The following is a 72,089-nucleotide window of genomic DNA, read 5'->3' as shown; positions in this document are numbered from 1 at the left end:
ATACATTGAAAATATATTCTTCTGGCCTTCCAAATTCTCTTATCAGTTATAGTTATTTACTTGAAAATTGCTTTAAACTCAATAGAAAAAAAAAGTAAAACAGAAAAATAAGAAAAAAAGTTGAAACAAATAGAAAACCACATCAAGATTGTAGATATACATCAAGCCATATCAATATTCACAATAGATGTAAATAGCAAACAACCCAATCAAACAGCAGATGTTTTTCAAATTGATTAAGAAAGTGAGACCCACATATATGTTGCTTACTAAAACTTAAATATAAAGAAGAAAATTGGGGCACCTGGGTGGCTCAGTGGGTTAAAGCCTCTGCCTTCACCTCAGGTCATGATCCCAGGGTCCTGGGATCGAGCCCCTCATTAGGCTCTTTGCTCAGTGGGGAACCTGCCTCCTCCTCTCTGTCTGCCTGCCTCTCTGCCTACTTGTGATCTCTGTCTGTCAAATAAATAAAATCTTTTTTAAAAAATAAAGAAGAAAATTTATTAAAAATAAAAATATGCAGGGGAGGAGTCAAGATGGCTGAGGGGAAGTAGACTGAGATAACAGGTAGCAGGACTTTAGTTAGATAGTTATCAAACCATTCCAAACACCTATAAACCCAACAAGAGATCGAAGAAAAGAGCACCAATTCTAGAAACAGAAAATCAACAACTTTTTGAAAGGTAAGATGGGCAGAGAAGTGAATCCAAAGTGAGGGGAAGATAGTCCGTGGGGTGGGGTGGTGGGGTACTCCTGGCAATTGGTGGAGCAACAGAACACAAAATTTGAACTTTTAAAAGTCTGCTCCACTGAGGGCCATCACTCAAGAGACCAAGTGGGGGGTGGAGCTCTCACGGGGACAGTGTGATCTCAGGTCCCACAGGGTCACAGAAGGATCAGGGGTGTCTGAGTGTAGCAGAGCTTGCAGGTGTCAGAGTGGGAAAGCTGGCTACAGAGACAGAGCTGAGGCATGAGCGCTCAGCTTGGGGTTATCTTAAACTGTGATCCATGGCACAGTTAGACCACTGTTCTTTGAGCAGGGACCCCACAAGTGGGAGATCTGGGGAAACCCACCTTCCCTCTCTGGAGGCAGGAATTTGCTGGGTTTGGAGACTCCAAATCAGGCTGTGTGCCAGAGACAAAAATGCTCGGTCACAGGCTGGGTGAGCTTGGAGCGTGGCTGGAGACCAAGGAGATGGGAGAGACTGAGTACTTTTCTCCAAGGGCACACTGAGGAGTGGGGTCCAGAACTCTCAGATTTTCTGGGCTGGAGAGTGGGAGGCCACTATTTTCATTCTAATCTTCCAGAGCTCTATGGAAAGTGCTCAGGGAACAAAAGATCCTGAGAGCGAACCTGAGGAGATTAGTTAGCCTGGTCCCTGGCAATTCGGCCTCAGGCAAAGACATATGAGAATCACTACAACAGGCCCTTCCCCCAGAAGATCAGCAAGAACATCCAGCTAAGACCAAGCTCACCGATCAAGGAGAATAGTGGAATTCTAGAGGAGGGGAAAGCAAAGCATAGAATTCATGGCTTTCTTCCCATGATTCTCTAGTCTTGCAAAGTTAATTAAATTTTTAAAACTTTTTCTTATTCTAATATTTTTAACTTTTCCTCTTTCCTCTTTTAATGTTTTTTAACTAATTTATCTTAACAATACCTTTCTTAAAAAAAAAAAAAAACTTTTAAACCTTCATTATTATAGTCATATTTTATCTTTTACTGTATCTAACTTTATTTTTTTGTACACATATAGAGTTATTTCTTCTTAAAAAACTTTTTGGATACAATTTCTTCTAATATATCAAAATATAGCCTAAATCTAGCACAGGGCTTTGTTCTTGTCTCCAACCTGAGCAAATTTCCCCCACTTTCTTTTCCTTTCTTTTTCTAACCAACTTATCTTATCAATTCCTTTTTTAGAATTTTTTAAAATTTTCATCCCTACAGTCATTTTCCATCCCTTCATCATGTTTATCCTAATTTTCATTTATATATAAGTTTTTCTCTCTTCAAAATTTTGGAAGGTAGTTTCTTCTAAGAGACCAAAATACACCCAAAATCAAGTGGGTGGCTCTATTCAATTCAACAGTCTAATATATATATATATATATATATATATATATATATATATATATATATATATACATATATATATATATTTTTTTTTAAATCTTCTTTTAACCCCCTTTATTCTCCCCTTGATTTGGGGTCTCTTCTGATTTGGTTAGCGTACATTTTTCTGGGGACTTTGCCACCCTTTTAGTATTTTATTCTGTCATTCATAAATTCTCATTTGGATCAAATGACAAGGCAGAAAAACTCACCACAAAAAAAAGAACAAGAGGCAGTACCAAAGACTAGGGACCTAATCAAATGGACAATGGTAAAACATCAGATCTAGAGTTCAGAATCATGATTCTCATGGTGCTAGTTGGGCTCAAAAAAGCCATGAAAGATATTAGAGAAATGCTGTCTGGAGAAATAAAAGCCCTTTCTGGAGAAATAAGAACTAAAATCTAACCAAGCTGAAATCAAAAAAGCTATTAATGAGGTGCAATAAAAAATGGAGGCTCTTACTGTGAGGATAAATGAGGCAGAAGAGAGAATTAGTAATATAGAATACCAACTAACACAGAATAAAGAATCTGAGCAAAAGTGAGACAAACAACTACTGGACCACATGGGGAGAACTTGAGAGATAAGTGATGCCATAAGACAAAACAATATTAGAATAATTGAGATCCCAAAAGAAGAAGAAAGAGAGAGAGGCGGGGAGAAAGTATATTGGAGAGAATTACAGAGAATTTCCCCAATATGGCAAAGGAAACAAGCATCCAAATCCAGGATGCACAGAGAACCACCCTGAAAATCAATAATAGGTCTACACCCCATCATCTAATAGGAAAACTTACAAGTCTTACCGACAAAGAGAAAATCCTGAAAGCAGCCTGGGACAAGAAGTCTGTAACATAAAATACTAAAATTATTAGATTGGCAGCAGACTTACCCACAGAGACTTGGCAGGCCAGAAAGAACTGGCATGAGCACTAAAAGAGAAAAACATGTAGCTAAGAATACTATATACAGCTATGCTACAATTGAAAATAGAAGGAGAAATAAAAAGCTTCCAGGACAAACAAAAATTAAAAGAATTTGTAAACATCAAATCAGCCCTACAGGAAGTACTACTGAAAGTGATCCTGTAAGCAAAGAGAGAGCCTAAAAGTAGTAGACCAGAAAGGAACAGAGGCAATACAATGGCACTAAATTCATATCTCTCAATTGTTACTCTGAATGTAAATGGGCTAAATGCCCCAATCAAAAGACAGAGGGTATCAGAATGGATTAAAAAAAAAAAAACTTATCAATATGCTGTCTATAAGAAACTCATTTTAAACCCAAAGACACCTCCAGATTCAAAGTGAGGGGGTGGAAAACAGTTTACCATGCTAATGGACATCAAAAGAAAGCTGGGGTGGCAATCCTTATATCAGATCAATTAGATTTTAAGCCAAATACTATAATAAGAGATGAGGAAAGAGACTATATCATACTCAAAGGGTCTGTCCAATAAGATCTAACAATTTTAAATATCTATGCCCCTAACATGGGAGCAGCCAACTATATAAACCAATTAATAACAAAATCAAAGAAACACAATGACAATAATATAATAATAGTAGGGGACTTTAGCAACCCCCTCACTGAAATAAACAGATCATCCAAGCAAAAGATAAACAAGGAAATAAAGACCTTAAATGACACACTGGACCAGATGGACATCACAGATATATTCAAAACATTCCATCCCAAAGCAACAGAATATACATTCTTTGCTAATTCACATGGAACATTCTCTAGAATAGATTACACCTTGGGTCAGAATTCATGTCTCAAATGATACCAAAAGACTGGAGTCATTCCCTGCATATTTTCAGACCACAATGCTCTGAAGCTAGAACTCAATCACAAGAGGAAATTTGGAAAGAATCTAAATACATGGAGGATAAAGAGCACCCTACTAAAGAATGAAGAGACACCCAGGAATTAAAGAATAATTGAAAAAATTCATGGAAAAACTAAGAAAAACCGAAACCAAAATAAAAAACAAAAACAAAAACATAAAACAAAAAATCAGAACAAATCAACAAAAGTAGGAGCTGGTTCTTTGAAAGAATTAATAGGATTGACAATTTTCTGGCCAGACTTATCCAAAAGAAAAGAGAAAAGACCCAAATTAATAAAATCATGAATGAAAGAGGAGAGATCACAATCAACACCAAAGAAATACAAACATAAAATTATAGGAACATATTATGAGCAACCATACACTAGCAAATTTGACAATCTGGAAGAAATGAATGCATTCCCAGAGAGACATATAAACTACCAAAACTGAACCAGGAAGAAATAGAGAACCTGAACAGACCCAGAACCAGTAAGGAGATTGAAGCAGTCATCAAAAATGCCCCAAAAAACAAAAGCCCAGGGCCAGATGGCTTCCCAGGGGAATTCTACCAAACATTTAAAGAAGAATTAATTCCCATTCTCCTGAAACTGTTCCAAAAAATAGAAATGGAGGGAAAACTTCCAAATTTATTTTGGAAACTTCCAAACTCCTGAATTTAGGAGGCCAGCATTACTTTGATCCCAAAACCAGACAGAGACCCCATTAAAAAAAAAAAAAAAAAAAAAAAAAGAATTACAGACCAATATCCTTGATGAACACAGATGCAAAAATTCTCACCGCAATAGTATCCAATAGGATTCAACAGTATATTAAAAGGATTATTCACCACGACCAAGTGAGAATTTTCCCTGGGCAGCAAGTTTGGTTCAACATCCACAAATCAATGTGATACAATACATTCATAAAAGAACAAGAACCATATGACACTTTCAATAGATGCTAAAAAAGCATTTGACAAAGTACAGCATCCTTTCTTGATCAAAACTCTTCAGAGTATGGGGATAGAGAATACATTCTTCAATATCATCAAAGCTATCTATGAAAAACCCACCACAAATATTATTCGCAATGGGGAAAAACTGAGAGTATTCCCCCTAAGGTCAGGAACACAGCAGGGATGCCCATTACCACCAGTGCTATTCAACATAGTAGAAGTCCTAGCCTCCACAATCAGACAACAAAAAGAAATAAAGGCATCCAAACTGGCAAAGAATAAGTCAAACTATCACTCTTAGCAGATGATATGATACTTTACATGGAAAACACAAAAGACTCCACTCCAAATCTGCTAGAACTTGTAAAGGAATTCAGCAAAGTGTCAGGATATAAAATCAATGCACAGAAATCAGTTGCATTTCTATACAGCAACCACAAAACAGAAGAAAGAGAAATTAAGGAGTCAATCCCTTTTACAATTGCACCCAAAACCATAAGATACCTAGGAATAAACCTAACCAAAGAGGCAAAGAATTGGTACTCAGAAAACTATAAAGTACTCATGAAAAAAATTGAGGAAGACACAAAGAAATGGAAAAAATGTTCCATGCTCATGGACTGGAAGAACAAATATTGTGAAAATGTCTATTATACCTAAAGCAATTTACACATTTAATGCAATCCCTATCAAAATGCCATCCATTTTTTCAAAGAAATGGAATAAATAATCCTAAAATTTATATGGAATCAGAAAAGACCTCCAATAACTAGAGGAATGCAGGAAAAAAAAGTCAAAGTTGGTGCCATCACAATTCTAGACTCCAAGTTTTATTACAAAACTGTCATCATCAAGAAAGTATGGTACTCGCAAAATCAGACACATGGATCAATAGAACAGAATATAGAGCCCAGAAATGGACCCTCAACTCTATGTTCAAATAATCTTCGACAATGCAGGAATGAATGTCCAATGGAAAAATGATAATCTCTTCAAAAAATGTTGGGAAAATCATACAGCCACATGCAGAAGAATGAAACTGGACCATTTCTGTACACCATACACAAAAAGAGACTCAAATGGATGAAACACCTCAATGTGAGAAAGGAATACATCAAAATCCTTGAGGAGAACACAGGCAGCAACCTCTTCAAACTCAGTTGCAGCAACTTCTTCCTAGAAATATCGCCAAAGGCAAGGGAAGAAAGCACAAAAATGAACTATTGGGACTTCATCCAGATCAAAAGCTTTTGCACAGCAAAGGAAACAGTCAACGAAACCAAAAGACAACTGATAGAATAGGAGAATAAATTTATAGACAACATACCAGATAAAGGGCTAGTATCCAAAATCTATAAATAATTTATCAAACTGAGCACCCAAAGAACAAATAATCCAATCAAGAAATGGGCAGAGGACATGAACATGGACTTTTGCATAGAAAACATCCAAATGGCCAACAGACACATGAAAAAGTGCTCCACTTCACTTTGCATCAGGGAACTACAAATCAAAACCACAATCAGATACCACCTCACACCAGTTAGAATGGCTAAAATTAACAAGTCAGGAAATGACAGATGCTGGTGAGGATGTGGAGAAAGGGGAACCCTCCTACATTGTTGGTTGGAATGCAAGCTGGTGCAGCCACTCTGGAAAACAGCATGGAGGTTCCTCAAAAAGTTGAAAATAGACCAACCCTACAACCCAGCAATCACACTATTGGGTATTTACCCTAAAGATACAAATGTAGTGATTGGAAGGGGCACGTGCATCCCAATGTTTAAAGCAGCAATGTGCACAATAGCCAAACTATGGAAAGGGCCTACATGTCTGTCAACAGATGACTGGATAAAGAAGAAGTGGTATATATATACAATGGAATAATATGCAGCCATCGAAAGAAATGAAACATCATTAGCAATGATATGGATGGAACTAGAGGGTATTATGCTGAGCGAAATAAGTCAAACAGAGAAAGACAATTATCACATGATCTCCCTGATATGAGGAATCTGAGAGGCAAAGTAGGGGGTTTGAGGGTAGAGAAGGAAAAAATGAAACAAAATGGAATCAGGAGGGAGACAAACTGTAAGAGACTCTTAATCTCACAAAACAGACTGAGGGTTGCTGGGAGAAGGGGGGTAAGAAGAGGGTGGTTCAGTTATGGACATTGGGGAGTGTATGTGCTATGGTGAGTGCTGGTAAGTGTGTAAGCTTGATGATTCACAGACCTGTACCCCTGGGGCTAATAATACATTATATATTAAGTTAAAAAAAATAAAAATAAAAATAAAAAAATATGGGACAATATAACCTGCTAACATTATTCAAACATGGAAACTGAAATGGCTATGTTAATATCAGAATAACTGATTTCAAAGCAAAAAATGTCATAAGGAATGAGGATGGTCATTTCCCAATGATAAAGTGGTCAATTAAGTAAGACATAAAATCCTAAATATTTCTGTACTGAATAATAGAGTATCAACATATATGTAGCAATATATGTACCAATATATGTAGTATATATATATATGTGTGTGTGTGTGTATGTGTGTGTATATATATATAGCCTATAAAATAATCAGAGTACACACCATCCTTCTATCAATTATAATTAGAACAAAGAGAGAAAATCAGTATGAATATTAGAGCTCAGTATATATCATATTATATTATGTTTTATTCTCATTGTAGTACTAGTTCCCTCTAGCTTCTTAAAAATTTGTAGCCTATTCACAATAACTGACTTCCTCTCCCAGCTTGCACCATCAATTTGCTGCATGTTTGTTCTTACTGATGTATTTATCTCTAGATCACAGGCCATATGTCCCTCCTTTTTATGACTAATAAATTTTGATAAGACGATAGACTATGAATTTTATATTTTTGCTACCTGAATTTTGTTGTAATTCCATTAAGTAGTGAAGTTTGGATATGCCTTTAAATACTTTAAATCCATAGAATACTTTCCAAGTTTGTTTATAAATATTTTTTAGTGTAGATCTAGAAAAGCTTATAATCTAGGGTCAATTTAGCTATTACTAAAGACACACCTCTCTAAATGTTTTACCTCATGCCATGTGCACTTCAATGTCTTTCTCACATACCTTGTGACAATACAAATTACTCCCAACTCCCTGAGCTCTGTACTATTCCTTTCTGAAGGTCTCTTCCTGGACCTTAGACAATTTGCCCTCATGTACAGATCAATATTCAAGTCAAGATTCCAGGGGCCCTCTCTGGAGATATCTGGAGATTTCCAACTCTGCATCACTTTCCCCTCTAATACTCTTTTAGCTGAATTTTTACCTCTTTCTTTTGAAAACTGTGTCTAATCAATCATGTTTTCTTTCTTTCTCTGGGAATTTATGGACATTTAATGCTGGTTTTGTAATATATTACATACAAGGTGGACTGTGTTTTTCTTGTTCTTCTACTTGTTTAAAGCAGAAGGATAAGTCTATTACTTTGTTTACTATCTTGACCTGAAGTAGAGGTCCTTATCTGATTCTACAACAAAAATTTTTCCATTATGTAATTCTGTGAATCTTTATCATCTAGATCTGATAGTATCTGAAATGTGATATGACTTTCAAAGGCATACTAAAATAGCATATTATATTTTTAATATTATTATTATTATTATTATTTTAAAGATTTTATTTATTTACTTGACAGAGAGAGATCACAAGTAGGCAGAGAGGCAGGCAGAGAGAGAAAGGGGGAAGCAGGCTCTCCACAGAGCAGAGAGCCAGATGCGGGGCTCGATCCCAGGACCCCAGGATCATGACCTGAGCTGAAGGCAGAGGCTTAACCCACTGAGCCACCCAGGCACCCTGAATATTATTATCTTTGATATCAAGATATTTTTATGGATCTTAATTGGCAATATAATATGTATCTGAAATATGCAACATGAGTTTCATCATCCATTTTACCACTAATGATGCAGTGAACTAAAGTTCAACTTTGTTTTGTTGCTGATCAGGTGTTACTTAAAAATATTTTTCATGTTGTCGCAAATGGTAAGATTTCATTTATTTTGATGGCTGCATAGTATTCCATTGTGTATATATACCACATCTTCTGATATGATTAAGTGGTGATGCAACATGGGGGCTTAAGTGGGTAGAAGAAGAATAAATGAAACAAGATGGGATTGGGAGGGAGACAAACCATAAGTGACTCTTAATCTCACAAAACAAACTGAGGGTTGCTGGGGGGAGGGGGTTTGGGAGAAGGGGGTGGGATTATGGACATTGGGGAGGGTATGTGCTTTGGTGAGTGCTGTGAAGTGTGTAAACCTGGTGATTCACAGACCTGTACCCCTGGGGATAAAAATATATGTTTATAAAAAATAAAAAATTAAAAAAAAATTTCTAAGCATTAAAAAAAATATATATTTTTCATTAAAAATTATAATTTATGCCTAGTCTTTTAGCTTATCAAGGTCTTGACAATAATTTTATTCCTTATTTTTAAGGCTATTATGAAAAGAAAATTATCCAAAATTTTTCTGTATGCTAATCAAATGGAATTTGAGTGAAAATTGTCCATAGTTTTTATATCCAGAAATCTCTGTAGAAGGTATTTAAAAAGCATACTATCACAACTCTGTATCCACAGATCTGACAACCTACCTAAAATGGACCAATTCCTTGAAAGACAGAATTTACCCAAACTCCCACAAGGAGAAATAGACAATTTGAATAGGTTATTATTATTTAAGTAGTGTCTATGACCAACATGGGGCCCCAACTCATGACCCTGAGATCAAGAGTTTCATGCTCGACCAACTAAATAGGTGCATATTAAATAAATGAATAAATAAATAAATAAATAATAATAACATTCTTAACCAGAAAACACCAAGCCCACGTGGGTTCTCTGGTTAATTTTACCACATGTTTATGGAAGAAATTATACCAATGCTCTACAAATTCGTCCATTAAATAGAAGCATAATGAATATTATAAGTAACCTATAAAGCCAGCATTACTTTAACACCAAAACCAGAAAGAATGCTAGAAAGAAAAACTGCAGGCCTATATCTTTCATGAGCATACATACAAAAAATCTAAAACAAAATATTAGAAAATGGAATCCAGAAATGTATAAAAATTATTATGCAACATGACCTACTAGGTTTTATTCCAGGTATACAAGGCTAGTTAAATATTCAAAAATCAACTAATCCAAACAATCTCATCAAAAAGCTAAATAAGAAAAATTACATGGTCACTTCAATAGATTCAGACAAAATGAATAGCTTTTGACAAAAATTTAACATTCATTCATGATTAAAACAAAGCAAAACAAAACAAAACAACTCTTACCAATCCAGGAATAGAAGTTACATTCCTCAACTTAAAAAAAAAAAAAAAATCTGTGAAAAACTACAAATATCATCACAGTCAATAGTGACCAATTACAATGTTTCCAGCTAAAATCAAGAACAAGACAAGGATGTCTACTTCTACTAACCCCATATAACATCATGCTGGCAGTCCCAGATAATGCAATAAGATAAGGAAAGGAAATTATTTATATATATATATATGTCGGAAATGAAGAAATAAAACTTTCTTTGTTCATAGATATTTTCTGTCTATGATGAAAATCCCAAAGAAGCAAAAACAACAATGACAAAAATCTTCTGGAATGAATAAACAATTATATAAAATTTCAGGGTATACAAATACATATAATTTATTGCATAGTACCATGAACCCAGTACTTTATCAGTTATTATTATTATTATTATTACTACGAGAATCAGACTCCCATCCATTTGCCCATAGCAGATCCAAGGCTATGCAAATAGAAGTAATGAATGATTGTTGAAATAAAGCCACCATTAAAAATTAATTGTACAATCTTCCAATTAACCTAGAAAGCAAACAAAATTGAAATGTGTGTTTATTAATCCACAAACTATTTTACAAAAGTTAATGTCATTAGAAATAATTACCAATTCATTTATTATGTGACTTACATTAGAAATAAATAAGAATATCAAAGCAATCACATGAATAAATATACACCAGATATGTATGCATGTGTGTTTGTGTAAATCAAAAATAAAATCAAAGCAGAATATACATACTTTATATTTGGTTGTATATATGTTTAAATGTAAGAAGAAAAAAATAGGAGTATTATGTTTGAAATTTACTAAAGGAGATATATACATTAAGAAAAATTAAACCAGTAAGTATGAAGAAAAAATATGGAAACCTAGGTGATACTTCAATGAGAAAGTGCCTATAGGGAGAGGAGATTTTTTTCCCTTTTTTATATATGGTCACATACACATCACATCTGTATTATACTGACATATAAACACACATTTAAACACAAATACATGCAAATTATAGCAGCACTCTATTAGATATAAATCATTTCACATAATACTATTTCATAACAAATCATGTCTCATAATCTAAAACACAATTTCAGACATATATCATTATCAAACAACTTGAAGTAGAAAGCAATGATACCTGCATATAATGAGATTAAGTATACTAGATATATTTTGTGTCCTTCCAGAGCCACCCTTCCCTATGCTATCCTTCTTCAGGTTACCTGGACTGCAAAAATCACATCATTGAGCTTCCATGTCTCCTGACTGCCTTTTGGGTTCATACAATGAGGAATCATGGCAGGAGTTTGGAGGGATTGAGGAGAGAGAGGTCAAGGAATACTGTTCCCTGATTCTCCCCATAGGAGCCTAACTTGTGCTTGTTGTATCCCTTCACAAAATGTCACTGCTTTTCCCAAAGTGGTCTGTTTTACCAAACTGTCCTATCTTATGAATTCTAAGTCTTTCCCTCCTCTCTAACTTTTGGACCCAGAAGTGACGGTAGTTTTACCAATGATAACCTAAGTTTGAGAACTATTCATTATGATTTTCCTATATACCACCAAAACTTGTGAATTATTTTTTTGTAAATAAACTGAGTTATTAAAATTTGTGTGTGTCATCTGGATCCTGAGTGATACAATGAAAAAATAAAGTTGATCATTCCCATGCCTTGACCAATGTAAACAATAAGCATGGCAAAACTTAAATAGAAAATACTTCTGAGTATGTACACAAGCATCTGCAAACTGTATTGTTATATATAAATAGTAACTTTATAAAAACAAAAAAAGAACTCTTAAGAAGTGCACTGTCAACCAACATTACAATGACCTCTATTAGACTATCCTGTAGGATGGGGCACCTGCATGGCTCAGTTAGTTAAGCACCTGACTCTTGGTTTTGGTTTAGGTCTTGATCTCATGGGTCCTGGTTTGAGCTCTGAGTTGGGCTCCATGCTCAGCAGGGAGCTCTGAGTTGTACTCCACGTTCAGCAGGGAGTCTGCTTGAAGAGTCTCTCCCTCTGCCCACCCCCCACTCACACATGGGTGCTCTGTCTCTCAAATAAATAAATAAATCTTAAAAAAAAAAAAAAAAAGGATATCCTGTAAGTATCCCTGATTCTCATACTTCATTTTCAGTGTAATTTAGAACCTCACAAGGAAATCGTAAAGATTCCAGGTCCTTTCCATAGAGATTCTAGTTTAGCAGCTGAAGGGTGGTTCATGAAACTGCATTTTGATTATCACCACAGGTGATTACACTACAACTGTTCTGAGGACCAGGATTTAAGTAACATACATAGACATCAATAAAACAAACAAAATAACAGATAATGATGCAAAACTCTTAGCTACTTATTATAAGCAATATTTCACTAAGTTCTCGCTTGGGAACTTTTGCCAAACTACTCCTGACTTATTTATAAAATAATCATAAATAAGAGTCTACAACAAAATGGTTCCAGGACATGTTTCTAAAGAAAGATGTCATTCCTTGGTCCAATAATGTTATTTGGTTGCATATATGGCAGACCCTGTTTCTATCGTTATATGAAGCAAATACCATGGTGAAGACACAATAGACTGATTGATTGATTTTTAAGATTTTATTTATTTATTTGAGAGAGAGAAAAAGCATGTGTGAGCACAAGCAGGTGGAGAGGCAGATGAGAGAAAAGGAGAAGCAGACCCTCTGCTGAATAGGGAGCTTGATGCAAGGCTCAATCCCAAGACCCTGGGATCATGACCTGAGCTGAAGGGAGACAGTTAACCAAATGAGCCATTGAGGTGTCCCAAGACACAAAAGATTTAAATATATCCTGTGCTTTCTTTCTGTGATTATCCCAAGCCAAGATTTTGGAGAAAAAGAGTAATCTGAAGATTGCTCTTAAAGTCAACATTTGTTGATAATATAAAGATTACATAAAGATAATATAAAGATTACAACAAACGACTTACGAACTGTGAACTTAATGCACTTAGAAGCAGGAATGCAGTTGTTAAAAGATTATGTGGTTAAATTGATCATTTAATGTGGCCTTTTTTTGTTGAGATAATCTTAGGTAACAAAAACAACTAGTATGACTTCTGATATTTTAAAATTATTATAAAATATTTAATAGATATCTTGGCAATAATCCTCAAAATTTGGTATTCCCTGAATACCTTGACAGTGTTTGTCATATCTATATACCACTTACACTAATAACCATGTAATATTTTTCTACTAAATTTTAAATCAATTCAGAATGTCTAAGACATGCCCTAGGAATAATAACTATTAAGTCATTGATTTCCTGTTCTAGATACATTTTTACTATCAAGCAATAAATGTAAAATTAAATAAATAATTTATCAATATGACACAGAATTCTGAATATTATCAGTGTTATGTATATTACAGTTTGACAGGCATTAAAACGTCTGTACAATATCGTTAGATCCTATTGATCTCTAACTTTGGGAATTTATTATATTCTTTAAAAATGTACTACTTCTTGTATAACAGTTTTGAATGATAAATAACATAATAAAACCCTGATGACTGTCATGAGAAATGCAACTTGTAACTTTCCTCCAAATGGAGTTGTTTTCAAAACTTAGCTTTAAAAATAATGGATTAGAGTTTTCTGTCATAACAAGATTATGAAAAGTTGAAGTCACAGTTAATGAAATATCAAAGAAAGAAAATCTATCAACATAAAGCACAAGCTGATATTGAACAGACTTGATCACATAACTTATATATCTGGGAGAACTAAAGACATGTTTTTGTTTGTTTTGTTTTAGAGAGAGAGAGAGAGAGTTAGGTGGAGGGGTGGGGAAGGAAGAGGGAGAAAGAAAATCTTAAGCAGACTCCATGCCTAGCACTGAGCCTGAAACAGGGCTTGATCTCATGACCCTGTAATCATGACCTGAGCTGAAATTAAGAATTGCAGGCTTAACCAAATGACCCACCCAGGCACCCTACTAAGGAGGTTTTTTAACTGAATGTCTTTTACCTATTGAAAAGTATCTCATGTGATTTAATGTATTTCTGCAATATTTTCTTTCCTGTTTTGTTTCATTCTAAACCTATGACTAGAGAAAACATTAACCCTTATATAATATCCTGACCAAATGCTCATGTGTATTTTCCAAATTAATATTGCATTTGTGTATACACACACACACACACTCTCTCTCTCTCTCTCTCACTCATATAAAATTACAAAACTACAGATTAATGTTTTTCATAAAAACAAATCTTAATTTTCATTTAGGGATAAATTATAATCAGAAATATAACTAATGACTTGGTCATCTCTTGCCTGTGCCTCCAGAATTTACAGGTGAAACTTAAATGGTTCCCCCAAACTGACATGAGGTGGCCGTTAGTCTTGCAAAACAAGTTAAATTAAACTTTGTATGTATCCCTAAACTGGTTTTGTCTGCCTGAGAATTTTTGAGACTAGTCTCTATTTTTTGGTGCCTGGGTGGCTCAGTGGGTTAAAGCCTCTGTCTTAAGCTCAGGGCATAATCCCAGGGTCCTGGGATCAGGCCCAAGGTCCTGAGATTGAGATCCGCATCAGGCTCTCTGCTCAGCCGGGAGCCTGCTTCCCCCGCCCCCACCTGCCTGCCTCTCTGCCTACTTGTGATCTCTGTCTGTCAAATAAATAAACAAAATCTTAAAAAAAGAGAGAAATATACATTTGAATCATTTACAAAGTTAGACAGTGTTAATAAGCGTATCATATTAAAAATGTTTTCCATCTCCCTGAAATACCTGAAATTCAAAAGCACCCAATTAATATATTTACACAAAGATGCATATGTAGAATAATATATTAACTGGAATCCACCCGTAACCCATAAGAACCAGTGAAAGCCTTGGGATGAGCATCTTTTCATGTATCTGTTGGTCATCTGTATGTTTTCTTTAGAAAATGTGGTAAACAATATGGAGGTTCTACAAAAAAAAATTGGAAAAGAATTACCATATGATCCACTAATGCCACTACTTGGGTATTTATCTTCAAAAAGATAAATGTACCTCTATGGTTATTGCAGCACTATTTTTAATAGCCAAGATGTGGAAGCAACACAAGTGTCCATCCATAAATGAATGGAAAGAAGATGTGACATGTACACACACATATGTATACACACACAGTGGAATATTACTCAGCTATAAAGAAGAATGAAATCCTGCTATTTGCAACAACTTATTTAAGCTTAAAGGGTATAATGCTAAGTGAAATAAGTCAATCAGAGAAAGACAAAGACCATATGATTTCCCTCATATGTCAAATTTAAGAAACAAAGCAAAGAAAACAAGAGAGAAACAAACAAACAACAACAACAACAACAACAAAAAACAGACTCTTAAATACAGAGAACAAATTGGTAGTTGCCAGAGGGGAGATGAGTGGTATGGAGTGAGTGAAACAGATAAAGGTAATTAAGAGTATACTTATCTGGAAGTGCACTGAGGAATGTATAGAAAAGCTAAATAATTATTGTATACCTGAAACTAAGAGAACACTGTATGTTAATTATGCTTCAATTAAAAAATATAAAATAATAATAAATAAAATAAAAAATAAAAGCTTGGTTTTTCTATAAGCTTCAAAAGTAAATTCCATTTTAGTTTCTTACCTGTTTACAGCAACCTTTTTCCTGAAATTACTAATTACCACCCCACCTCCCTCAGGAGGGAGTACCTATCAAACATGTTTTTATAGATAATAACAGGAGTTCTCCTTTTATCTAAATTGAATCACGCTTCTCTTTCATGAATTTGCTTTCCTGAGTCAGCCATAGGCCGCCAATATGCTTGGAGTTTACAATGATTCTTTCATGTTCAGAGTATAACTTTTTATTATAAGCTTTATGTCTTGAAAATTATCATTACATATGATAAGATGTATTTCAGGCAAAGTGAATTGTTTAGGGTAAATAGAAGCATATGAGTAAAAGACATCTAATAATTTGGGATATTGCAAATAAAACTGAAAAGAGGTAGAGGCAAATACTAAAAAGCCTCAGTTGCCAGATGCTGAACATTTCCTGCCAGCATTTGGGAGTTCTAATTTGGGGTTATCTACAGGCTGTGCTATATTTTTTGCCAGCAGGGAGAATCTAGCCAGGGGAACAAGCCATAATGTGAATAGCACGTCCTCAATGGGACCAGGGTCTAGACAGAAATTTCTATCCAATTTTATATTTAATAAGTGAAAATTTTTTGGAAAATGTATTTAATATTATTTGGACAAACAGATTTGTTAACCAACATATATTTTTTAGCTAAAATAGTTTTAAAATTCAGTATTGATTTAATCCCTTTACATCTTCACATGTAATATATAAAATTACAATGTTGAAGAACTCTCAGACTGAGATATTCAGTACCGTAAAAAATATTCTTGAGTAGGCAGAGAGCGATGCAATGTTATTATTTAATGACACTAACAATGTTAGGTGTTATACTGAACTTTTCATCTGTACTCATTATTGATTAACTATCGTATATATATAAAATATATAGTATATATATATTGCATATATTTTATTAATTAAAATATTGTGTATATATTGTATATATTAATCCCAATGACTGTAATATATATAATAATCTTCTAAAAAGCTCCGAATCAAACATGTGTCTTAATTTCGTTAATATATTCTACATGCCTAAAAAGTCTCTAGTTTAATCCTGCTTCCCTATGTAAATACTGTCTGAAAATTCAGTTTCTAGAACATGTATTTTTGATTGATGTACACAAATATCAGAGGACTCAAATGATACACAGGGAAAGTAGATACTCAGGACTATTAAATAAATTGCTAAAGGATACACATGAAGACAATATTTTTTACTCCAAATCCAGGTACTTTTAACTAAAGAGATTTTTCTTATCCTTTTGTGATTAAATAGATAAAACTATTATCTTAGTTTTAGCTATTTCTATGCCCTAAACTAACAGAAAACTGATTTCTCATTTTTAAGAAAATACTAAAGACAAAATATTTTAAGTTTATAGTTATCATATTCAGAAGACAGAATAACTGACCCTAAAACTAACTTAAATATTGATTCTTCACAATCTAACAATCCAAAGAGAGAATACCTTTCTGAATAAGAACTTGAATTTGACTGAGAACACTTAAATTAAAAAAAAAAAAAAAAAAAAAGAAAAGAAAGACTTTTGTATTGCTTTCTTCGAAGAAGAGATGAGATTCATCAGACATGCTAGTTAACCACAGGGTGATTGGCACCAGAGAAGGTCCTGGAGGTGAAAATAAATTGAACTAGAATGTTAAGTGACAAAAAAGAGATATTTCAGAGGGTCAATGTATACTGCAGTACAGGAGGAATCACCAAGTTCATATCTTTTTTAAAAATATTTATTTATTTGAGAGAGAGCATGAAAGGGGAGAAGGTCAGAAGGAGAAGTAGACTCCCCACAAAGCTGGGAACCCTATGTGGAATTTGATCCCGGGACTCCAATATTATGACCTGAGCCAAAGGCAGTGGCTTAACCAACTGAGCCACCTAGGTGCCCATCAAGTCCATATCTTTAGTATAGCTTAAGAGGTAAGGACCAAAGGTGACAATGAAATTGAGAGGAAAGAAACAGGCCAGGAAAAAAGAATTGAATGGAATAGATTAATGATATCAGGATGTATTAGTGATGGCACTGATGTATTATGTATTGAAATCATGCTACAGGTATGCGATAATAATTGTGAACTCACCTAGGAACAGACTGCATGCCCTTTCCTGAGCCCAAAGGCCTGATGTAGCTTGGCTTTTGCCACCTTTTCAGATACATTTCTAACACTGCCTTCCTAGCTCATCATATGTCATGCTTACTGGTGGTTGTTGTTTTTTTGTTTTGTTTTGTTCTGTTCTTCTTTTCTTATTTAATTTTTTCAATGTATTTATTTTCAGAAAAACAGTATTCATTATTTTTTCACCACACCCAGTGCTCCATGCAATCCGTGCCCTCTATAATACCCACCACCTGTTACCCCAACCTCCCACACCCCCGCCACTTCAAACCTCTCAGATTGTTTTTCAGAGTCCATAGTCTCTCATGATTCACCTCCACTTCCAATTTACCCCAACTCCCTTCTCTTCTCTAACACCCCTTGTCCTCCATGATATTTTCTGCTCTTCTAATATGTTCTATTCCTACCTTCCAGTCTTTGAATTTTCTGTAAACCCTCCTTAGAAGCTTGTGCTCTCAGATATTCATATTATTAGTGTCTTCTTGTCATTTAGAGTTTTAACACAAATTTATGCCTCTTAGACGTACCTTCCTAATCATCATATTCAAATCCTAGAAATACTTATTTTCAAAGACACATTATTATGTATTTCCAATAACACCTAATTCTCTTAGAAACAATATTTTTCTTTTATTTGCTTATGTGTTTATTGTTTGTTTCTCCCTCAAGAAAACAAGGTATATGAAGGGGGTTAGCTGCCATGCTAACAACTCATTTCAGAATGCTAAAATTGTCTAACTTAACCAACAAAAATAAATATTTTAATAAACAAATTCATCTTGGTCAATTTTCATTAAATTCTTCTGTAGAAATAAGCAACTCCCAAATCTCAGGGGCTGACACATAAGGTTATTTTTTGCTTTTGTTTAATGTATGCTTTGAGTCAGCTGCCAACATGCCCCAAAAGTCTTTGTTCTTGGACACAAGATGAAGGAGCTACCCTTGGCTGGATCCTATAATTGTTGTGGTAGAGGGGAAAAAAGGCAATGGCAAAAAAAAATGCAATGATTTTTGAAGTATATCACTTCTGCTCACATTCTGTTGTCCTAGCAGGTCATCTGGCCAAATCTGATTTCAACTGGAGTTGAGGCAATTCACATGGCAGTGGTCAGGATGTTTTATCTTGGCAGCAAGTTACAGCTCCAGGTTGATTAGCGTGGATTACACTGGAGTGCAGTTTTCTGCATCTACAAAAAGGGACCAGGTAACTATGAACAATAATTCCATCAAACATAGTATGGGTAGAGACTAAGTGTGGCAAAAAGCCACAGAGAACATTATCTTTTGAGTGAAACTGAGTGAATTTTAGGTAAAGTTAAACCTGTGACTGAACTCTCAAGCCCAGCTAATGCATTGGCCTAACTGACATAAGAAAATCCTTTAGGTGCCTGGGTGACTCAGCTGGTTAAGCAACTGCCTTCCACTCAGGTCATGATCCTGAATTCCCCGGATCAAGTCCCACATTTGGCTCCCTGCTTGGCAGGGAGTCTGCTTCTCCCTCTGACCCCTCCCCTCTCATGCTCTCTCTGTCTCTCAAATAAATAAATAAATAAATCTTTAAAACAGAAAAAGAAAATCTTTCTAAATATATGTATCTCATGAAACTAAGGTATCATCTACTCTAAGACAAAAGCATTATTTTATGTACCTCTGTGAAAGAAAGAAAAAAAAACCTAGCAAAAAATCCCACCAGGTTAATAAGCATTTAGCAAAAATGATTAAATGAGACTAGCACATAGATAATCAACAGATATTGTAGAAAACATTTAGACACTAATTATTTAAAGATATGATACTTTTCCATAAGCTGAATATATTTACTGATAAAAAGATTAGCTTTACTTGGGCACCTGGGTGGCTCAGTGGATTAAGCTGCTGTCTTCGGCTCAGGTCATGATCCCAGGGTTCTGAGATCGAGCCCTGCTCAGAAGGGAACCTGCTTCCCCCTCTCTCTCTGCCTGCCTCTCTGCCTACTTGTGATTTCTGTCTGTCAAATAAATAAATAAAATCTTAAAAAGAAAAGATTAGCTTTACAAATTAAAAGATTACATACATTTATGGGAGCATATTTATTTGCCTAAATTAACATTTTTATAATTACCATTTAACTTTGCTCTATAAATAGTTAGTACTATTTCTAAGAAAATATTATCTATGTGCCAATTGGACAACTATTGATATTCCCATTTGAGAAGAACCCTGGGAAGCTAGAGAAAAAATCTGATTCTTATCAACATTCTTACTAATATGCAACACTTCTTTACAAATAAATGTTGGCCTCAATGTGTCTCAGATTTATATTTTATACAACAGGATTGAGTTAGAGCAGTAATTTTCAAGCTATGCTTCAGGAGTTTTAGGATTTGCCTGATGATATTCAGGGATCATATGGGAACTAGAATGTGAAGGAAGCAGGGGTAGAAAATCCTTTCACCTTTTTCCTAAATAGAGAAGTTCATTTTTAATCTAATATATGTAATGAAGTAACAAGTAACATTTCATATTAAAATAGAAAAAGGAAAGGACTGGATGATAAAAGGTTGGAGACCAGATAATTTCTATAAAAATACTCATACATAAATTAAAATGAAAAATCACACATATGAATCTCAAAATTATTGGGTATGTCAATCTGAGGGACTGGGACAAACTGGTAAATTGGGGTCTGTCAGAAAGAGTAAGCTTTTCAGTTGCATTGCACCATATCACCTAGAAAGTGTTCAAAAATGCTTTCTGATTTAAAAAAAGTACCTCTGATTATTATAATATATATTGTGCCTTGAGAGTTAATTCCAGTACATCTGGAATTGTCCTGAGCCATTTTACTGAAATAATGGAAATAATGTTGGATGACACCAGCCTCTCATCGAGGCATCAACTTACCCATTAGCTGTTATCTTTTTTTTTTTTAAAGATTTTACTTATTTATATGATAGAAAGAGAGAGAGAGAGAGAGAGAGAGAGAGAGAGAGGTAAAAATAAAAAACAGGGTGAGAAGGAGAAGCAGGTTTCTCACTGAGCTGAGAGCCCAACACATGGCTCGATCCCAGGACCCTGGGATCATGACCTGAGCTAAAGACAGACATTTAATGACTAAGCCACACAGGCACCACTTTAGTTGTTATTTTATAACCATTTTTACAAAGATCAGTCTAAGTTTGTGAGCATAGTTTATTGATAACAGAGATTGAGGGTTTGCATGTGTCTCTGTGAGACCTATTAGAGTGCTCTGATGCTGGGTCAAGTTACAGAGTAAAACCAAGCCTATGTGATCTACAGGATATAAGTTTGAGCCTATACTCTATACTGGACACCCTGGTTCCATGGTGTTCCATCTATGAGATATTTGACCCTGGCCCAAAAGAGAAAGCATATTGTAATACCCCTGCAAAGGCAAGATGGTTATATATTGAATTGACTCTCTGAACACTTAGTGTGAGACAGCCTTTCAATGTAATTGTAATTTTCTTTTTTTAAAGATCTTATTTATTTATTTTAGAGAGAGAAACAGCATGAGTGGAGACAGGGAAAGGGAGAGAATCTCAAGTAGACTCCACACTAAGTACCCAATGTCGGGCTCGATCTTAACAATTGTGAGAATATTGTCAAAAATATAAATAAAATATTTAAAAAATATGTTGCTTTATGGTAAAAATGTTCTTGTAATAAACCATAGGTTTATAAAAAAAATGTAATTTTGGTCTCATGAGTCATTTCTGTAGCAATTGAACCCTGTCCAGCTGCCATCATTAAGGTGTACACTTAAGCTTTCTAGATGACAATTAGAAATACTGGTGGGTTAATGTACCTAGGATCCTGAAACAGAAGGAAAATATGGATGATATTCTCAAAGAACATAGAGGTCACCTTGTTTTGAGGCAGAAAGAGTGACCAGAGATTGAAGGGCACAGCCAAGAGTTTTGAAGGCAGACAAACCATAATTTGATATTAGTTCTGAATTTATTCTCTTAGTAATCCTAACCAAAGAGCTTAAACACTTAAAGGCTGATATGGAAAAGGATGGAAATTTTTCATATCAAGTTCCTACCTTGTTAAGTACTAGGAAAAAATTTTATCTATATCTAGCCATTAATCCATATAAACATATAACTACCTAAACACACATCTATGCATATCTAAGTAAATAACTATACCTATATATTTAGATATCTATATTTATATATACATATCTAAATACATATCTATCTTGATATATCTAGATCTATAATCACCTGTATTTGATTGATCAATAATGCAAAAAACACAAAGCAAAACCACTGCCCTTAATACTGAAATATTTAAACTCTTTGAAATTACTGGAAGTGTCATTTCACTAAATAAAATTCACTAAATAAAATGACACTGGAAGTGTCATTTCACTCTACTGCCAAACTTGGGGAAGAGTAAAGATGGCAGAGAAGTAACAGGCTGAGACTACTTCACGTAGCAGGAGATCAGTTAGATAGCTTATCTAAACATTGCAAACAGCTACAAATCCAAGGGAGGATCGAATAGAAGAAGAACAGCAATTCTAGAAACAGAAAATCAACCACTTTCTGAAAGGTAGGACTGGCAGAGAAGTGAATTCAAAGCAATGGGAAGATAGACTGCGGGGGGAGGGGCTGGCTCCCAGCAAGCAGTGGAGCAATGGAGCACTAAATCAGGACTTTTAAAAGTCTGTTCCACTGAGGGACATCGCGCCAGAGGCTAAACCAGGGTGAAGTCCACGTGGGGTCAGCGTGGCCTCAGGTCCCCCAAGGTCACAGAAGGATCGGGGGTGTCTGAGTGTCACAGAGCTCACAGGTATTAGAAAAGGGAAGCCGGCTACAGAGATGGAGCCGAGGAGTGAGCCCTCAGCTCAGGGTTACCTTGAACTGGTTGCAGGCTTAATGAGCTCAGAGTGTGGCCGGAGGCCAGGGAGATGAGAGTAATTGGGCGCTATTCTCTGAGGGCGAACTGAGGAGTGGGGCCCTGAGCTCCCAGCTCCTCCAGGTCAGAGACTGGGAGGCAGCCATTTTCATTCCTGTCCTCCGGAACTCTACGGAAAGCGTTCAGGGAACAAAAGCTCCTGAAAGCAAATCCAAGCTGATTACTCAGCTCGGCTCCTGGTAAGGGTGGTGGAATTCTGCCTGGGGCAAAGACACTTGAGAATCACTACAATAGACCCCTCCTCCAGAAGATCAACAAGAAATCCAGCCAGGACCAAGTTCACCTACCAAGGAGTGCAGGTTCAATACCAAGGAGATCAGCAGAATTTCAGAGGAGGAGAAAGCAAAGCACAGAACTCACGGCTTTCTCCCCATGATTCTTTAGTCTTGCAGTTAATTTAATCTATTTTTAATTTTTTTTCTACTGCTAAATTTTTTTTAACTTTTAGCCTTTTCTTTTTTAACGTTTTTTAGCTAGTTTATCTAATATATTTTCATTTTATATTTTATTTATTTTATATTTACATATTTTATTTTAGATTTTATTTTGTATTTTATTTATATTATTTTCTTTTTATATTTTTTCTTTGTTTTCTTTTTTTAATTGTTTCTTTTTTTTCAGAACCTCTTTTTTTTAATTAAGATTTTATTTATTTATTTGACAGAGAGAAATTACAAGTACACTGAGAGGCAGGCAGAGAGAGAGAGAAGGAAGCAGGTTCCCCGCTGAGCAGAGAGCCCCATGTGGGACTCGATCCCAGGACCCTGAGATCATGACCTGAGCCGAAGGCAGTGGCTTAACCCACTGAGCCACCCAGGTGCCCCAGAGCCTCTTTTTTATACCCTTTCTCCCCCCCAGGATTTGGGATCTCTTCTGATTTTGTTAAAGCATATTTTCCTGGGGTCTTTGCCACCCTTTTAGTATTTTACTTGCTCCTTCATATACTCTTATCTGGACAAAATGACAAGGCAGAAACATTCACCACAAAAAAAAGAACAAGAGGCAGTACCAAAGGCTAGGGACCTAATCAATATGGACATTGGTAATATGTCAGATCTAGAGTTCAGAATGATGATTCTCAAGGTTCTAGCTGGGCTCGAAAAAGGCATGGAAGATATTAGAGAAACCCTCTCGGGAGATATAAAAGCCCTTTCTGGAGAAATAAAAGAACTAAAATCTAACCAAGTTGAAATCAAAAAAGCTATTAATGAGGTGCAATAAAAAATGGAGGTTCTCACTGCTAGGATAAATGAGACAGAAGAAAGAATTAGCTATATAGAAGACCAAATGACAGAGAATAAAGAAGCTGACCAAAAGAGGGACAAAGAGCTACTGGACCATGAGGGGAGAATTCGAGAGATAAGTGACACCATAAGATGAAGCAACTTTAGAATAATTGGGATTCCAGAAGAAGAAGAAAGAGAGAGGGGAGTAGAAGGAATATTTGAGAGAATTATTGGAGAGAATTTCCCTAATATGGCAAAGGGAACAAGCATCAAAATCCAGGAGGTGCAGAGAACGCCCCTCAAAATCAACAAGAATAGGTCCACACCCTGTCACCTAATAATAAAATTTACAAGTCTTAGTGACAAAGAGAAAATCCTGAAAGCAGCCCGGGAAAAGAAATATGTAACATACAATGGTAAAAATACTAGATTGGCAGCAGACTTATTCACAGAGACCTGGAAGTCCAGAAAGAGCTGGCATGATATATTCAGAGCACTAAATGAGAAAAATATGCAGCCAAGAATACTATATCCAGCTAAGCTATCATTGAAAATAGGAGAGATGAAAAGCTTTCAGGACAAACAAAAACTGAAAGAATTTGTAAACACCAAACCAGCTCTACAGGAAATAGTGAAAGGGGTCCTCTAAGCAAAGAGAGAGCCTAAAAGTAGCAGATCAGAAAGAAACAGTGACAATATACAGTAACGGTCACCTTACAGGCAATACAATGGCACTAATTTTATATCTTTCAGTAGTTACCCTGAATGTTAATGGGATAAATGCCCCAATCAAAAGACAAAGGGTATCATATTGAAAAAAAAAACAAAACCCATCAATATGTTGCCTTCAAGAAACTCATTTTAGACCCGAAGACACCTCTAGATTTAAAGTGAGGGGTGGAAAACAATTTACCATGCTAATGGACATCTGAAGAAAGCAGGAGTGGCAATCCTTATATCAGATCATTTAGATTTTAATCCAAAGACTATAATAAGAGATGAGGAAGGACACGATATCATACTCAAAGGATCTGTCCAACAAGAAGATCTAAGAATTTTAAATATCTATGCCCCTAACATGGGAGCAGTCAACTATATAAACCAATTAATAACAAAATCAAAGAAACACATTAACAATAATACAATAATAGTAGGGGACTTTAACACTCCCCTCACTGAAATGGACAGATGATTTAAGGAAAAGATCAACAAGAAAATAAAGACCTTAAATGACACAGTGGACCAGATGGACATCACAGATATATTCAGAAAATTTCATCCCAAAGAAACAGAATACACATTCTTCTCTAGTGCACATGGAACATTCTCCAGAGTAGATCACATCCTGGGTCCTAAATCAGGTCTCAACAGGTATCAAAAGATTGGGATCATTCCCTGCATATTTTCAGACAATGCTCTGAAGCTAGAACTCAATCACAGGAGGAAATTTGGAAAGAACCCAAATACATGAAGACTAAACAGCATCCTTTTAAAGAATAAATGGGTCAAGCAGGAAATTAAAGAAGAATCGAAAAAAATTCATGGAAACAAATGATAATGAAAACACAATGGTTCAAAATCTGTGGGACACAGCAAAGGCAGTCCTGAGAGGAAAATATATAGCAGTACAAGCCTTTCTCAAGAAACAAGAAAGGTCTCAGGGACACAACCTAACCCTACACCTAAAGGAGCTGGAGAAAGAACAGCAAAGAAACCCAGAACCCAGCAGGAGAAAAGAAATCATAAAGATCAGAGCAGAAATCAATGAAATAGAAACAAACAAACAAACAAAAAAACACAACAGAGCAAATCAACAAAACTAGGAGCTGGTTCTTTGAAAGAATTAATAAGATTGATAAACCCCTGGCTAGACTTATCAAAAAGAAAAGAGAAAGGACCCAAATAAATAAAATCATGAATGAAAGAGGAGAGTTCACAACTAACACCAAAGAAACACAGACAATTATAAGAATACTATGAGCAAGTCTACGCAAACACATTTGACAATCTGGAAGAAATGGATGCATTCCAAGAGACATATATACTACCACAACTGAACCAGAAAGAAATAGAAAACCTGAACAGATCCATAACCAGCAAGAAGATTGAAACAGTCATCAAAAATCTCCGAAGGGCGCCTGGGTGGCTCAGTGGGTTAAGCCACTGCCTTCGGCTCAGGTCATGATCTCAGGGTCCTGGGATTGAGTCCTGCATCAGGATCTCTGCTAAGCAGGAGGCCTGCTTCCCTTCCTCTGTCTCTGCCTGCCTCTCTGCCTACTTGTGGTCTCTCTCTGTCAAATAAATAAATAAAATCTTTAAAAAAAAAAAATCTACCAAGAAACAAAAGCCCAGAGCCAGATGGCTTCCCAGGGGAATTTTACCAAACATTTAAAGAAGAACTAATTCTTATTCTCCTAAAACTGTTCAAAAAAATAGAAATTGAAGGAAAACTTCCAAACTCATTTTATGAGGCCAGCATCACCTTGATTCCAAAACCAGACAAGGATCCCATAAAAAAAGAGAACTACAGACTAATACCCTTGATGAACACAGATGTGAAAATCCTAACCAAAATACTAGCCAATAGGATTCAATAGTACATTAAAAGGATTATTCACCACAACCAAGTGGGATTTATTCCAGGGCGGCAAGGTTGCTTCAACATCCACAAATCAATCAATGTAATACATTAGTAAAAGAAAGAACAAGAACCAGATGATACTCTCAATAGATGCTGAAAAAGCATTTGACAAAGTACAGCATCCCTTGCAGAACCAAACTCTTCAAAGTGTAGGGATAGAGTGCACATACCTCAATATTATCAATGCCATCTATGAAAAACCCACCGCAAACATCATTCTCAATGGAGAAAAACTGAAAGCTTTTCTGCTAAGGTCAGGAATATGACAGGAATGTCCATTATCAACACTGCTATTCAACATAGTACTCGAAGTCCTAGCCTCAGCAATCAGACAACAAAAGGAAATTAAAAGCATTCAAATGGGCAAAGAAGAAGTCAAACTATCACTCTTCACAGATGATATGATACTATATGTGGAAAATCCAAAAGACTCCACTCCAAAACTGCTAGAACTTGTACAGGAATTCAGTAAAGTGTCAGGATATAAAATCAATGCACAGAAATCAGTTGCATTTCTCTACACCAACAAGAAGACAGAAGAAAGAGAAATTAAGGGGTCAATCCCATTTACAAATGCACCCAAAACCATAAGATACCTAGGAATAAACCTAACCAAAGAGGCAAAGAATTGGTACTCAGAAAACTATAAAGTACTCATGAAAGAAATTGAGGAAGACACAAAGAAATGGAAAAATGTTCCATGTTCATGGATTGGAAAAAGAAATATTGTGAAAATGTCTATGCTACCTAAAGCAATCTACACATTTAATGCAATTCCTATGAAATACAATCCATTTTTTTTCAAAGAAATGGAACAAATAATCCTAAAATTTATATGGAACCAGAAAAGACCTCGAATACCCAAAGGAATATTGAAAAAGAAAGCCAAAGTCGGTGGCATCACAATTCCAGACTTCAAGCTCTATTACAAAGCTGTCATCATCAAGACAGCATGGTACTGGCACAAAAACAAACACATAGATCAATGGAATAGAATAGAGAGTCCAGAAATAGACCCTCAACTCTATGGTCAACTATTCTTCAACAAAGCAAGCAAGAATGTCCAATGGAAAAAAGACAGTCTCTTCAACAAATGGTGTTGGGAATATTGGATAGCCACATACGGAAGAATGAAACCAACCATTCCCTTACACCACAGATGAAAACAGACTCAAAATGGATGAAAGACCTCAATGTGAGAAAGGAACATATCCTTGAGGAGAACACAGGCAGCAACCTCTTCAACTTCAGCTATAGCAACTTCTTCCTAGAAACATCGCCAAAGGCAAGGGAAGCAAGGGCAAAAATGAACTATTGGGATTTCATCAAGATCAAAATCTTTTGCACAGCAAAGGAAACAGTTAACAAAACCAAAAGATAACTGACAGAATGGGAGAAGATATTTGCAAACGACATATCAGATAAAGGGCTAGTGTCCAAAATCTATAAAGAACTAAGCACACTCAACACCCATAGAACAAATAATCCAATCAAGAATTGGGCAGAAGACATGAACAGACATTTCTGCAAAGAAGACATCCAGATGGCCAACAGACACATGAAAAAGTGCTCCACATCACTCAGCATCAGGGAAATACAAATTAAAACCACAATGAGATATTACCTCACACCAGTCAGAATGGCTAAAATGAACAAGTCAGGAAATGACAGATACTGGCGAAAATGCGGAGAAAGGGGAACCCTCCTACACTGTTGGTGGGAATGCAAGCTGGTGGAACCACTCTGGAAAATAGCATGGAGGTTCCTCAAAATGTTGAAAATAGAACTACCCTATGACCCAGCAATTGCACTACTGGGTATTTACCCTAAAGATACAAACGTAGTGATCTAAAGGGGCACATGCATCCGAATGTTTATAGCAGCAATGTCCAAAATAGCCAAACTATGGAAAGAACCTAGATGTCCATCAACAGATGAATGGATAAAGAAGAAGTGGTATATATACATAATGGAATACTATGCAACCATCAAAATAAATGAAATCTTCCATTTGTGATGATGTGGAGGGAACTAGAGGGTATCATGCTTAGCGCAATAAGTCAATTGGAGAAAGACAACTATCATATGATCTCTCTTATATGAGGAAGTGGAGATGCACCATGGGAGCTTAAGGGGATAGGAGAAGAATAAATGAAACAAGATGGGATTGGGAGGGAGACAAACCCTAAGTGACACGTAATCTCACAAAACAATCTGAGGGTTGCTGATGGGAGGGAGGTTGGAGAGGGTGGGTTATGGACACTGGGGAGGGTATGTGCTATGGTGAGTGCTGTGAAGTGTGTAAACCTGGTGATTCACATACGTGTACCCCTGGGGATAAAAATATATGTTTATAAAACATAAAAAAATTAAAAAAATAATTATTGCTAAACTTGAGAGATTCTTCTTCCAGAAATTCTAGATAGTGGCTAAGGAGAATTTATACACTTAGCATAAAAACATTTAGAAAAAAATAAAAAAGGCAAGCAAGTGTATAAACAAATGGAATGGAAGAAAATATGTACAATTAAATATTTAAATATTATTTAAATATGTAATCTCCACTTTTTCAAATAAACATGTAGTTTTAAAAATGTATATGATTATGTGAATAGTGACATAATGTTAATACATTATGAATCTGATTTGGAAAGCATGGGACATAAATTATTTCCAATAAATACATATTTGAGTCCTGTCTGTTATTTGTTAATAGTAAATTCATAATATGGAAGTAATCATGTTCAGGACAGTAGGGATATAGAAGTAGAAACCAGACCTACATCTTAAGTTGATGCTAAGTAGTATTAACGAAGTACAGATAAAATGTTTCAGATATTTTAATGTAAAAGAAATTACTTTAGCCCTGGACATCCTGTAAAGTGTCACTCAAAAAATTGTATTTAGGTCTTAAAAATTTATGACAATTTGGGCTTGTATAGCAGTGGGGAATGATATTACATTTAGAATAAACAATGCAAGAAAATGATGACCATGGAGGAAAAGAGAGATTAGTATTTCTTTTGATTTTCTTTTAGGCCTTATCTATTGTTTGAAAGCCTCTTTTAATTTACTCTTTTGCAATTTTTATCTTCTTTTCCTAACATTTTTTCTGCCTCATTCAAATAATCAACAGCTTATTGATGATTTACTCTAATAAAGCTTATATTCTCAGACTGGATAGGAGATATTCCAAATAATAAAGTAACAAAATCTATGTGATATTTTAGCATGTAATTTAAAGAAATTAAAATCAGATAGTGTATGTAGGAGCACCTCATAATAGTGGGTGTTATTTATTTATAATAGTGAAAATGTAATTCTGTTTTAATTTTCTTATTTGAGTATAGTTGACACAATGTTACATTAGTTTCAGGTGTACAACATAGTGATTCAACAACTATATACATTTTGCTATGCTCATCCCAAGTGTAGCTACCATCTGTCAGCACACAATGCTAATACAGTATCATTGACTATATTCCTTGTGTTGTGCCATTCATCCCCATGACTTATTCATTCTAGAACTAGAAGTCTGTATTGTTAGTGGGGATAATTTAGATACATGAATGGAGAAGGATTTTCTAAGAATGAAAAGTTGATTTGAGAAGATATTTGGCAAGAAGATGCAAGAGAAAGCATGGCAATGTGAGACTGATATATCTAGAATATATCATGGAATATAGTAGAATAATCATGGAAAATCAATTTGAGGAAGTAGGCAGGGTCTTCTAGTTAGGGGAAAGGAGTCTAGATTTACTCTCAGTAATATGGGAACTTTCTGAGAGCTTATAGGCAAGAGTGATAGTATAAACTGGATTTTAAAGGTCCTTCTGACTGCTGTGGATTATAAGTGAGAAAGAAGTGATGCAGGGAAATCTGCTAGAGATGTTGTTATAGTTGATATGAGACACAATGGAGAAATAACTAAGAAAGTTTGCGGGGAGTTGTCCCAATTGGTCACCTTTGAGATACATTGTGAGGATCAAAGTCACAATGATAAAACAGATATGGAGGTGAAGAAATAAGAGTAACTAAAAAGGATTTTATCAAGGAAATCAAAACATTAACCTGTTTATCTTGACCACTGTAGAGGAATCATGGTATTTTTAAAATGATAATTTAAAATTGTTTATTATAATATATGGCATAACAAAGAATGAGAATTTTAGAGAAGATGAGCATTTGTGAAAGTGTACATGACTAAGATTAGTTTTTTCAGGTTGGATGGAAGTTAAATAAATTGAAATCAAATGTTAGAACAGTAGCAGTCACAGTGCTGCTAACAGAGAGTTATCAGAAATTGTTTCAGAAAAGAGCATGGTAAATAACCTTTAAAAAAATCTGTTGCTCTGAGACTGATGCCTAATGCAAATGCTATCATGTTCTGTGAAAAGTGTGGAAAACAGTGTTGCTAGATCAAAAAAATCAACATTTTTTTTTGCAATAGGGAAAATATTGGAGTATTTGTGTCATTAGCATTTCTCTGATCAGCCCAAACATAAAAGAAACCAAAATGAAGATAAGCCTAAGGATTTTTAAATATTCTTTAACTTGTGTTTTAAACACTTCTAAGTCATTAGCCCTAAGAACATATGCTTTGAAACAGCAAATAATAGTGCTATTCCATCAATTAGGATTACAGATTTTATGGGATTGCACCATCCAACTAGAATTTTAGTACAGTTTGCAATTGAAATATCACAGTTTCTGTTAAGGCAGTGCTCAGGATACTGAGCTAAATCTGGTAATTCTTGAAAATGTATAATTAACAAAACATGTCAATCAAAACCTGAAAATTCACAACATATTCTATTGCTATTCTACACAGAATTCCTCTGTTTCAGCCCAGACTCCAAAGAAAGTCTGCCACTTTGCAGACAACCATTATCCAATTTTTGCAGCAAGTACTGTTGGGATGATGGTTCTTTATAGGTCAAATATCGCTTCCAAGCAGTGGGTATTTATAGCGTTCTACTTTCCTGGAGGAATGCTGACACTGCAATACTATGTTTAACTTGTGAGCTCAGATAACAGATTGAGTTGATAACATTAGTTCCAGTTTTTACATTTCACCTTTCTTCCTTCCTAGTCCATTTTTGTGAATCATTCTATCTACCTACTTGCACAAATGTCATGTCTATCAATTCAGGGAAAGATCTGTTCCCTATTTCTTTTCTTACCCTGGAGCATGTACTTTACCTTGAGAGACACAAAATGAAAATAAATTGTGTCAGACTATTTCTCTAAGCAAGCTGATAAAAATGCATGGTGTTCTGGTTTGTGAGGGTTTTCTTCTTTCTAAAGTCTCAGAAAAAGCAATGCATGCAGGCATACTTGCATTCAAGTTTAAATGCACCAAATACTGACTGGAATATGCAGTCCCACTAATACAAATATTTCAGGTATCATTGGAGCCCACTTAACCCTACAGAAAAATCTGTTACTGGCCCAAGAAGCAATAGTTTGGTTAAATACATTTTAGAATTTGTGCAGGTTTAGCACATACAGAATCTCTGGTTAATTTTCCAGAAGATATAGGCTATAATCCAGTATTATGACTAACTGAAACACCCAAAATAATCATGATTGTTACCATACTTCTCTAGATTCAGTGTCCTTTTAGAAACTGCATACAGAACCATCCCAACAATCCTGAGCCAAAGCTTTCATGTGGGCCTGAATTGCAGCAAACAAAACCAGTTTTCAAGATAAGTAAAAGCAGCTCTATAGACAAAAGTTTAATTGAATGATATACACTGAGATCATCATCACAGAGAAGATGGAAGAATAATAAAGTGAAGAATTTCACAGATGACAGATTCAGCATCAACCTTAAATTAGCTTAGTTTATTTTTAAAAAAATCTATGAAATATTCACAACAGCAAGCTGCTAGAACAGGCAAAATTGAACTTTTAAAACTTGTTTCAACATGGTGGTTCTGACAACTATTTTCTTTATCATACAAAGAAGGAAATTAAGTGGTATTTCATTCAGTAGATTTTCATATTTAAGACATGTACAATTCATTTGTGTGAATAAATAACTCAGTGTTAAACCCTTTTAAGAATCACATGAGGAAAAAAAATCACATGAGGTTCTTTATGAGGTTTAGTTGAGGTGTAAGTTATATGCAATTCAATTAACCATGCTTATGCCAGTGCTTATTTAAATAATTCTTTCAGGGCACCTGGGTGACTCAGTTGGTTAAATGATTGCCTTCAGCTGAGGTTATGATCTTGGGGTCCTGGGATCGAGCCTCACATCCAGCCCCACATTGGGCTCCCCACTCAGCAGGAAGCCTCCTTGTCTCTTTGTGTCTCCTTTTGCCCCTCTCACTGCTTGTGCTCTCTCTCTCTCACACATAAATAAATAAAAATCTTGAAAAAAATAGTTCTTTCAATGTATACAATTTTATTACAATGTCCATAGTTAAAGAGAAAATCCAAAAATGTGTATTTCTGTACGTCATTAATGCTGATTTATACCATAAAAAAATAAACAAACCAAACTTCTGTAGCACTGTATAAGTACTATGCATTAAATATTTGGGGTAATATGTGTTCACTAGTATATGAAAAATACGATTTCAATATTTAATTTCTAATATTTAAGTATTTAAAATACATGATAAAAATAATGTTCATTACTAACATAAAGTAGTATTTTGTCAAGGGAATGTTAATTTCAGTTTTGTTTTCAAAAGATATATATCTTATAAATTAAAAATAAAATTTGACCTTCATAATATATAATCAAGGAACTGCAACTGAATTCTGGTAACATGGATTGAAAGAATTGGAGGGTTACCTTTATCACATAAGAAGAAATACAACGGTGGTGGTCCAGGGCTAGTCCTGAAGCTCTTTAGTGTTTTTAGGAACCCAGACTCTTTTCATTCTTATTCTGTACTCTTTTATGCACAGTTCCAAGTTACTATAGTAGTTCCATTCATAATGTTAATATTGTGGGAACTAAGATAAAAGGAAGGAAAAGTCAATGAACAAAAGACGTGTGCAGGCTAAGTCAACTCCCTCCTGTACCATTCTTAATAAACTTTTATGAAAGATTCGCTCAACAGCTTTTTCCTACATCTGTTAGAAAGAAGTTGATTACATGGCAGCAGCCACTGCAAGGGAGACTATAGAATAGCTTTTCAGCTGGTCACTTTACTACACCAACATAATCATGATCAAGGAAGAGAGGAATGACTGACACAAGGTGGGCCACAGGATATTTGTATCTACCATAAACACTGAAAGGAGATAAACTCATCTTAATATTATTGATATTTTGCATAAATATATTTTGTTAGTTTTTTTTAATCAAAGAACCACAACTTCTCTGTTATGATTTTGCTAACCCTTTTACCTACAACTGAAATTATCTTTACTTCTATCTCGATGTCCCACATGCCAACCATGGCCTATTTTAAACGCCATCTCATCCATATGGGCTCAATCTACTGAACCTACAAGTAGCCATTCTGTTTTTATAAACATATTATTTTAGCTTTTTGGAACAGATAATATTCTGTCACTTATTAAAATAACTAATTAGATTAATTAAATCTTTATTTAGCATTTGATTACCACCATCTAGGCATTGGGCTGGTACAGTGTTAGATTCTCTCAGCTGTATTAACCCGAGAAACCAGTACATTTAATCATGTCTACTTAATTAAATAGTAATTTTAACCTGTTCCAGCTGTACCTATATAATGATCGACTGATTACAAAGGTCTAAGTCAAAAGAAAATACAGCATGTTTGAGACATGGTGGAAGCACTACTCAGAGAAGAAAATGAAGGGGATTTTGTTTTGTTCTGTTTAAAAAAAAAAAAAAAAGAACCTGGAGGAGTGCTTGGGTGGCTCAGTCAAGCCTCTGACTCTTGAGTTTGACTCAGGACAAGATCTCAGGGTCAGGAGATGGAGTTCAGTGATTCCCCCACCCTGAGTGTGGAGCTTGCTTGGGACTCTCTCCTTCTCTCTCTCTTGCCTCTCTCCCAATCTCATGCTCAAGTTCCATACTCTCTCCCCTTCTCTCCAAAAAACAAAACATAACAAAACAAACAAAACCCCTGAGATATTTAATACACTACTTATATTTGATAGTTTTACTTTAAGGTTTCCAATCACAATCCTTGTTAAGAAGCAGGTGAAATGTTTATTTTCTAGGAAATAGCAAAAATAAAAGATAGATGGGGCAAAGTATCTTATCTGGTGGTATTCTTTCCAAATGTTATAATCTTTAAGCTAATTCTAAGACTGTACATATATCTTTTTTTTTTTTTTTTCCAGAAAAGGGGCAGAGGAATATTGAGAGAGAGAATCTCAATGCCCATTGCAGAGCTCAATGCTGTGGGGTTTGACCTCAGACCCTGAGATCATGGTCTGAGTCAAAATCAAGAGTCCAAAGCTTAACAAACTGAGCCACCCAGGTGTCCCTCTTTTCCAATTTTTAATCTTTGTTACTCAAAAATTCCATACGGAGAATAGAGGGAAACTATATGTTAATTTAGAAAAAACTGAAGCTTAAATTAAGGAAATATAGCAAATATTTAATGAAAACTGTTTCAATGACCAAAACAATAAAAATACTAAACTTTGTTTTAAAAGAATAAACCTCAAAAATGACAGACATAAAGAGAAATGAATTAACCTACTATGTTATAAGAAATTTTAATATATTTATGACTATAATTATCAGAGAAGGAAGACAAAAAGTCATTAAGTTTATGGAAGACTTTAGAACTTCAATTAGTAAGATTGATCCAATGGACAAATATATTAAGAACTCTGAATTAGCAATTAGAATATAAACATTTTTAAGTATATATGTTCAAGGATGCACTTTTAATAAATGACTGGATGCTAGGACATAAAGCTGGCCCTTAAATATGAACAAAAGTTCATATTATACGAAATATATTTCCTCACTACATTGTATTACAGTTGATTTTTAAAAATTTTTGAGAGCCACATATATTTTTAAATTAAAAAATAAGTTCTAAAAAATCATGAGTTAAGGAACAAATCATGACAAATTTGAAAATACTTAGATTTTTATCACAATAAAAACACTAATTTTCAAACCTAGAGGCAATAAATAGTTCTTAGACAAAGAGTTATACTCTTAAATGTTTACTCAGGAAAAAGCAAAACAATCTGTTTTCAACACTTGAAATTAGAAAAAGAACAATATAATAAAGTAAGGAATTAGAAGGAAGAAAATATTAAATGTAAGTGCAGAAATAATAGAGTATAATCAAATATCCAACACAGATCAATAAAACTAATTATCTGGAAATAATTATCATATAGAAAAATCTCTATTTTTTACTTTTTTATTTTATTTATTTGATGGAGAGATAGCAAGAGAGAGAGCAGAAGCAGGGGAAGCAGGAGAGGGAGAAGCAAGGTTCCCAGTGAGCAGGGAGTCCGACACCGGGCATGATACCAAAACCCTGGGATCACAACCTGAGGCAAAGACAGTCATTTAATGACTGAGCCACCCCGACACCCTGAAAAAATCACTATATTCTGAATAAAAAACAAATCAGAGAATTTATACATAGTATTAAATGTTAAAAGGGAGACATCCCAGGCACTATAGAGATTAAACAAACACTGAGAAAATATGTCTAATATAGTCTGATATAAAAATGTATATGAAAAGAGGAAATTACTAGAAAAATACAACTTAAAAACTGACTCAAAAATAGAAAATATTAGTCCTAGAAACATTAAAAGTAAATAAATGGTTAATGTCTTCCCCTCAAAATACCAGAACCATTTACCTTACCTTAAACTGCAAACATACTCAACATTTAGAGCAGAAATTGTCTAGATGTTATGAGAACTTGGTTACAGAACACAAAATAAGGCAGTGCTCTGCAACTCACTTTATTATTCTAGGAATGCATTGTTTTTAAAAATAGTAATGATATATTAATGGAAAGATAATAACATCAAAATAGAAACCAGTAAGAAACCAGATAAGAATTAATATCCACTTATAATAAAAAAACTTGCTTGGGTTCTATGGCTCACAAATAGGAATCTTGTGTAGATAACACCTGTCAAATGAGATTGAATTAACATTAGGAACTATCAGTAAGTTATAAAATAATAAGGGAAGAGATTGAGATATTTGGATTTCCTAATCTATTTATTATTGATAGTCAACAAATATAAAAAGGTAGGTGAAATGGATGAATTCCCTGAAAAGCACAAATTACCAAAAATGCCTCAAAAGAAATAGTATGTCTAGTTTTTTAATAATTACATATATTGAATTGATTACTAAAAATCTTTCCAGAATTTATATCCCCACAAAAAGTTTCTTATGGATATTTATAGCAAATTTATCCATAATTGCCAAAAGATGGGAACAACAGAGATGTCCTGTAGTAAGTGAATAGATAAATAAACTATGGCGCCTCCAGACAATGAAATAGTATTCTGTGGTCAAAAGTAAGAAGCTATCAAGCAATGAAAAGGCATGGAGGAAACTTAATAAACAAACAAACAAACAAAACCGTATTTACTTTATGGAGAGAGAGAGAGAAAGAAAGGAAGTACATGGGCAGAGGGGCTGATGGGGAATGGGAGGGACAAGCAGACTTCATGTTGAGCACAGAGCCAAAGTGGGGTTGGTTCCTACCACCCTGAGTTCATGCCCTGAGCCAAAATCAAGTATTGGATGCCCAGGCACCCCGAAAACTTAATTTTATAATACTAAGTGAAAGAAGCCAATTCTCTGAAAAGGCTACATACTTTAGAATTCCAACTATATGACATTCTGGAGATAGCAAAACTATGAAAACAATAGAAAGATTGACTGTCAAGGTTTAAGGTATGGGAGGGATGAATAGACAGGGAACGAGAGATTTTTAGCACAATGAAAATATTTGCTGTACTACACTGGTGGATACATGCCATTATAAATTTGCTCAAAGTCATAGCATGGACAACACCAAGGATGAACTGTAATGGAAAGATTGGACTTCGGGTGATTAAAATGTGTCAAAGTAGATCCATCAGTTGTAGGATATGTAACATTCTGGTAGGAACTGCTGATAATGTACGAGACTACGCATGAATGGGGGCAGAGAGCATGGGAAAGCTCTGTACCTTCCTCTAAATTTTCCTGTGAACCTAAAACTACTCTAAAAAAATAAAATCTTAGAGAAAGAAAATCTTCCCCAAAAGATATTCATATTTTACGGATGAATTCTATCAAACATTTAAGAATGAATAATTTCAATCCTACCTCCCCCCCCAAAAAATATCATGTGCACAATGAATCTTAGAATGTCATTTCATTTATCATTAGAGTCTTTGACAATGTAATTACCTAAGGATCTGAAGAGACTATCACACTGGATCTAGGGTGGGCCCCAAATTCAAAGACTGGTGTTCTTTTTTTTTTTTTTTTAAGAATTTATTTATTTATTTGACATACAGAAATCACAAGTAGACAGAGAGGCAGGCAGAGAGAGAGGAGGAAGCAGGCTCCCTGCTGAGCAGAGAGCCTGATATGGGGCTTGATCCGAGGACCCTGGGTTCATGACCTGAACCAAAGACAGAGGCTTTAACCCACTGAGCCACCCAGTGCCCCAATGACTGGTATTCTTATAAGAAGAAAAAACACAAAGACACAAACAAAGAAAGCCATGAGAATATAAAGACCTTAGAATGATATTGCTGCTAAGCCAGGCAATGCCAAGGATTTCTGAGAGCCACCAGAAGTTAGAAGGGGAAAGAAGATAATACACCTACACAAACTCTCTCAGAACATAGGAGAACTGCAGTATTTCAAAATTATAATCCAGGTCTCTTTACTGAACTTGTCTATAAGTTTGAGATAATTCCTAAATAAAATTGTATTATATATTACAGAATTCCATAATTAACAGTATAATTATGTTGTAAAATTCTGAGAAATGTTAGTTGAGAAATAGTCCTTGATACGTAATATTTAGCCCTTTGAAAAGAAAAACAGATTCTTGTATTTAATGAAAAGTCATACAAAGTCTATTTACTATATAAATATTTATAATACTATTTACTATATAAATATAAAAATGTAAGTCAATAGTTTGATCTTTGAAACATGTATTGTACAGTGTTTTGTGGATTTTTTTTTTTTTTTTGAGAGAGAAAGCAAGCATGCATGCATGTACACACGGGGGTAAAGGGGCAGAGGGAAGAGAGATTTTTTTTTTTCTTTACGGTTTTGTTTATTTATTTTAGAGTGAGAGAAAGAGAGAGAAGAGCAAAGGGAAGGGAGACAATCTCTAGCCGACTCTGTGCAGAGCTGAATACGGGACTCGACCCCAGGACCCCAAGATCATGCTGAGCAGAAACCAAGAGTTGGACCTTAACCAACTGAGCCACCCAGGAATCCCAGGAGAGAAAGACTCTTCAGCAGGCTCCACACCCAGTGCAGAGCCTGATGCGGGGTTCAGTTTCACAGCCCTGAGATTATGACCTGAGCCAAAATCAAGAGTCAGACGGACACCTAACCAACTGAGACACCCAGGCTCCCCTTACATATTAGTATTTTAAAGATAAATAATTCAAATATATTTTTAAAAATTTCTCAAAAATTAATTATAATGTCATTATTTAAATTGTAAAATAATTCTATGTAGTTTATTTGCATTGCAGGAAATTTCTTCTATTATATATAGAGTCTTCTCTATAATGAATGTTAAAAGCAATTGATAATTTGTACATTTTTATTGAGATATTTAAATAGAGTATGATTCACTCTTTTAAGCATACAATTTATGATTTTTGGAAAATTTATATAGTTATCTATCCAACATCAAATTCAAAATAGTAGAAGAGTTTAACACTGTATCAAAGTTAATTTTGGACTAAAATATTCCAGACATTTTATATATTAAGATGTAAATATTAATTAATTTAAATAGCTGCTCATCAGACATTCAATATATTTTTAATACACAAGAGGCAATAGTCCAAAATTTTAATATTCTTTCTATCTTTTCTTTCTATCCTGGTATTCTGTGAAAATTTATTATTTTGAAAAAAGGATGCTAGGACCAGTGAATACAATAATGACAACTCTTTCTTAAATAATTCATATAATAAACTTTAAGTGAAATTATTAATAACACTTGTTTTTTTTACTAGTCCTTTTTTCCCCATTATTTTTTCCTAAGGACAAATTATCAATCAATCCTTAAAATTCTCTATATTATTCTAGTTTTCCTGGCCTTCATTGAATATATATTTCCATTTATGGCAAAATAAGATTTTTATAAAAATGTAGTACATAATCTTAAGTGTTATCTATTATATAACCTCTCCCCAATAAACGAGAAGGAACAAAAATTGTAGTCTTAAAGCTAAAAAGCCATGTGTATTATTAAAACTCTACCACTCATTTTATGAAAATATTTAATTCCACAATAATGTTTTGTAATCTTACAGTGTTTCTAGGTCTATTGTTATTAGGTTGCATTTAATGACAAGTATGTTAGAAGAGCAATACATACTCAACAAATCTCTGTTTATATTATTAGCACATCAGGGAAAATAAGTGAAGAAAAGCCTTCAGGAACAGTCAGCACCAAAACAACTAGTTTCAGAAATTTGAAAAAAAAAAAAAAAAGTTGATGGGTCAGCTCAGTAAAATCTCACCTGGCAATTAATAGTGGATAATAGTCTCAAAGTTACACAGATACTTTGATCTGAGTACTTTCTAAATAATCTACTTTTAAGTATTAGAATATTTTATATAGCCTACTATCTATAATTATTTATGCATTTTTATAATTTATGCATTTTTAATAATTACTTATGCATTTAATGCATTTACTTTCTTTGTCACTGGACTGAAGAATGGTGTCCTTACTGAGCAGTGATATCTAACAGGTGTCCTTTATCATTGAAAATTTAATCAAAAGCTAGTAGAGATTCAAGACCACATCTTTTTTAACTGAGGATAAATGTATTTTTTAAAGAGCAGCTAAATTATCTGTTGATATAGTCAAGATCTCTAACTTTCTACCACCATCTTAAATCAATTTTGTGTTTGGTGTCAGTGAGACTCTCACTCTCCACGTTCTCCTTCTATCCATTTCTCCTTTCTTCCTTCCTTTTACTTAGTCATTTGAGTGTAAGTCATTTATTCAGTACTTATTCAGCAATATTAAAACTTATGTCCTCTTCAGGAAAAATGTGAACGTTTAAAGAATACCCAAAATATATATGACCATGTTGGAAGTGGTATGATTTAAAACATAAAGATTCAGTATTCCATTTTACTCTGCATGTATTTTCTGTTGTGTCCTGACAAAAATGTGGGAAACAGTGATTAGAAAAAAATGTATATTTAATATTCAAGAGTTTAATTATATTCTATACAGATCAATTTCCTTAGTAAATCAAATTCCAACCCCCCTCTCTAGAAATTTGATTATATATTATATATTAAATGATGTAGATTTTACCTAGGGACTTAATATTCAGTTTTTCTGTATTTACATATGTAAAAATGTTTGCATATTCATGAATTACATGTATAAGTACAAGTGAAATGTGGATACACTAAATTTATTAATGCCATCTAAGTAAATGGTAGTCTTACATTTGTAGGTTTGACAGTGATTCTGTGGGGGGCTGTTAACCTGCTATGATATTAGAATATTGTCTTATTTGATTACTATCTCCTCCTACTCGCTGCATTTTCTAAAACGTCAGTATTCTCTATAAGCTCTCATTTTTATAAGTACGTTAGTAAGAAAAAATACAAAGATATGTGAATGTTATTATGGGAATACTTCAACATCCCTTTAATACCCGAAATCTTAATTAGCAAAATTAGCGAAGGCGATTTTGATCATACCGGCACAAACAGAAGTATTCATTATTAAGCAAAGGAAGTGAGTTTATATGAAAGAACATGTACCCTAATACCCAGCTTCAATATGCTTTCTAATACATTTTTAACCATTTTACCAAGGTCAAAGCAAACTGAAGTAAATTGATCTATGTTCACCAATTTTGTCATAAAACACAAAAATGAAGACTCTCAGGGAAGTTAATGTTTTGTGTTATTTAAAATTTACTTTTAACTTCTAAGAATTAAATATTTGCAACATTGTCTTTAATTTTTGAAACATCTTGTTTTGGCATTTACTTTGTTTTTGTGTATTATGAAACATCACAAAAAGTTAACAGATTAGAAAACTGAAGACCATGAAATTAGCTCTTTTGATGTTCATTCTCATAGATTATGAATAGCAAAGGTGATATTTTTAACTCATGTTAAACACTCCCGTATGCTTTTTTATTATATCATACCCCCCAAATCTGCATATGATAGAACAAATTTATTTCATTTATTTATTTTTATTACACATGTGACCTGCATGTTTGTATGTGCTTTAAATAATTTAATATATAATGTTCAGGTTTTTTTCTTAAAGCAGAGAAAGAAGTATACTTAACTGACATCACTTTCTATAGAGTTTTTAATACTAGCTCTAAAAAGTTCTTACCTATAACTAACAGCATTTTATTTCATTCCATTTATCAACCTTTCAGCAACTTTCAAACTATTTCCTATAGAAGGAGCAACCTGTATTATTTTATACCCATATTTCATTGGTCTATAGGATATAAAACTATTTTTAAATATAATAATACCTGCAATTGATATAAATAGCTTTGTGGCCCAAACAGCTGACTCTTGGTAAGCAAAACACTCAAATATTATTCAAAGAACTCTATCTTACCATTGAGTGGTTTAATAAACCTTGTCATGGTCAGGAAAAACACCTTATAGCAAAACACAAAACATTCATTAATCCAGAATGGAATTTAATTTAAAAATCTTCCATTATAACAGCAAAAAATTAAAGGTTTGTTATATACAACCCATAGTGACAAAATTCTATAAATTTCAATAATAACATTTGGACAAGACTACAAGTTCATTCGTGTACTTCCACACTGTATCAGAGGACCTAACCCATATTAGATGCTGAGCAAGTATTTGTTGAATGAAGAGTTGGGTGGTATATGTATATATCTAACTTCCAATTTAAGAATGATTCATTCTTTTCAACATACAATTGTTGAGCATCTACCTTCACCAGGCATGTTCAAAGATTTGACAATAGAGCTATGATCAAAGTGGGGAAAAAACCCTGCCCTCATAAAAACTACAGTTTAGTGTAGGTAATAAACAATATACAAGATAAACTGGTAAAATACTTTAAAAATAGAATATACTAGATAGGAATGAACTACCACTAAACCCTGTAATGTCAAGTGCCAAAAAACTGAAAGCAAGTACTAATCATTGATCAATTTTGGCACTGTTGTTCACTGGGGTATAAGTAACTTATAGTAGGATGCCCTAGAAACTAGATACATTAGAAGGTGACAGTGGATAGCACAAGTGATAAGTGTCTTTCTAACTTCCTTCTGAGTGAAAAACTGAATTGTTCTTGGTATCTATGTACTCTAAAAAAGTTCACTTTAAGAAAAATATCTGATACCTCATGTCAGACAATTTCTCATTTAACTTTCATGAAGTCAGTACAAAAGAAGCTGGGTTAACAGCAACATGTTAATGAAACTTCTGTAGCTCTGGTACTCAATTCTTTACAGATTATTTAAAATATGGCCAAGTGTACCTTATATGGAAGTTCTTGAAACCTCAGAAGAAAGATTGATAAATAATGTTTCCATTTTTTATCTTCAGTATTATTAATGGTTTCATTACTATTTTCAAGCAAAAATTTTGTTTAAAAATTTATTACATGCCTTTCTGGCTAATTAGATAACTTATCTTTTGTGTAAAACTTTGACTATTTCCAGAGAGCTGCTTTTGGTTTAATAATTAGTTTTATATTTTTAAAATGTGTATTAATATTATATATTATATAATTTAGATATATATTTGACCTTTCAATAATTTGAATGCTATATGTTTTTAAGCATTCAATAAGACAAACAGATCTAAGGAAATAGCATTTGTAAGTCATGATGGAGCTGCTTGGATGAATGTAGAGAGAATAAACATAAGGAATATGACAATACAAATTGCTTTGGTTAAAAGGACTCTTGAAGTTTAGATAATTCAAATATTTTCATTGAGATTCAATCATTTTTACAAGGACAAGTGCCCATCTAAACACAGTATCTAAACTCTTTCCTAAGGAAAGTAATGTAATGTTAAAATGTATAGCTCTTAGTTATTTTTACTAATATTATTGTTTCTTCATATTGATTGAAATTGTTGGCTAACTAAATGTAAACTCAATAATATCGAGATTAAGAAAGACTTTTAAAAGTCTGCAACTAACTTTCTTCAGCTTTTCTAGCTCCTACCCTACCATATTTCTCCTAACTTATTGGGATTCTAGTTTTAAAACAGAAGCTATATAAATGGCAAATAAGCACATAAAATGTTTTTAGCAGTTTTAGTTATCTGTGCAATACAAATCAAAACAACCATGAGATACAATTTATAGCCACTGGAATAGCTGTAATTAAGACATAGACAATAACAAGTGTTGATGAGGGAATGTAGCAATTGGAACCTCATAGACATTGGTGGGCATGTAAAAGATTGCATTTGCTTTGGAGAAACAGCATTTTAATTCTTCAATAAAGTTAAACACAGAGTTAGCATATGTCCCAATAATTCCACTTCTAAGTATATCCACAAGAAAATTGAAAACATGTTCACATGAAAAGTTGTACATAAATGTTCATGGCAGCATTATTTTGACAGCCAAAAAAGGGAAACAACTCAAATGTCCATCAACTGATGAAAAGATAAATAAAATACATTGTATCTATATACTAGAATGGTATTTAGACTTCAAAATGGAGTGTTGATATATGCCACATCATGGAATCTTTAAACATTTATGTTACATGACAAAACTAGACACAAAAATCACATACTGTGTAATTCCATTTATATGTAAAGTAAAAATTAGTATTTCTATAAAAACAGTATGTTAATGGTTTCCAAGGATAGGAGAAGGAGGAAAAGGGAGTGGTTGCTAATGCATATGTACTTAACTTTTGGGATGAAATATTCTGAAACTAGAGAAGGTTGACACAATGGTTGCAGAACTTTGTCAATATAGAAAACAAACAGAATTGTATACTTTAAAGTGTGAATTTATGGTATTTAAATTACATCTCAATTTTTAAATGTACACTATTTAGCACTCCTAACTAAAACACAGTCAGGTGAGTATAAATGTAATTTGGCAAATAAACTCAAGCTTAAATATGTATTTATGAAAATAATTATATAGCTCTTAACATCTAATTGCACATTTAGGGCTAAAAGATAGATTTATATTTAAGTATTTAAACTAAATCATATTACTGAGCATAAAGTTGCCTTGACCCCTCCAGCCACCCTAATAGCGTTTCAGCTTCAACAAACACATAGCTCACGTGATTCATTAGTAAAACCTTTCTTAGTGTATCTATAGATTATGCATTCTTTCCTAAACAAAAATCCAAAACCAGAGAACTTCTAAATGTCATGAAACAGAAACCAGACCCTCATGCACAACCCCACCCTTAGCACCAAGGAACCGACCCCAAGTCCCTTTTGCACAACCCCTGGGAACTAAGGGACCCCTCTTGCACAACCTCTGAGCACAATGATAAGGTCTATAACTGGCACCATCTAGTCTGCTTGTAAGCCAGAAATGTTACAGACCACTGAACTCCCTTAACTGATTCACTGCCCTAAAGTCCTTCAAAAAATCCCTGGGCCAGGCAGAAATCTCAGGGTTGGACAAGAGTCTATCTTCTCCCCAGGTGGCTGGCCTCCTGAATCAAAACTCATTTCTTGAGTACTGGCTTTTTGAGTGATGGGCAGCTGAAGCTGGGTTTTGGTAACAAGCATAGATAAAGAATTTTTTCTCTAAACTTTTGACTTGCTTTTATGTCAGTACCTAAATGGGTTACAATATGAATCATAAAAGAAAAATGAGGTGGTGCAAGTTTAATAATACAACAGGTTATTTCTTGAATACGCAGTCAAGTAAAATAATAAATTAGAACCTTGTTTATTGGAGCATTTAATTTGAATTATGTACTGGTTTTAATGCCAGAAACATGAATGAAGCATTTCAACAGCTTTGTTTAGATTTCCAAACTCAGAGAAGATAATCTTTGTAGAACAAAGTAGAATATTTGTTTAATTGAGCATACTTTTTAACCTTGTGATTTTTACTTCATTTTGTCAACATTGTGAATTTACTTCATTTTGTCAACATTTTCTTATGAATTTGGATGTAAGATCAGTAGAAAATGGAGTATTAAAAATAACTTAAATCTTCTATGATCAGATATGTAAAATTTCCCATGATACTCTCCCAAAGGTAGTTGGGTTATTGAATTATTGTTGAAAAGTGCATCCTGCCTTTTATATGGCACTAGAAATGTTTACACTTTTTCCAGACCCAGCAAAATTCAACTGGTCATAAGAAAAAAAGTATCTATTCCAAAATATACAGCAATAGGATAATGACTACTATCATTGAAGAGGAAGTAATTTAGCAATGACTTAATATAAATTAACAAGGTACTAATTATGTAACTATGCAACTTTGGTATCTATATAATCAAAACACTTTAAAAATGAAAAACTTGAACAAAAGATACAGTGAAAAATTAGAAAATTTGAGGATATAGGGTGTGGTTTTAACTCTTACTCTAGTTGAAATTTGAGATTTTGGAAGAAAAGTGGCAATGTGCAATTGAACAGTTGGTTAATTAGATGGTGAGGATGAAAAGGATTTAGTATTTGGTACTTTGGCCTGAGATACCAAAATGATAACTTCCTGGCAAGTGATAAAGGACATCTCACAAAGACTTGAGTTAATACATTTGGCAAAATATTTTTAAACTAATAAAATGACTTCACTTTTTTTTAAGTTATCAGAAAAAAAAGAAAAAGTTCAAAATATAGCATTTGATACTAGAACTAACATAAAACTTAAGTAGATTAAAAGATTGCATTTTCCTGTGATTTCTTAGGAGAGCAGAGACCAAGACAGTCTTCAAAAGTATCAATATCATGGAAAACAAGGAAAGAGAGATACTCACAGACTGTAGGAGACTAAGGAATGAAAACTAAATACAGTATAGTATCTTGTTTTACATCCTGGAACAGAAAACAAAGAAACAAAACTTGGAAAAACTGCTGAAATCCAAGCAAAGTCAACAGTTTAGTTAATAGTATTTTACTGATATTGATTTATTGGTTTTAACAAATTTTCCATGGTTATGTAAGATGTTAACCTTATGGGAAACGGGTAAAGGAAATTTGGAAAATATCAGTGCTCTATTTTAAACTTTTCTGGAAAATAAAAATCATTCCAACATGATCTAAAACAAAAATAAAAAAAAAACAAGCACTTGATCATTTGTGTGTGGGCATATCTATACTCTGTAATCTGTTCTATTAATATATATACCTATCCTTATTTAAATACCACACTCTCTTTTACACTGAAACTAAATAAGCTATAAATCTTTCAAGTTTGTTCATCCATTTCAAATTATTTTGACTACTTTACATACTTCATCTTTCCATAAATTTTAGAATTTTCTTTCAATGTGTTAAAAAACCAAACAAAACGGGGCACCTGGGTGCCTCAGTGGGTTAAGCCTCTGCCTTCGGCTCAGGTCATGATCTCAGGGTCCTGGGATCGAGCCCCACATGGGGCTCTCTGCTCAGCAGGGAGCCTGCTTCCCCCCTCTCTCTCTGCCTGCCTCTCTGCCTACTTGTGATCACTCTCTGTCAAATAAATAAATAAACTATTAAAAAACAAACAAACAAACAAAACAAAACAAAACCTGACTGGGATTCTAAGATCACTCTGAATTTATAGATGAAGTTGGGAGAATGGATATCTTCAAAATACTGACTTTTCCAATTCTTCAACTTATCTTTTTTCTTTAATTTCTCTCAAGAATGTTTGTACTTTTAAGTGTAAAAGTTTTAAATACATTGTCAGGGTCTCAAATGAGCTGAAGAGAAAGTTGCGTTACCAGGTGTCAGGATAGAAAATTAAAGCAACAAGCCAGAAATGAAAGTGACAGTCAAGACTTTAATCATTTATTGCCACAGTATAAGCAAGAATCTAAAAACAGAGAGGATGCCAACTGCCTCCTGTTCCATTTCCTTCATGGACTATCACCTAGGTGGATCACCACACGGAGAGAGGAAAGGATCATTACAGTATTGAGATAGTTCTCCACCCCCTCCCCCCCAAAAAAGATGCCTCCAGTTTTATGGACATAGGGACAGTGGAGAGGGATGGGAAAAGGAATAGGAGTGGAAAAGTACTGAGTACTGTTGAGAATAATGTCTTCAGATTTCCCTTATAAACAACTCCAAGTGGAAGGCACCTGGACTAGGAATGTAGCTAAGCCGAAGAAGATAGCCAGCTAGGAGAGCATGAGTCCCTGACTGTATCTCTCTTTAGATACTGCAGTGTACTGACGGTGCACCAAATCTGGTATAGGGAAGGCAGCTCTTCCCCATGAGGTCTGCCAGGTAAAGCTTTTGTAATTGCCTATGGTTGGGTCCAAATACACACAGGTTTTTTTTTTTTTTTTTTTTAATTTATTTTTTATTTATTTTCAGCATAACAGTATTCATTATTTTTGTACCACACCCAGTGCTCCAAGCAATCCCTGCCCTCTATAATACCCACCACCTGGTACCCCAACCTCCCACCCCCCGTCCCTTCAAAACCCTCAGATTGTTTTTCAGAGTCCATAGTCTCTCATAGTTCCCCTCCCCCCACACACAGATTTTTTCTGGTCAGGAGATTGATTCCTCATGCATATTGTTAAATTTATCCTCAAATATATCATGTATTTGGACGCAATTTAAAATAGCAGTTGTAATCATTTTTGTTAATTGCTAGCATATAAAATTACATATTTTAGTATATTGTCATTTTTATGTATATTTGAAAATATGCATATCTTAGTTGATGTATGTTGTGTTCTTAAATTCCTCTATGCTGGTTGTGAATATAGTTTTTTTTTTTTTTAATATTGTGCTTTTTCACTATCTGACGTTAAGTAGACGATTTCTCATTTTTTTTAATGAGAAAATTCTTAATCATTATTTCTTCAACTATTTTTCTCCCATATATTACTACTACCCTTCATTTTGGATTCTTATTATATGGGTATTAATATGTTGGTATGTAGGCTCATACCTTTTCTCTTTCATATTTTCTATCTCTCTTTTCTTAAAATGTGTTAATAGAACATCAAAACCAAAAGTTTAAATAAGCATAAGCATTTCCAAAAAAGGATAGAAAAAGATATTGGAAATATGAACCACTTGAAAATAGTGGGTATAAAAAATAATATTGCTAATATGAAAATATACTCCATAGAGTAAAAACAAAATTAGTGCAAGGGAAGTATGTATTATTGAGTTTTAATATCAGAGAAGCTATACTACTAACCAAATAAATAGTAATTACCAAATTAAAAAGAAAAAGAAAGAAGAGTATTGCTATTTTTATCTTGTTTGATTCTTTATGATAACTCTTGTTATTGACTGCTTCTTCCTACTTGAAATCTTATTTTGGCTTAATACCTTCAACATCATTAGTTTTGTACTAACTTCTGGTCCAGCAATTTTATTCTCCTTAGGGACTTCATCCCCTTCACAAACCTTAAATATTAGAACTCCCTAGTGTTACATTCCCATCTGTTTGCTCTTTCACTTGAAAAAGCTTTTTTGGACCAATCTCTTTTACATACAGAATTTTCTATTAGTATTCAGTTTGAGTTCAAGTGACTGAAACAAAAAATAACAACAACAACAAAATCTTATTTAGAACAGAAAGAAGGCAAAATTGTAACAAATCTTGGAGTAGTCTAGGAACACAGTCTGCATTATCTACGAAAGACATAATTCGGAAGTGTTAATGGAACAAGCTACATTCCTTATTGCTGCAACTTTTTCCAAACTAAAATTTTCTGCCCCCCTCCAGTACCAAAGATAGATTGTCTTTATCCGTGGCTAGTATTTCAGAAAATCTAGGATGGTTGATCACAGATTTTATCCTGAGAAGTCAAACCTCATGGGGTGCCTGGGTGGCTCAGTGGGTTAAAGCCTCTGCCTCAGCTCAGGTCATGATCCCAGGGTCCTGTGTTCGAGCCCTGCATCGGGCTCTCTGCTCAGCAGGGAGTCTGCTTCCTCCACTCTCTCTGCCTACTTGTGATCTCTGTGTGTCAAATAAATAAATAAAATCTTAAAAAAAAAAAGAAAGAAAGAAAGAAAAAGAGATCAAACCCCTACTTGTTTTATCCTTTATGGCCCATGGCTGTTGGAACTGCCCATTTACCACCATCAGGCTTGCAAGAATGAAGTGACTTAGCAGTGGGTTTCAGGGGTTCCATACATTTTCCTATACCCATAATGTAGCAAATCTAGTTTCTGATGGTCATCAGATCCAATGACCCATGCAAGTACAGTAACTCCGTCTGCTATTCCATACGAAGAGCCCAGCTTGCAAGGCAATAACTACAACATCTGCTTGTGCACCCCTTGTGGAAGCAACTTCATCAGCTCTCACTACTCCTACCAGGACTCCTGACTTCAGATTCCACAAAACTAAGGATTCAGGAATTTTGAGGGCAGGGGGGAAATCTCTAAATGGTTCACTAGAAATAACTGTTTGGGAGACCAGAGATATTTCTGTCTTTTGATTTCATATATTTGAACATTATAGAGTTGCTACTAGTTCTGTGTAATTATTGTATCCTCAAGAATATTACTCAAACCCATCAGGGATTTTTCTCTGAGCTGATGTCTTTGTTTAGAATATAAACGTGCAATCTATTTCCCGTTAGATACAGCTTCTGTAAGATGTAGGCTAGATTAGGAAAACTTGATTCCATGATCATGATCCATTATTATACTGCCTACAGAATAATTCTGTAGTCAACAGCAGGTTTTGGGAGCTCATGGGGTAGTAAATCAAGCATTTCATTTTTGATATAGACCATTGTACCAGCCAATGAGAAAGACTAGCTATTATAGACAAAAATTATCTTGTCTAAATGCATGAGAAGATCTTTTGTAGTGAAGTACTCCAGTGGACATAAATATGAAATATGAAGGTCTGTGACTTTATGCTTTTCTATATGCAGTTTAATACAGTTTTTTATGCAGTTTTATACAGAGGCCTTCTCCCAACATTTCTTGCATTTCGTCTTCTAAACTTACTCCTTATAGGCCTTTGGCCAATCAGTCAAGCCATTTCTCACACTAACAGTCTATGAATGTTCTTAATTTGGACCATTTCAACCTTCATTAAAAGAAAAAATGACTGACCAAGTGTTCTGCTCCATTTCTGCCACTGGGAGTATTTCCTTCACCAGTGTCCCAGGACATGCCTTACTTAGTTCATAGTGTTGTAGCAGTTCATCTTCTGTTTTCACTTCATATATCATATTGGGTCAACCCATCTGTTAACCAGACTGAGCTCTTTTTCTTCCCCCACTTTAGGCCCCAGGTATAATTTAAGGAGAAGACCTGGTGCGAAAGAGGTGATTGAAATGAAAAACTGTGTATGTTTGAGCTCCATCTCAAATATATAATTTCTGGGTTAAGGTAGACTGCTGTTTAACCTACATGACTCTTTGATTTGGTGAGTACCTTAGTCCATCGAGGCTGCATTAACAAAGTGCTATAGACTATATGGCTTATCAGAACAGAAATTTATTTCACACAGTTCTGGAGTCTAGGAAGTCCAAGATCAAGGTGCTGTGTGATTCAGTGTCAGGTGAGGGCCAATTTCCTGATTCTTAGGTGGTCATCTTCTTGCTGCATCCTTACATGGCAAAGAGGGTAAGAAAGGTTTCTGGGATCTCCATCATTAAGATACTAATTTTATTCATGAGGGTACCCCTTTCATAATTTAATCATATCTCAAAGGCCTCATCCTCCTTATATCATCACATTGGGCATTAGGATATCAGCATATAAATTTGAGAGGAATACAAATATTTGATCCTTAATAGGACTGTAGCAATGTGACCTTTAACTTAAAGCAGTAAATCCAACAGGACCAAGATAACTGGTCCTGACTGGTCCTAACTATTGTTGTGTTGAGTCTCTGCATCTACATAAGACTTATCTTCAATCCTTTCATTTACATGTGTCTTTCTATGGCATGCAGACACTTACACTTCCTGCTTATCAGATCCTGTTGCATAACTGCAAAATGTCATCAATATAGTGGATCAACATGATATTCTCAGGAATGTTCAAGACTACCAAATTCCCTGAAGACTATATTTCTACAAAACAACAAATGTTAACATAATCTTGAATAAGACATGAGTGTATGCAGCTATCTTGCCCACATTAAAATAATTGATATGATCTTTTTATTTATGAGCATAGTTAAGAGCATATTTTCCTGTTTATCTTGTGGCAGTGACACTTGTCCAAGACACCACAGTTGGTTTGGGGGCTATCTTGTTTCTGGTAGTTTGCTGTCATTTTCCACGTCCCATGTAGTTTTTAAAGATCCAGACAAGTGATCTAAACAAGGATATTATAGGGAACCCATATCAATCTTTTGATGCGGTTGCTAGTCTCAGCATTTCCTGATGGGATTCAGGAAGGCACCTGATATACCATCTTGGCTGAGGCAGGAGGACAAATTCAGAAGCTTCCCTTTTTGTCTTTCTACTGTAATTTCTACTCTCATTTTACATCAGGAAACCAATATGAGAATGCTGGGACACTCTCCCTATACTCGTCATAATGAGATCTGAAGGTGACATGCTACCATGTAGCATTATGTCAGTTTGCTCAATTCCAACAAAACACACCTTACTATTATATTCAGCTTAAAGCAGAAATAAACAACCAGTTTCTCAAATATATTTTGCGTCTTTCCAGCCAATGCACTAGCTACTGGTTTGGTGAAGGCAATTGTCAAAAATTGAAAATTGTCTGAGATATTACCCTATTTTGAAGAAAACAATTTATACCAATAAATTATTGGAAGATGGTACACGATTCCTCTCTCAAAGACAACTGACTTTATTGCACATTGCATAACAAGCTACATAACTTGTATCTGTGTCACTTTCTCCTGGCTACTCTGATAGGTATCACTCTTAGATGATCCCAGTGATCCTGTTCTTCGAGTCTTAGAAGAAATTGTGAATATTTTGAGCTATCATTCCTGCAATTATGTTATGTTATATGGCAAAAGGGAGACTATCTTGAGTGGGCTTGACCTAATCAGATGAGTTCTCTAAACGCAGAGGGTTATCTTTGCCTGGTTGCAGACATGCTCAGATTGGCCAGAAACCATGAAAACATGCTTGCTAATTTTCTGTGGGGCCACATGGCAAGGAACTAAGGATGGTCTATAGGAGCTGAAAGCAGTCATTTGCAGACAGGTAGCAGCAAAACAGACACCTCAGACCCTATAGTTGCACAGAAATTAATTCTATCAGCTATTAATGAGGTTGGAAGAGGCCTCTGAGCCCTGGGTGGCAACCACAGCTCTACTTAAAACTTAAGATTTCAGCCCAGTGAGAGCCTGAATAAAGTCTTGAATCATGGTGTGACCAAACCTCTGCCCTATAAAAACTGTGACATACAACATTTGTGTTGTCTTAAGCCCTAAGTTTGTGGTAATACCTCTTCCACAACCATCATAGTGGTAAAACAAGAGGCTAAAGTAGATGTGACACACATCATGGGTTTGTGTCACGACTGTAGAACTCCAACTTTGGTAAACTCAAATGTATTATTACAGGATACAAGTGAGTAAATCCTCCCTTTACTCAAGAGGGACAACTCGATGTGCCAAGGCACTTTCAAAAAAATACACTCCCATAAATGTAGTCTGAAACAAAAATAGTCAGCACCTCTGATTATACAATGTGCAGAAACATCAAAGACATGTCTCTCAACAGATTTGACTTCTGGCCTCTCCCAGGGAACATGGTTATAAGATGGATTATCTGGTCAAAAAGTTTAAATTTATTATTTCTACTTACTATATAATTGCAGTCTCTCTTCCTGCTGTAACTTGGTGTTCAAGTGGCACAAAGTTACCTATTTGATGACCATTAGTTTAGTGTCTTTATTAAAAAAATGCTTATTGGTATAGCACCCCAGAATGAAAAAAAATATTTATTTGTTTTCATTATTTTAAATCTGTCATTGATTTATCACATCTTGGTTTTCTAAGGGCAAATTTTAATGAACGCTGTTTATCAAAGAATAAACGTGTAGATATCATCCATATGTCAAAAGATAATTTCAATATGATTATTCAATTTATGGAGTTATATAACATATTTTATGTAAATAATATCTTTCCTGAAAACTATAGAAACCAAATGACAGAAATTATATATTACACAATTTATCAGGTAAACCTGTATATGTAATTTGGTATTAAACAGAGTTTAAAATTTTTATGTTATATAGCTTCACTATATAGAAAGTATTGTCTTAAACATAAATCATTTTTTTCTAAGTAAAATAGAGAAAAACCTAAGTGAAAGTTTAAACTTTTCATGCTTTACAAAATTCCATAGTTATGATGTAACTTTAAATCACCGGGGCACTCTTTTTTGTATAAAGTTTAATTATATGATTTCTCAATTGATCTATTTTTAAAAACATCTTTAATGAGTACTTGGCCTTGATGATGAAATTTAAAATGTCATACAAATGCTGACATTTTCAAAATTGAGCCATACAGAGAATGCTTTGGGTTTAAAAAAAAACAAAGTGTTCATCCCTTCTTCAGTCAAATTTACTGAAGTCAGATTCCCTCTAAAGTTCTTATCTGGAAAAATTTTGAGAAAATCTGTAAATTGTAAAGAACATTAAAGGTGGAAAATATGTTAAATTTAGAATATTAGAAACATTCTATTTAAAATTTAAAAATATACATCTATTGTATAATTTGGTCTGAAATTGTAAAGAAAAATAAGTATGTTTTATTTTATTTTATTTTTTAAAGAATTTATTTATTTATTTGACATACAGAGATCATAAGTTGGCAGAGAGACAGGCAAAGAGGGAGAGGAGAAAGCAGGCTCCCCCCTGAGCAGAGAGCCCGATGTGGGGCTCAATCCCAGAACCCTGGGATCATGACCTGAGCCAAAGGTGGACACTTAACCCACTGAGGCACCCAGGCACCCCAAGAATAATAAGTATGTTTTAATGTGTACATTTTAACCTGTTTCTTTAGGATTGAAATGAATTTAATTGGTATTCATGTATGAAAATATGCTGTTATGCTTACATTTATAAACATATATGAATTTATATATAACTATGTATATAATCCTAAATGTACTTTATGCATAATAAAATATTAAAAGTTAATATACAGCATGCTGTTAATTAATATCTCTGAGTGATTTTAAGTGAATTTTATTACTTTAATTGAGATTATAAAGACAAAGGAAGAGAACAGATTATCCTAAAAGAAAAACAAAATGGAAATATGAATTCTATCAGAAACAGGCTACCATAATTATGCTTAGCAAAATAAGTCAATCAGAGAAAGACAGCTATCATATGATCTCACTGATATGATGAAGTTGAGAGGCAACTGGGGGGCTTGGAGGGTAGGAAAGGAGTAAATAAAACAAGATGGGATTGGGAGGGAGACAAACCATAAGAGACTCTTAATCTCACAAAACAAACTGAGGGTTTCTGGTTATGGGGGTAGGGAAAGGGTGGTTGGGTTATAGACATTGGGGAGGGTATGTGCTATGTTGAGTGCTCTGAAGTGTAAACCTGGCGATTCACAGACTTGTACCCTTGGGGCTAATAATACATTATATGTTAATTAAAAAAATAAATGTAGTGGTTTAGGAAACTGATTCTGAATCAAAAAAAAGAAAGAAAGAAAGAAGAAAGAGGAAACAAACTACCATAAAAGAGAGAAAAATAATAAAATATAAACCTATTAATCACACTAAAATAAAAAAAACAGAAAATGAGAATCATTATGTAATAAACTAAAAAATCACAAGAGGAATCCACATGGCAATATTATGTTTAAGAATGTGATTACTGAAGTATAGAAAAGAATAGACTGAATATATAATAAAATGAATACAGCTGGGGAAAAATTACTGAAATGATACCTCAGATAGGTACTTCCAAAAATGCTGTATAAAAGGACAAATAAATAATAAATATATAATAATAATTAAGGAAGAGAAATACTGTGTACGAAGGATAAAAGAGAAATTTTGTCATCTCATTACCATAATCCTAATGACCCAAATCTCAGAAAGAAAAAAAAAATTAAAAAGAACAGAAAAAAAATACTTAAACAGACATGTTTTGTAGAATGTAAGAAGAATGAACAACCTCAGGATAAAGAAGTCTATAGACTACTAAAATAGGGAAAATACCAATTTAAATACAGAGATACTTAAGAATATATAATAAGAACATAATTAAATTTTAAAAAAAATGATCATACATACAAATGAGTCAGGGTCTACTTAGCATTAGATTTTTCAATAGCAAGATTTAAGAATCTATTCTCAAGAATACAGCATTATTTTCAACAAGATAACACTGTCTAGAATTTTATATCCAAACAAATTTACCAAATATAAGGCCATTCTATAAACAATCTCATAAACATAAGGTCTCAGATTTATCATACAAACATGTTGAAAATACCTTTGGAGAAAGTAAAATGCTGAAGATATGAAAGAGATCATGAAGGCAGTTGACTTCGTCAATAAGACTTAAGTGTCGAATAAATAAGATTTAAGAAACCAAAATAAATCACACACGCACACAACCTAGAATTAAAATTTCACTGACAAAATTGTGGGAAATCATTGGTGACAGCATTCTAAAACTCTTGTGTTTTAAGTAAACCGTGCAGATGTCTACTATAGAAAATATTTAAAGGATTAAAAGTAAAATTAAAAAATACAGATTTTTTTAAACTAAATTTTTGGATGCATTTTCAAGTAGCTGATTTTACAACAAACTTAAATGCACTAACCTGCCTTGTAAGATTTGATTTAAATAATGCCTTTTGTTCTTTACAAGAGATACCTGTAAAGATGAAGCACTCAAGGAAGTTGAATATGAAAGCATGATATAAAAATAACAATGGGCAAAAAATCTGTTGTTTATATAAATTAAAATTATATGGACTTTAAAAATCAGTATTAAGAATAAATAGAGTTATTACATCATGATAAAATTTGTAATTCATCAAAGGTGATTAGAATTAGGCAATTAGAAATACGTTTAGATGGAATAGATTTATCATATATTAAGTAAAACTGATAAAATTAGAGGAAGAAATTGTTAAGTCCACGAAAATGAGACATTCTAATTCATATCAGCTATTTACAGATGGGTCAAATAGGAAAGATAGACACAAAAAACAAATAAACATAAATGTAAAAACAATCCGAACAATACAAAGGGAGAAATATAGAATTCTGCAACCAATAATTAGAAAGTACACATTCTTGTGAAATAACATAAAATGTATACAATTTGGTATGTACTATGCATTAATTTTAAATAGGTATCATGGTACATGGTTGGGGCTACTAAAATTTGTGTGATTGTATGTGCATTTGTATATAATTTATAATCACAAGTATAATTTATTTTCCATAACTTATTTGGATCTCATATGTTCAATAAGATATATTTAACAGTTGTTTACATTTTAATGATGAGTGGTTTATTTTTAAAAGCCTGTGCAATTTCTGTTTTTTTTAACTTTTTTTTTTACTCTTCTGTTAGCACATCATTGCAGTTGTGATTTTTGTCTGTTTTTTTTTTTTTTAAAGATTTTATTTATTTATTTGACAGAGAGAAATCACAAGTAGATGGAGAGGCAGGTAGAGAGAGAGAAAGGGAAGCAGGGTCTCCGCTGAGCAGAGACCCCGATGCGGGACTCGATCCCAGGACTCTTAGATCATGACCTGAGCCGAAGGCAGCGGCTTAACCCACTGAGCCACCCAGGCGCCCCTTGTTTGTCTGTTTTAATGTTTAAAGATTTAGTACCAGATATGTTAATAAATTGAAATGGTGTAGTTATGTATAAATTGAAATAAATTAAGGAGATTAGCAAAAAAGTCAGAGAATAAAAAAGGAAATAAAAGAATATAGAAAATGGCTAGGAGGAATTAATATAGCAAAATATCAGTTACATTAGAAATATATGGGGAAAATAAAATCCAGAAATAAGTAAATAAGTAAATAAATCCAGCACCAAAAGCAAATCAAAGACACTCTGCTGTGTATTCAATCAAAAAAACATGTACTCATAGAGTGTTTTTGTGTGTTGTTGTTGTTTTTTACAGTATAAAAACAATGGAGCTGAACTATGTGTCCAAAATTAAGGAGCTGGGAGTCTGACAAAAAAACACAAATGATACTATATAAATCAATCTGGATTTCAGATAAATAACTACAAAAAGAAGCTTTTCCATCACTTCACTACTGATTTTAGGTGATAGTTTTACAATATAAAGTATGTAAGTGTGAGCTTTATAACTGATATAGGTATTTAGAATAAATATTTATGCAAAGAGAATTTCAAGAATGAGGTTCTGCTAGTCTATTTTCCTGCTCATTCATTCAAAATTAGGTTACCACAATATTGCATATTCTCATTACTATAACCAAAATATCTTACTTCAATCATATATCTGACACCTCCCTTTATGTAGTTAGAAATTCTCCAGAAATGAAACTTTTCCCACTTGGTGATAAAAATCAAAACAATGACAAAAAATATTTTTATAGTAATAACACAATGCTTTTCTCCCTGAATAAACAGGATTATTCTACAGATTTATTTCTTAGTGATAGAGGACAGTGAAAATGATAATAAAATCCAAGCTGACATTTATACCAGGCAGCAGCTATCAGTAAGTAAAGTAAGAACTTATACTAGGACATATATGTATTGAGTTTAAGGCCTTAGCTCAAAAATTAATTTCTAAAGGTACTAATATGTATAAAATAATAAAGTATTCATCTATTTAATTGAATTACTTGTATCATATTAGCATTAAACTCTTAAATGAATTCTCAAATCAAATAATATTTAAAAAATCCTTAGGAAAGGTTTGGGTGTTTAGAAAAGGTTTGGATCTTTCCATTGTCATTATAAAATATTTATTTAACAATTATCTAGGATTTAGATTATTTTTACATTATATTATTCAAAGCTCTTCTCAACTTATTAATACAACTGAAAACAAGGGGTAAAAAAAAAAAAACAAAAACAAAGGATATAGCACACAAAACCAAGGAGTTCTTTTTAGGTTCCTTTTCTGGAACTTATAAAAGCAAGTGTTGCATAAAATAATAGGCATGAATGTTCTTAAGTAGTTCTATTTTATTTACTATTTTTTACAAGATTTTTTGTATTTATTCATCTGAGAAAGAGGGAGGGCAGGAGCATGAGAATGAGCAATGGGGAGGATCAAAGGGAGAGGGAGAAGCAGTCTCTCTGCTGAGCAGGGAGACAGATGCAGGGATCAATCCCAGGACCCCATGATCATGACCTGAGCCGAAGGGAGAAACAACCAACTGAGCCACCCAGACACCCCTTGAGTAGTTCTATTTTAGTTAACAACTGTTTTCATTTGAGTTATCTGCATTGTTATTTGGATTGTTGGGAGAAATTTCATAATCTTTATTATCCTGAGAAATAATATTTAGAAGTATATTACAGTAAATTTAAGTTGTTACATTCTGTTAAAATAGTGATGTTGACAAATGTCAACAAATTCAATCTGAATTATAGGAAAACTAATAGGTTTATGATTAAAATTAAACTTTCAAGTAGAAGTTTTAAAATCTTTTTTTTTTTAATTAATTTATTTATTTGACAGACAGAGATCACAAGCAGGCAGAGAGGCAGGCAGAGAGAGAGAAGGAAGCAGGCTCTCCGCTGAGCAGAGAGCCCGATGCGGGGCTCGATCCCAGGACCCTGAGATCATGACCTGAGCCGAAGGCAGCAGCTTAACCCACTGAGCCACCCAGGCGCCCCTCAAGTAGAAGTTGTAAACAGATTTTAATTTTTTAATTCTCAGATAGTATTAGGCTTGTGGTCATGAAAATGGTAAGAAACTTGAGTAAGGCACATTCAGTAACAAAAATTGTGTGTACTTTAATGAAAGGCTTTTGTAGTAGATGGCAGAGTTGAATAGTATTGCAAAAGAGTTCTAAAAAACGAGCATCAAATTAATCAGTAAGCATACCAGCTAAAGAAAAGTTATGCCATTTAGAGTTTTCAGTTCAGCTTCTTGCTTTCTATGCTGTGACACAAGAGTAATTTGAAACTTAATTCCCCCTATGATCCAGAGAAATTCTTTTATTTCTTTCTTTTCTTAAGTTAACCAGGATTCCAAGTTTCCTATTCTTGCTTACTCTTATTTTGGAGGAGTGTATTTTCCTCTTATTGAAAATGCACTATATTCCAGATATCATTCTAAGAATTTTATATATACTAAATTATGTATTTCCTTTTCTTTTTTTTAATTTAAATTCAATTTGCCAACATCAAATGTAGAGTTCAGTAATTCATTATTTGTGAATAACCCCCAGTGCTCATCACATCACATCACATCACATCACATGCCCTCCTAAATGCCCATCACCCAGTTATCCCATCCGCCTGCCTACTTCCCCTCTAGCAACCCTCAGTTTGTTTCCTCTAGTTAAGAGTCTCTCATGGTTGGTCCCCCTCTCTGATTTCCTCCCATTCATGTATTCCTTTAAACAACCTTAACAAATAGGTAGGTCTAATTATTATCATTGATAATCATTCCTGATTTACAGATAGGAAAAAAGAGGATTACGCAGTTGAAGCCACACTTTCAGGTTCTCATAGTAAAGAAATGTCAGGGCCAGTTTCTAATCCAGGCAGAGTCTTGAGGGTGTACTTTAAACCCATATGAAACTCTACCCTTAATTTTGTTGGAGGGCTCTGTTTCATATATCTAAATGAGGTCATGCCATTATCTGAATTCATTATTTTTCCAGTTTGGTCTGTCTAATGGGAGAATGAGTGTTTTGGCATTTAGTTTGTAACTCTCAAGGGTTTGTGGTTATTTCAGAATGGAATATGAAAAAGCCATACTGGGATCTGGTAGAGATGTTATTTCAATCCATAATGAAAAAAAAAAAAGTATCGTTTCAAATAACTTTAATAATTCTTATTTTTATGTAGCCTGTATAATTTTTGTTATGGACATTGTTTGAACATACTTAAAATTTGAAATAAAAATACAGAGAAATCACAGGTAAAGTAATACTTTTAAATATTTAAAGGGTTTTACTTGTGGTAATAGTGGTCCATAGGTTTGTTCAAATTTCCAGTTGAGAATGATTGGAAGAGCTTGGAAAAATCATATTTTGGAAGTCACTGAAGAATCACCATGATGGTAGGAAATTACTGGGCTAAAATTTAGGAAGGAGGAAACAATTGAGCCTCTAGAGACAACTGCTAATTCCAAAATTGGTGGTAGAGTAGAGAAACTGTGCAAAGAACCAGAGAAACTTTGAGAGTAAATTAACTGGCATGAGAGGGGATGTTGTAAGTGGTGTGTTTGAGTAACACATCTTGCTAAAAGGGGGCTCCAAACAGCATCTTGTCACCAACAGTAGACTTTAAATCCCAAAATGATAAACTAGACTTCCCAGAATCAGAAAATAGCTTTAAGTCATTTAATTTCTTAACTGTATTAAAGGGATATGGTATATTAAATGTCCCTAGCCCAGTTCTGGCAAGAATCAAAAGGAAAGATTTAACAATATTCAGAAGCTCAAATCTTCTCTACTTTTTTTTTTTAAAGGTTTTATTTATTTATTTGACAGAGAGAGAGAGAGACAGAGATCACAAGCAGGCAGAGAGGCAGGCAGAGGCAGAGAGAGAAGCAGGCTCCCCGCTGAGCAAGGAGCCCGATGCGGGGCTCCATCCCAGGACCCTGATCATGACCTGAGCTGAAGGCAGCGGCTTAACACACTGAGCCACCCAGGCGCTCTAAATCTTATCTACTTTTAAAATTTTTTTTACACACAATGCCTAGCATACCTTGTAAGGGAACGGCACCTGTGACAGACAGACTCTAAGGTGGCTTTAATAATCCTTGCCTGATGGACTTCATCATCTTTGTTAAGCACATAAAAAATAGAGCAAATGGGAGAACCTGATTGATTTGACCAGTAAAGATAAAATGAGCCAGTTTCAATGTACACAGTTTACCAGTGACATAGAGAAAAGAAGAATATGTCAATGGTTCTAGCTCCTATGATTCTAAAAATTCAAAACAAAATGAAACAAAACAATAACAACAACAACAAAAAACATGATTCTGAGACAAAACAGGCTGGATAACTGCAACACAAGTTTTCCTAATGATGAGGAGGTAATTTTAAACTGCAGCTAAGCAGCCATTTTCTTCAGGTCTAATCCAAGGTGGGTAGGGACAATGGAAATTCTGGAAAGATTAACTAAAATGAGCTGAAATTCAAAACTTTGCCTGTAAAGATACGGGCAAAATCTCTAGGGAACCATGGGAGTGACATTCCTCCATAATGTCAAAGTTAGATGTTTGCATATAATAAAGTATTACATAATTTGGGACTATATCAAAATAAAAAAAACCTTCTGCACAGTGAAGGAAACAATCAGCAAAACTGAAAGGCAACCTACCAAATGGGAGAAAATGTTTGCAAATGACATTTCTGCTAAAAGGTTAGTATACAAAATCTATAAAGAACTGATACAATTCATTACCCAAAATACAAATAATCCAATTTAAAAATGGCCAGAAAACATGAACAGACTTTCCTCCAAAGAAGACATCCAGATGACCAACAGACACATGGACAGATGCTCATCATCACTTATCATCAGAAATGCAAATCGAAAGCACAATGAGGTATCTCCTCACACCTATCAGAATAGCTAATATCAAAAACAAAAGCAGTATCAATGTTGGCAAGGAGGAGAAAAAGAAACCCTCTCTCACTGTTGGTGTAAACACAAACTGGTACAGCCACTGTGGAAAAAAATATGGTGGTTCCTCAAAAAGTTAAAAATAGAACTACCCTATGATCCAGTAATCACACTACTGGATACTTTACCCCCTAATTACAAAAAAGACTAATTCAAAAGAATACATGTATTCCTATGTTTATAGCAGCATTATTTATAATAACCAAATCATAGAAGCATCCCAAATGTCCATCAGTAGAAGAATGGATAAAGAAGATATGATATATATATTCACCCATAAAAAAGAAGGAAATCTTGCCATTTACAGCAACATGGATAGAGCTACAGAGTATAATGCAAAGCAAATAAGTCAGTTAGACAAATACTATATATCAACTCATATGTGGTACAAACAAGCAAAGGAAAAAAAAAAGAGAGACGGAGAGAGAAAGAGATATATAGAGAGAAATGAAGAAATAGACTGATAGAGAACAAACTGATGATTACCAGAGGGGAGGTGAGTGGGGTGATGGATTAAATAGGTGATGGGGATTACGGAGTGTACTTACCCTAATGAGCACTGGGTGTTGAATGGAAGTGTTGAATCACTATACTGTATACCTGAAACTAATATAACACTGCATCTTAACTATATTGGAATGAAAATTTAAAAAAAAATTTGAAAATGAAAGAAGTATAATATATTTATTTCACTTGTTCTTTTCTTTAAAAAATGAACTAAAAGTTGTAGAGGAGTTCTACTTCTAGTAAAGGTGAAGTATTTTATATAGGACTGGACATCTATATGTAACATTTACTAACTTAAGATAAAATACTATAAATAGCCAACTTAATTAAAAAAAAAACTGGGAAAAACTAAAATTGAGTTGACACTTGGAAGAAGAGAAAGATCTGGGCGATTTTCTCATTCTTAAAGCTTTTCACCTGAGGGTAGGATTTGACAGGTGCTATGTGAAGTATCCTAAGTCTGCTTCAGTCTTAATTACTTTATACCATGCAACACAACTTGAATTCCTTTACTCCCTAAAATTAACGAACATAGACTGTGAGTAAATAAATCCTACTAAATATTTTGTGCAGTGAAGCAGATTATAGTTCAGATTATTACAGGAAAATTATTTATGTTAGGACTTGCTTTAACTAATTTCTTATTGGCCATTTTCCCCCCATTTAAATTATTTATTTACTTCTTATCTTCTAGATCCCAAGCTCCATGCTAATATCTGGCACATGATGTTGATTAGCAACAACAAAAATAAAGATGATCATGTCTATAAAGGTTAAATTCTAATGGAGAAGAAACAAACAAAAAGAGCTAATTTATCTATAGGATAATTACTTGCAAGTTTAGGTAAGTGCCATTATGTTGACACATAAGAAAACAAAGTAGTTTCAAGTGGGAAATAAATTGACGAATTTATATGAAAATTATGAAAGTATATGCATTAAATCAACTGAGAATATATTGAAAGGACATAAAAGCTCCTTTTTTAAGAATTATGTTCTACTAAGTGAAAATTATTTTTACCAGCACCAAACTGGACAGGCACACATACTTAAGACAATGTTAGAATTTGAAAATAAAGAAAACAACATATTTTATTTAGAGAAAGGTGGAATGGGTGGAATATAAAATCTTAATTGGAAATGTTGACTTCTAACGAGAAAACTGCAATCCTGGAATCAAGGTACTATGGGTGGACTCAAGTACAAACGATTGTTCTGAATGGAAACTGAGTGTATAGCATTATGTGTTTGTGATGAGTATGTATAAACAGCCCTATCTGTAAGAACCAGCATGTGTAAATTTATGTACCTTTTATCAATCTAAATATTCTTTTCATGTCCACAAAAATTCAGAAAGAGAAAGTTTATATTTAGATTTCTTCTGACATCAAAGAAAAACAGACAAAACCAGCTCTGTGGAGTCCTACGGAAAGAAATTACATCAACAACCAAACAAAACACAGTAATAATTTACGGAAAATAATTCCCCCTCATGGTATGTAAACATGGTAATCTTAATTTTTCACTTAATATTTAGAACATTTTCTAACAAAACCAAATTTAAACTAATTTTAGATTTGTAAAATATTCACTTCTTTCCCTCAGAAATTTTTTTTCTTTTGGAAGATTAAATAACTCATTCACCTGAAATATAAATATTTATATGTTTACTAGCTTTCATTTTCATCTGTATAAATACTGATTTATATCTGTAATGGTGTAATTTAGAACAATTATTTTATTACATAGCTGATATCATTTATATCCACTTACATCACCTACTTATAATTATCAAAACTACGTCTTACTTTGTACTATTTCAACTTCCTAGCTTGTTAAAATTCTTACTGCCAACAAAACATTATTTTTTTTTTTAGTTCTTCATAGCTAACTTAGTTAATATTCTAAGATAATGTTGCTAAAAGATATCCTTATAGCTTTTATTTCTATTGAGTTTATGGAAGTATTTAATTATTTATTATATAGGCTCATGTAACAGCTGTTGCATTTAGAAAGTTTAGAGGCAAAATAAGTTTTGTGTTGTATTTCTCTGAATTACATTCCCACTAGCTATTTTTAGTCATAATAGAAAATCAACTGTAATTTTATACTGTAGCAGCTGTCTGATGTTCCAATCAAGAATAATATAGAGTTTTCCTCTCAAAAGGATAAAAAAATATAAATAGAGGTTACAAATTCTTTAACTTTCAGGTACTTATCACTTTACCAGCACATTAAAAAAATGACAGAAATTCTTTTAGCTATAAATCCTTTATTCTAAATCAAATAATGTATCAACTTTCTTGCAATTTACCACGATGTAATTTTCACATTTAAACTTCATAAATTTGAAGAAGAAAATGAATTATGACTTCCCTGAATAAAAGAAGAAATAGAGTTTATATTTGAAAATAAGGTGTGGGCCAAAATTACATCTCTTTCTAGGACACTCTATAGCCCAGTAGTGGAAATGACAGGCAGAATCACATTTTCACCACTTCCTAAAACAACATTAAGTATAATATTTACTCACTAGAAGTCAATGATTAAGGGTGCAAACTATTTTGTCTCCACTATCTGGGTCTTGGTACATAGAGTTTTTGACTCAGTGGGACACTTTAAATGACATATTTAACCTTATTACCATCCCCACCCCCCCCCTCCAAAAAAAATCACCCAGAAGAAGAAGAAGCAGCAGCAGCAGCAGCAGCAACAAACCTAATCTACTTTAAAACCAGTGCAATTTTAAGTCTATTACTAACCAGCCTCACAAACCCCCCTTTGCCTAGTGACCCACAATTCTTTTTGTAAGACATAAGTCCTTTTATTTAAAAGCTAAGAGTAAAATGATTCCGATAATAATGTCTACTTGGTAAAATCTGCAGAATAGTATCTGCAATAGTGTCAGGTAAAATGAACTAGAAACAGGAGGATCAGAGAGCAGAGACATGAGCTATGCTTAGAGCTAGGAAAAAGATGCATGATCTGAGATTGTACATAAAAACGACAGACCAGGATTATTGCCTAGGGTGGATTCCACTTAAATTTTGCTAAAGTGGACAAATAACAAATAGCCTCATTGTTTAAAAATATTCATGTTTCAACAAAGAAGTGGCCGTTTTATGTTTGTTTTGTATTGGAACATGGCTAACACTGTATATAATAATAACTCATTCCATGAGTTATAATTTTAATTCATCATATTTTTACAGTGTAAAATGCATAACTTCAAAAAAGAGATATGTGTTTAAATGGAAATGGTTATATCATGCTTAACACCACTGTATCTATAGGCACTATATATTAAAGACTTGAAGAGATTCTATTAAGTATCAGAGCAGCCAAATCCCTGAACCTTATACAGGAGGTCACAATGAAGATAAATGTCCAGAAGACATTTCTAATTTAAACTAAGAAAAGTGCACAATTCCATTGTCAAGAAATTAAAGAAATAAATGGCCAGTACATAGAAAGGTTAGGTTATATAGCAGAGTTGTAACTGCTCTGTGACATTTCTACTACAGGCAATAGTGATATCAACATTCTTTTATTTTTCACCTAGAGCACCTCTACATCCTCAGAGATCAATTTTCAAGATTTCTTTTTATACTAAAAATAGAGAAGAAGGGTTTCTCATGGCCATGTAACCCAACTTATTGTTTCCAGACAAAAATATCAACTATAAAACTTATTTTATAGAATATTTCATAATTATAAAGCCCAAGGAATGCTTCTTCTGATTTCTATTATTTCCTAAAAATACTAATAATGTTTGGAGCTTTCATTAACTCTTATAGGCCAACCAAACATTGAAATCACTCTTCAAAAATATTAGTTAAATACTTAGCCAAGAACTCTTACAATAAATGCATTAAGCACAATGTTGACTCTTTGTAATAAATGGTATCCTTATGTCCTGATTTATTTTAAGTTTATTAACTAAATAAATGAACACTTAATAAACAATTACTTGGATACATTACTTAGATATACAAAAGGCTATAAAGATTTTTTAGAGTAATATCTCTATAATTTCAGAATTAATAATATAATGCAGAAATAATATTATTAAAATATGACAATAATATAATGCAGAATATAATAATATAATAATATATAATGTAATGTTAAAATATCCATAAAGAAAAAGGGATATAGAAGGTGGGGAAATATAAGTTACTTAAGTGACTAAAGTTGGTTAACTATAGAAAAATAATTCGGTGGCATTCATGACCAAAAACAAACCCCCAAAACACAAAACAAAACATAAAAAGACAACCAACCACCCAAAAAACATTTTTGCTGCACCAGAATCATATACAAAAATTCATTGGGATCAGATTTTGGATGAAACATATCCTAAATGTATGGCCTTTATTTTATTAATTTCCCTATTGCATAATTAAAACAATGCATGGCACAAATTACACCCTGAACAGCCTATTGGATAGAATATGTAATTTAATCCTAACAAGGTCCTGTGTGTATAACCACAAGAAAGATTAACACATTACTGACAGCAAAACTGAAATGCTAGAGAGAATCCAGACTATGAATGAAATTCCATATTATTTTAATATTTTTGGAGAGCCTGCTGAATGATTTCAAGTAGAATTTAATTAAAGTCTAAAGATAACAATGATGAGAGTGTGAAGAATGAAACCGATGAGGCAAAGAACAAACCAGTTATTCATGATGAAGAATAGAATTAATGCATAAACAGAGAAGATGGAGAGGTACCCGATCAATTGCAGAAATATACAGAAATTGGATTTTCTGGACTTAGTGAACAGTTGGGTTGTACTGTTGAAAGATATGGAGAACCAAGCATGAATCCCAGGACTTAATCAAGATGTCGATAGAGGAGGTTCCTGAATTTCTGTCCTCCCAAGTTTGCACCAAATATAAAGCGACACATGAACTGTTTTCCTCTGAGAAAAATCCAAACTAGTTGAGTGACTCCTCCACATCAGGCAACTGAGAAAATACACACTGAAATGGGTAAAAAAACTGAGACTCACTCTTGCTATAAACTCCAACACAGCACCTTACAATTGGGAGGAAACTGAACTCCCAGCTTCTCTCTGAAGATCAAACATAGTGCCCTAACTTTTAAACTTGCCACCTGACAGATGAGCCCTCAAATCAGCTAGTACCAAGAGCCAGTGGGGCTGGTGTTTATGAGTCCCACAGGACTGCAACATTATAACAAAGAAAGAAACAGTTGCTAACAGTGTGAGAACATTTCCTGCTGCTCTTCCCTCCTCCTCCTTGTTTAATGCAGAGATGCCAGACAAAAATACCAGTCTCCCATTTTTTTCCTGGAAGGGTTTGCATACTTTACCCAGATGCTGCCTGAGGATCCGGTTTCTTTCTTTCTTTCTTTCTTTCTTTTTTTAAATTGTTCATCAGAAGGGTCTTCTTTTTTTTTTTTTAAAGATTTTATTTATTTATTTGACAGAGAGAAATCACAAGTAGATGGAGAGGCAGGCAGAGAGAGAGAGGGAAGCAGGCTCCCTGCTGAGCAGAGAGCCCGATGCGGGCCTCGATCCCAGGACCCTGAGATCATGACCTGAGCCGAAGGCAGCGGCTTAACCCACTGAGCCACCCAGGCGCCCGAGGATCCGGTTTCTGATTAGCCTATTTTTTTTTTTTTTTAAGATTTTATTTATTTACTTGAGAGACAGTGAGAGAGAGCATGAACGAGGAGAAGGGCAGAGAGAGAAGCAGACTCCCCATGGAGCTGGGAGCCTGATGCGGGACTTGATCCCAGGACTCCAGGATCATGACCTGAGCCGAAGGCAGTCGTCCAACCAACTGAGCCACCCAGGCGTCCCTGATTAGCCTATGTTTAAGGCTATGAACTAAAGAGAGAAAACTCAAATAAAAAATGAAAAGAGGAAACATTACAGCTAATAATACAGGAAGACTAAGGATCATGAGAAATTGATATGGACAAATATTTGCCAAGGAATTAGAAATGGTAAGTTCCTAGAAATGTATGACTTTTAAGACTGAATCATGAAGACTTAGAAACATAAATAGGCCAATTACTAGCAATGAGATTGAATAAGTAATCAAAAACCTTCAAAGAAGATCTCAGGATCTGGTGAAGTCTATCAACAATCTATAAAGTAATTAAAATCACTCCTTCTCTAATTCTTCCAAAAAACTGAAGAAAAGGAAACACTTGTAAACTCATTTTATGATACCAGCATTACCCTGACATAAAAACCAAACAAAGACACTAACTAAAAACAAACTACAGGCCAGTATCCCTGATGAACATAATACAAAGATCCCCAACAAAATATTAGCAAACCAAATTCAACAATATATTAAAGAATAATACAACACAATCAAGTGGGATTTTATCCTGCGATGCAAAGATAGTTCAACTAAGGCAAAAATGTTTTGGTCTTTTTTCATGTGATATCCCACATTAATAGAATGAAACCTTATATGATCCTATCAACAGATACATGATAAAAACTCTCAAAAATTAAATATAGATGAACTGTATCTAAACCTAATAAAGACTGTATTTGACAAGCCCACAGCTAATATGACTCAACAGTGAAAAGCTGGAATCTTCTCTTCTAAGATAGGAACAAGCTCACTTTTACCTACTAGCTAGAGCAATTAGGTAAAAATAAAATAAAATAAGATGAAAAAGATAAGGAAGAAGTATGTATAACTGTCTCTATTTGCAGAGTGACATATTATTTTATACAAATTTTATATATTTCCATATTATATATAGAAAACTAAAGATTCCATAAAAAATGGAATAAATAGTTCAGTAAAGCTATAGGACATAAAGTCAATATATAAAAATCAGTAGTGTTTCTATACAACAGTGAACTATCAGAAAGAAATTAAATAATCCCATTTATAAAAACATCAAAAACAATAAAATACTAAGGAAAACAATTTAACTATGGAGGTAAAAAGTCTATAAACCGAAAACTATAAAACACTAATGAAAGAAATTGAGGAAGACACAAGTAAATGCTCATTAACTGGAGAATGGATATTATTAAAATGCCCATACTGCCCAAAGCAGTCTATAGAATCAATGAAATCCCTATCAAAAATCAAATGGCATTTTTCATAGCAACAACAAAAAAAATTTTTTTTGTAGAATTTGGCAATTCATCACTTACATATAACACCCAGTATTCAATACAAGTGTCTTCCTTAGTCCCGTCCCCCCTTTAGCCCATCACTTGCCTACCTCCTCTCTAGCAGTCCTCAATTTGTTCTCTATAGTTATCTCTTATGGTTTGCTTCCCTCTCTTTTTTTTTATTCCCCTCCCCTATGTTCATCTGTGTTTTTTTTTTTTCTTAAATTCCACAAATGAGTGAAATCATAGGGTATTTGTCTTTCTCTGACCTATTTTTGCTTAGCGTAATACACCCTAGCTCTTATGGAAATACAAAAGACCTTGGATAGCCATAGCAATCTTAAGAAAAAGGAACAAAGCTGGAGGTATCCTGCTTCCTGATTTTAAACTATATTACAAAGCTGTAGTAATCAAGGCAGTATGGCACTGGTATAAAAATAGAGACATAGATAAATGAAACATAATAGGGAGGCCAGAAATAAACCCATAAATATATGGTCAATTACTTTTTGACTAAGAAGCCAGGAATGTACAATGGGGAAATGATAGTTTCTTCAGTAAACTGTGTTGGGATAACTGCACAGCCACATGCAAAGGAATGAAACTGGACCACTGTCTAAAACCATACATAAAATTCAACTCAAAATTGATTAAAGACTTGAATGTAAGACCTGAAACCATAAAACTCCTGGAAGAAAATACAGCATATAAGTTACTTGACGTTGGTTTTGGCAATTATATTTATATTAGACACCAAAAACAAAGGCAACAAAAAACCAACAAGTGAAACCACAACAAGCTAAAAATCTTGGAAAGGAAAAGAAATCATCAATAAATTGAAAGGCAACCTAAGAAATGGGAAAAAGAATTTTCAAACCATATACCAATAAAAGCTTAATATCTGAAACATAGAAGTTCATAAAACTCAATAGCAACAAATGAAAAAAAATAAAGTGTAAACCTGGTGATTCACAGACCTGTACCCCTGGGGATAGAGCATTATGCCTCCATCAGAAAGGATGAATACCCAACTTTTGTAGCAACATGGATGGGACTGGAAGAGATTATGCTGAGTGAAATAAGTCAAGCAGAGAGAGTCAATTATCATATGGTTTCACTTATTTGTGGAGCATAACAAATAGCATGGAGGACATGGGGACTTAGAGTGGAGAAGGGAGTTGGGGGAAATTGGAAGGGGAGGTGAACCATGAGAGACTATGGACTCTGAAAAACAATCTGAGGGTTTTGAAGGGATGGGGGGTGGGAGGTTGGGGTACCAGGTGGTGGGTATTATAGAGGGAACGGATTGCATGGAGCACGGGGTGTGGTGCAAAAATAATGAATACTGTTATGCTGGAAAAAAAAAAATTTAAAGTAAAAATAAAAAAAATAAATTAAAAAATTAAAAAAAAAAAAAGAAGAAAGAAAAAAAAAAAAAAAAAAGTGAGCAAGGACCTGATTAGACATTTTTCTCAAAGAATAGATTATTTTCTTGAAAAACCTCCATGTTGTTTTC

The sequence above is a fragment of the Mustela erminea genome, chromosome 5 (genome assembly GCF_009829155.1).
Source record: "Mustela erminea isolate mMusErm1 chromosome 5, mMusErm1.Pri, whole genome shotgun sequence".
NCBI classification, from domain to species: domain Eukaryota; kingdom Metazoa; phylum Chordata; class Mammalia; order Carnivora; family Mustelidae; genus Mustela; species Mustela erminea.
The sequence above is the reverse complement of the archived record's forward strand: the minus strand, read 5'-3'. Positions refer to the sequence as shown.